Genomic DNA, 72089 nt, shown 5'->3' on the forward strand with positions numbered 1-72089 from the left:
ATGGAACCCTTAGCAAGTATCCTAAACCCTCCCATCTGTGAATAAAAGCCTTTAAATTTCAATTGTTGGTATTCATTGGAAGTGGTTTAACAATACATTACTTAGAGGAAGATGGGGTAAGACTGAAGAATGTTTAAAAAGAAAAAGCACTGGTCATTTCAACTGTACATGGTATATAGTATACAGCAAGAGTTTTAGCTTATACAAGGTTAGGTCATCATTATAAATAGAGGAATAATTCGAACCCTTCATTCACAGAGAAATGGTTAACTTAAATCTAGTCCCATAGGAAAGATTTCTGGGTTTAACTCTACTTATCATTACATAAAAGCCTTCAGATCAGATATTCTCTAAGATATTCCTAATTTTAAAATTATTTAATTCTAGCAAGCAATTGAAAATACCAAAAGATGGAGAAATATTTACACAGAAAGGTTAATTAAAATCATTTTTACTCGTTGAGTAGAATTTGTCAATAGATCTTGAAAGCAAATCAAAGGGTTAGGTGACAAGTTATTGGCAAAGTAGAAACACTGAAGTGAGAACAGCTTAGCTTGAACCACCGTGTGTGTGTGTGTGTGTGTGTGTATGCTTGTGTGAAGTTACCCTCCTATGATCTCTGTTAGCCCAAGAAAGCTACCTTGACCACATTTTTCCTATGTTATTTTGAACATTTGTTCACCAGTGCTGTAGAGGGTGTAGATAGCTAGTTCCTTGACCCTCATTTCTTATTCTGGCCCACAAGGTCCTTGAATAAATATTGCCAAGCCTCTTTTGCAGGTAGGTATGGGGATGTGATTAAGTTTTAACCAATGAGATATAAGTATGCATGTTGTATGGAAGATTTAGTGCATGTGAAGTTTATGTACACATGCAAGCTAACTCTCTAACGGCCAATATGAATCATCAAAGAACTTTGAGAATATAAGCCATATTCAATATAAAACAAGATGGTGTGAGTCTAGAGACCTAATCTCTTATTAACTCTGGTTTACAAGTCAGAAAACACCTACCTCCATTGTGTACCACAAACTTAAAATATGATATAACTGAATAATATTATATTATACACTTTTATGATAGCTTCAAACTTTTATTTTCCCAATGTTTGTTTTCCTATCACTTTTCACAATGCCTCTTTCACATCCTTGTTCCTGAGCCCATAGATCATGGGGTTCAGCCTGGCAGTATCGTATAAAATACAGCTACCATTTTGCCTTGCTCTACTGACTCTTCTCTTGGATGTCTCAGATGTATGCAGAAGAGGGTCTCATAGAAAATTGTGACCACTGTCAGGTGGGAGCCACAGGTGGAAAAAGCTTTTTTTCCTCCCCTCTGCTGAATGGCTTCTGAGGATGGCAACCAGGGTGAACATGTAGGATGTGAGAATAATCAGGAGTGACTGGATGTAACAGCCACTGTGTACATGGACAACTCTTTGCTATAGGTGTCAAAGCATGCCAGTCTGATAAGAGGAGGATAAGCACAGTAGACATGGTTGATCTCATTAGCACCACAGAAGGAGAGATTGTAGGTCTTCAGAGTTTCAATCACACTGAGTAGGAAGCTGTAGACATAAGGAACAATGACCAAGCAGATGCAGACGCTCTTGGACATCTTGCTGTTGTAGAGCAGGGGGTGACAGATGGCCATGTAGTGGTCATAAGCCATGACATCCAACATGCAGTGCTCTGTGAGGACCACGGCAATGACAATATAGCACTGTACCAAACACCCTGCATATGAGATGGTCTTCCTCTCAGATAGGAAATTTTTTGGCATTTTGGGAGTGACATTTGTAGAGAAACACAGATCCAGAAGGGACAAACTTGAGAGAAAAAAGTACATGGGGGTGTGATGTTGAGAATCAATTTTGATTAAAACAATTATGCCAAGGTTTCCTACCACAGTGACAATGTACACTACAAGGAATAGCACAAAGAATGCAACTTGCAACTCTGGATGTCTTGTTAGACCCAAGAGAATAAATTCTGTCACCTCAGTGTAGTTTCTTCTGGACATTTCTTTGCCTTATGTGTGAGGCATGGTTTTATTACCTAGGAAGAGATAAGAACTTTGTTTTTAAATCATTGAAATCTTGATTAAAATTGTAATTTGTAAACAATATATAAAGTGTTTTAGTTATATCTCACTAGCATTCCTGTAATTAGATATGGATAGATATGTGATAAAGAAAGTCTAAAACTTTTTCCACAAATGATTTTCTTTCAGGCTTTATTTTGTGGTAACACCTGGAAAAATTGTAAAGCATCACCATATTTTGAAAAGATAGGGAAAAAAAAACTAAAAAACGCATGTAAAAGAAGAAATTGTAATAGAAATTTAGAAAGATGTATTCTTCTTCACACTATCATATGTACACCATAACATGTAGAAGGTTAGAAAGGGTGTTAAAGAAAGCCTAGACAAATTTCCTCATTTCCCCAAAGTGGGAAGTGATTTATCCAAGGGTGAGTATATAACCAACAACAGACCCTCACCTCACATTTCTTGGTACAGTGACCTGCTGTACTACCAGGTATCTCAACAAGTCCATCTCATTGTTTGGAACCCAGCAAGAAGCTTTATTTATGTATTTGCTGTTGTGATTGGGGGTGGTGGTGTGCACAGTTTGGTTTACAACTTGATTGTTTGGATAGTTGGGGTAACTAATCATTTTGGTTGACAATTGAAAGTTGATAACATGTGTCATTCTCTTCCATTTCCACACCCTAATTTAGTCAATTTGTAGATAGTCTTGTACAGGTAAATTTATGGTCCTTCTTCAATACCTAGCATATGGATGAACTATTTATAGTCATTTTTGAGGTCTAAACATATATTTAAGTTGGTCTTTTTATTCCCAATTTCACCTTACCTTAATACATGCCCGCTGCCCAGACCTATTTTTTTTAATTCCCAACTAGAACAACATCTGCCTTGGTATTCTTGAGTAATGCAATCCATTTAAATCCACAAGCTTTCTATTTCCTCTATATGTCAATTCTAGTTAGTCATTAGAGTAAACTGAATTAACTTATTCACCCTAGATGATGCAAAAATCATTTTCAGGTTCTCAATCCTTACTTCTTCCCTATTAATATACACAGAACAATCAATGTTCTGCTCTGCTTTGATACTTTTGCCACAGAAAATTAAGTGTGCACTATATCTATAAAGATGTATTTAGATATGCAGATGAAATATAATCTAAAATAAAACAAGTATTATTTTAGCAAGGACATTCATTTATTCAACAAATGTTCATTGAACAACTCCCTAAAAATTGAATAGCATGAAATAGAAATATTTACAAAAAAGTAACTGTCAAAATTAAAAAATATATATATCTAAATGATATACCTCAGCATGAAGGAAAATAAAATCAAATACATGGTCTGAGGTGAAAGAAGGAAAAGTGTAGAAATGAAGTTGTAAGTTTATTTGTAAATCCAAATGAACATTGTCTGACTAAATAATAGTTATGACAATGATGATGACAGTGATGAGGATGATGTAAAAAGTGTGTTTAAAAAATATTGCAAAGCAAAATATTAATTGCAGAGTTATATCATCAGTGTTACAGTGTTCTAAATTTCAAATATTTTTCTTCGGGAGTATTAAGATATTAGTTTTAGATATTTTAAGTTAAATATGCATGGTAAAATTGTAAGAGAAGCAAACTGAAGAATAGTAGCAGCATAAAAACTAATAACCAGTAGAGATACCATTAAACAAAAATCAATCTTCATAAAAGGGAAGTTAAATAGTAGAAACAATTCCAAATATATCAATAATTGAGTGAATGGATAGAACACAGCTTTTCAGAGTGAACATAAAATCAAAATTCGGATATTTTAAAAAGATATGTCTAAAACAAAAGGACATGGGGGAAATAATGAAAAAGTATATAATTCACAGCACTAATCAAAATAAAGTTTTCTTGAAAATGCTAATACTAGGGAGATAAAAGACTTTTAGACCAAAAGCTTTATTTGGAATAGAAAAAGTCAGTGTACAATAATAAAATATTTAGTCCATTGAGCAGATGTGGTAGTTAGGTTCAGGTGCCAACTTGGCCAGGCGAAGGTGCCTGGTTCTGTTGTTGTGGACATGAGCCAATGGTAAGTGAACCTTATTACATCTTCAGTTAGCTAGGAAGCTGCCTGCTGTAATGAATATTGTTTGACTTAACTGGCTGGTGCTTAAATGAGACAGCTCAACATAGCACAGCCCAAGCAGCTCAGCATACCTCATCTCAGCACTCACAGGTCAGCTCAGGCCTTTGGAGATGCAGAAAGGAATCACCCTGGGGAAAGTTGTTGGAATCCAGAGGCATGGAGAGAAGGCCAGCAGAGATCATCCCGTGCCTTTCCACTTAAGAAAGAGCCTCAATTTGAAGTTAGCTACCTTTCCTCTGAAAAACTAATGAAATAAATCCCCTTTTATTAAAAGTCAATCTGTCTCTGGCGTGTTGCATTCTGGCAGCTAGCAAACTAGAACAGCAGATACACAGATTTTAAAGTTTTATACACTAACCTCACACAAAAACTTGCAAAGAACACAAAACCTTAAAATATAGAATATGATTGAGAAATAGACTAGTTTGGAAGACCTCAACACAAGCTTTCAAATATTTATTAGCAATCTGTTAAATAAAAATATTAAAGATATAGAAGGGTTGAATTATCAGTTAGCTAGTTATATGTTTCGTGGAAATAAAAAGACCAGGACCCACAAATGAGAGAATTTGAATTTTTCTTAAGACTACATGAAATATTGCAAAACTTATCATGAACAAGTTTAAACATATTTCAAAAATGATTATCTTCAAACTATATTATCTCATCACACCACACAATTAAGTTGGAAACTAATAAAATTACAAAGTGAAATTATAAAATTACCATGCTTTTGTAAATTAAAAAAATCTGAATAACATATGTCAAAGGATAAATCATAACAGGAATTCATAAATGGTTAAAACTGAATTATTTTTAAATTCCCACATATAAAAACTAGATTCACGGAGAAGAGATCTTAAGCTTGTTTTTTTTTCCTTTGGTGCATTGGTTGGGAATTGAACCCAGGTCTCCCACATGAAAGGTGAGCATTCTACCACTGAATTACATGAAAAGAAGTATTAATGGAGAAAATTTTAGACTTAAATATTTATGTTTAAAAAAGAAAAAAAGCCTGGTAAAGAAAGGTGAACAAGGGAGGCATAGTCTTACACCATCTTCTCTAGATGTTCCCAAGTCTTTCAAAAGAATTCTAGACACATATTTCAAGAAAAAATCTCTTCCCCAAGTAGGAAACAGCAGGAACTTATACACTGGAATCAAAACCATATCTTCTCTTGCCTTACAACACAATCTTCTGGGGTGATTAGATGTATCCATAATACATATCCTGAACTTTCTTAACCCCCAATACTCAGAGCCTCACTACCATCATCTGCATGGAATTCTCAAAGATTTCTCTCATTGTATCTTTCATCTTTATTTATGACCTGCATACCAGAAAGTCCAGGAATCCAGCCCATCCTTTACGTCCCCATCACTAATCTCCATCAGGCTCTCATCCTGCAGTTTCTCCCCTTCTTTCATCACTACCCTGCTCTCGAGACCTTTCTTTGACAGTTAGAATTCAAAGTCCACTATCAGCAAAATTTGCTATATCTTCAGCTTCTTCTCTTTACTCATGATCAAGGTTCAAATGTCTTCAATATTGTCTGTTGGCTAAATTGATTATTTTAATGAGATAAAAGTTAAATTCCATCTTTACTTCACACCAAACACAGAAATCATATTTTTAAATTCTGGGTAATGACTTCAGGTGCATTTCTTAAGTATCTGTAGCTTATCATTTGTATAGATGGTACATGTATTTTACTGAATTTATCACAAATTGCATTAGCCACATATTATATAAAAATGAATATTATATATGCACACACATTTCCAAATTTTAATTTACAAACAAATTTCAGTAGTTTAACTGTATAGAAAAAATTTACAACAAAATATCCTTTTTTTCCATGAGACATCTTTGATGCCAGCAAATGTCAATATCACAGAACTTGTCAGAAAATTTTATAAAAATTTCCACACCTCTAAGCAGAATCAGGAAACCAATGTATCACTTCATTCTTTATGAATATCATTTTAACTACTAGGCCTGGCTAATTTGCTCTTTAGTTATAATAGAAATAATATTAACATTTAATGATGTCTTATCTTGCAGGCAACACACTAAAATGTTTCACATGTATTATCTCATTTAATTCCAAAAACCATGCTATGAAACAGGTACTGCATTATTCTATTTTATGGTTAAGGAATTTCTGATTTTGAATCCCATTGTTTTGGATATTAAGTTTTACAGAGTATTTCAACAATTGCACAACTATTATTATCATGAAATCGTATAGTTCATAAAACAATTGAACTCTGAAAATATTGTAAGCATTCATTCATTTATGCATGTATGCTTATAATAAGTAATTATTAGGCCCCTTTCATGTCCCAGACAGGGTGCCTCATGCCAGAATTAAGAAGGTAGATGAGATAGAGTAAATAGGTTCAGTTAGGTGAATAACAGGTTCAGAAAGTTTAACATTGTGGCCTGATCTCACAGCTCAAATTGAAAGAATCAGGAAAGGAATCAAATATTCTAGTTTCCTGTCCAGCACTCTTCCTCTATAATGTGCTACTTTCCTAGGAAGTTCATTGCTTCTTTTCAGTTGAATGGATTGCTTGTGGAAAAGTAACTGTTGATGAATATTTTTAAAATTCAATTTACCTAATATTATGGCCTCTCTTTTCTGCACAAGTAACTGGCACTATGGACAAATGTAAGAAAAACATGTATAAAACCCCTAGCTGAAAGTAGAGTTCTTTTTGAGATATACAGGTGGTAGAGACTCAGCTCCTATCAAAGTTAAAAAGTGGAGGAATGAGAGGAAAGACCAAAGTATCAGCAGTCTAATTATTAAGTGTAGGAAGAAATTCAGGCCAAAATGTAGAATAACACACAAGAATCATGTCCCAGTTGGTGAGAAGGAAGCTGAGAAGTTTTCCTTGTAACTCTCAGTCCATGAAAAATTTCTCCAGAACAAACCTTGGATTTTGATTCTAACTTAGTTTTGAAGGAACTTTCAGCCTTGCTCAGGCCACAAGTCCTCACTACAAAATGATGTCTCATTGGTCTATGCAGTTTTTCATGGAAATCATGATCACTAATCATATTGTAATTCTAAAATTGCAGAACTATGTAAATCAGAGGGTGCTAATATACAAATAAAACCAACATGGCAAACTGCTCCTTGGAGTTAAGAAATGCCCCCCAAGTATTTGAATTTGTATATACTGTTAGTAATGCTATCATAAATAGGGAAAACCTAAATCTTAGCATCCAACAGTTTATACTTTAGTTAGAATAACATGTACCAGGGCATAATATAAGACAGTCATAATAAAGGAATAAAAATGTTGGAAGAATTTAAAAAGCAGATAAAGAATAACCTAAAAAGACCTCATGAAAGAGATGATACTTGTGAGACCTTTAAATAAGAAGGTATCATTTAAATAAAGAGAGCTCTGAAGTAGTTTTTCTGAAGCCATAACTTAATTTTCTAAACTAACATATTTCTGGTATTATTTAGCACTTGGAAATAATATTGCAGAAAATTTGAGTTTTAAATATCAAAGCTGATTATATTTCAAACTTGGGGCTTTTCTGACCTTTGAAGTAGTACTGAATTGCACTGAGAGATTTTAGGAATATTAGAAAGTAATCATTTTGTTTTCTGAGTATAAAGTGTGCAGATGCCTGACTGTGTTTCAAATAAAATTCTCCCTTCTTCCATTTAAAAAAAAAGAAAAAGAAAAGAAAAAGAAATGTCCCAAGATAAAATCACACACAGTCAGCAACTTTAATAATTATGAATGATTCTGCCAGAAGATGTGTAGTTTGAAAAGACAGGGCAAAAATCCTTCCTTGATTGATTGTTGATCCTTGGCACAATTTAGTTCTTTAAGTATGATCTGGATTGACTTACATTTCAAGGGTCGTGGTTGAAGAAGCAAAAAACAAAACAAAACAAAAATATCATATAGATAAAAAGGAATTTCCAGGAGCACATGAATCACTTGTTAAAACCCTGGTCCTAGGCAGTTACAGAGTATTGGGAAAGATACCAAGCATTGGAAAGCAAACCACAACCACATAAAATAAGAGAACCAAAAGGCCCTCAGAAATTCTTCTTCCAAACTCTTTACTTTCACATACTCAAGCTAACAGACTACTTTCTCTTAAGATTAATGATCTACCAGGAAATGCCTGTTTGAGCACTTATTTACTTCTTAGCAGCCAGAAAATTTTGAAAATGATTAGTGACACTATATGGCCCTTTATTAATATGTCCCTTTCTTATGGAGCATGGTGACGTTAGTCACCAAGAGATTAGGGATATATGAAACAGAAAAATAATAACAGGAAACTAATACGGTGAAGAAACATCTGCTTGGGATCCATGACATGGGGGCTTTATGATTATATCATAAAAATGAAAGCCCAAACTGAATAAGCCCCTATGGATTTTATTTCATGAAAAATGAACTGTCTGAGCAAATTTCCCCCAAAACTACCTATTCCAACAAGGTACTATTCCAATACCTATCTAATAGGTACAAGGTTTAATGAAGAGCATAAATAAATTACCAGGTATTGAAAGCGAAAATACACACCCATTTCCCCTCCTACCTGTAAAAAGAAGAGTCCTTTCTTCATGACCACGAAGGTCAAATTCTAGCTACCACTGGAGGATTTATACCCACATTTATTTTAATCTCAGAAGTTATATCAGGAGTATTCCCAAAGGTGCTAAGAAGAAGCAATTAGAAATGGAATCCCAGTGGAGAATGCCCTGAGAGTTGGAGACACTACTTGGTAGGACTATATTTCCTTGAATTGGGATATTAGGGAAAATAACTACATTTTATAGTTCACTGGAGTTCAAACCAAGTGTCTGCTATGGAGACTAAAGTTGTACTTTTAGAAAATTCTAAAGAACAAAAATAAGTATTCTGGGAACACTCTTAACTTCTCACAAAACTGAATTCACTTGTTCTCATATCTTTGTTATCTCTAATATATGTCCTATATTGTTTGTTATTCAACAATTCGCACAAAATATATGCAAAGGCCAAAGCACAATGCTGTTTAATCTGCATTATAATTTTATTATATATAAAGAAAATATATCATTCATCTAAAGTATATTGAACACTGATGCTCAATTTGTTACCTAAAAAGGTAATAAATAATTCTAGGTATAAATGATAAATGTCCAGAAGAAAAACACACAGAGCTATGATAGGTCATAGGAAGAAGAGGATGATAACATACCAGTGACAACAGAACAGATAATCAGTAAGTATATGTTAAAGAAATAAATGACTGAAGAATATATAACTTATTTTTAAACATTCTTCCTATATTTCAAATTATTTCTTAAATTTGGGTCCAATATTGAGCCTAGAAAAGTCTTACTTCAAAATGTAATTGACAGAAAGGTACTTTACAAATAATATTTGATCTACACATATGCACACACCAACACCAGATGAAAATCATTGCCCACAGTTTTCACCTGAATGACTCAATGCTGAGATGTGACTTCTCTAAGACCATTCAGCCAAAGAATAAAATAATAAAGCAGATTCATACCCAGGTCTTAACAACTTCAAAACTATTCCTTTTCCTACCACACCAATCAGAGCACTCAACAGTTAGATCCACCCTATCAGGCCCTAAATGGGACATGAGTCTTTGGTGAGAAGGTTGCTTTTTTTTTTTTTTTTTTTTTTTTTTAAAGGAAAGACAGAGAGAAGGAAGGAAGGATAGAAGGAAGGAAGAGAGGAAGAAAGGGAAACATCTTTTAAACATTTTCTTGTTTTATTATATTTTGTTTCTCCGTTTTCGTTACATGGGCTGGGGCCGGGAATCGAACCGAGGTCCTCCGGCATAGCAGGCAAGCACTTTGCCCGCTGAGCCACCGCGGCCCGCCCGAGAAGGTTGCTTTTATTGTAGGTGCACATACAGGAAACTGGAGGACATTATTCCAAGACTGGTTCTAAAAGAGAAAAAGAGTTTTGTTTTTTATAGCCAAGGAGATAAAGAAAGGACAAGGGAAAAGAGAACAGCAGAAAATAAGAAAAAAAAAAAACTGAATATTTGTTGCAGGATGTATTAAAAATGAGTAATGCTTGCCTGCTTCATTCCTGCTTGGTGAGTATGTCATGCTATCCTGTAGGTTAAACTTCCTGTTTTCTCAGCTCTGAGGATCTATCAGCTGTGTCCTTAACCACAGTGCAGGTTCTGACATTGATGTAAAGCTCCTGCATGTAGGGACCTTGTCCTCCTTTATCTGCTGACCCTGCAGTCATCTCAAACCCTTGTCCTGCAAATAAAGCTGAGTTCTGGTTAATATAATTAGGAAGAGAGCATAAAGTTTAGGGATTAGATCAGCAGCAAGCTTTTCAAGCAAAGGTTTTTAGACTTTTGATGAGTGAAAGCTGCTTGAGTGGAGAGATTATAATGACCACTTTTTTAGCTACCAAAAACTATACTAATCATATTCTAGGTGAAAGATTACACTGAGCATCTTTTCAACTATCCAACTATCACTATCTCAATGAGAAGAGGATGATTTGACAACAGATAATTCACTGGGAATATTTTAACAGGTGTCATGAATCTTTGTAAAGTTGGTGAGGATAGAACAACCCCCCTAAATTGTTATTCATACTTCCTAAAGGAATTTATGAACTTCTGCTACAGCCCATATTCAGGGCTTTTCTATTGACACCAAAGGGTCAGAAGCAGAACAGGAGTGCTTTATCTTCTGGGATTGGAGCTGGCCTGGTACTAGTAAATGTCTGGGGTGTGGGATTCACAGACTACTCCCCTTTAGGCTTAATAATAAGGAAATGAGCCTTGTCTTTGCACATGTAAGTGAAAAAAGTAATGTGTTAAAAAAAATGTGTAGGGAAAAAGGTTACTATTACCAGCCTCTGTGTTTTGCAACCAAAGACAATGGATAAATGAAGATGACCATGGAAAATATTAACTGAAGCCCCTTTCTGGGTGGTGGGATAACCTGAGGTTTGCAGGTGCAAACTTGGGTTAAAAAGTGGCCAACTCTTTTACATGTGTCCCTTTCTAATAATGGAGAAAGTTCTTTGCTTCAAGAAGATTATGTCTTGTATCCTAATTGTGCTAACATGGCCTGAGCAAAAGCAGCTAAAGGGCTCCCTTGGGAGAAAGCACTAGCCATGGTACAGGACTGGACATGGTTAGAATAAAATCATTGCAATTCTCTAGTTTGGCAAAAAGTATAGTGATCAGTTAATGTTTTGCCCATCTAGGACATGGACAACCCCCCCCCACACACACACTTCTATGGATATGCCATCTAAAATGGTCGGGGAGGCTTATGTCTAAACATATGGGTTTTTAAAAAAAGCACTGCAGTGCATTAGCAATGTAAGGAGTTCCTTGGCAGGTGACAACCTGTATTCCTAGTCTTTTTATGATGAGACTATGGTATCTGCAGTCCCCAAAGCATGGCGTGATGGCTGCCTATATGTAAAAATGAATAAAATGAATCAGATAAAAAAAGATTAATTTGCAAAACAAAATGTCTTTACATCTCTTAACAGCTGCATGAAAGGAAACTTGTGCAATATCACATACAAAATCAGGATTCTGTTACAGGTATCTTGCATAAAATAAACGAGAAAATACAAGCCATTCACTCCCTCTCACTGGATCTTTTACATTCTTAGTAAAACTTCATGACAGAGACTTGGCATTGGGTAATATAACGTTAGGATTTTAATATGTTGTTGTTCATTTTATTATTGCTGCAGTCTATGGACCCAAGAAGCAGCCCTGTGAGATAAGGCATCCCCTAGAATGCAGGCCATTTAAGGGGTAGAGTGCAGGAGCCAGAAACATTACTCATTGTAAAGAGCCTGCTAAGATAACCTCCATAATTTACAGGGGAGCATGAAACAATATAGCTTGTGTAACCAATGATGTAATATGCATGTATCTAATCATGTATCTCACAAATGATGTCACTTAATGTAATATGCATTTATGCAATCATGTATCCCAAAAGTAAAGTCACTTGTTTAAAAAATGCCACTTTTGTGTAATTTAGTATATAAAAAACTATGTCTCTGTAAGCCTCATGGAAGAAAGAAAGAGAGCAGAGTACAGTGAAGGGACTAATTCAAAAAGACCACTCTACCCGAGGTTCCTTGTGTTTTTTTTTCAATTCCCTATGTGACCAGAGCTATCTAACCTTAAGATACAAACTTAACACCTTCCCACTTTTGCCTTATAGAAAAAGTACACGTTTGTGCAGCCCGTGGCGGTGGAGGGGATCCCAAGACTAAACAAAAAACATCTATCAAGTAACATTTTGACAAGTAGCTGCGGCTGTTTGTTCCTACTTTGGGGTTCAGGGTATGGTCAGGAATTTCCTTTAGACGAAAGATCTCCCCTAGGTTGTGGAATGGAAACATATTGAAATATTTGCATACAATAGAAAAGGCAGAGGGTAGGTCAGGGCTGGAGACGTCCATTGAGGTTGTAAGAACTTCCCCATCACAGCCGTTTCTTGTCCACTCTCCCAGGCTCCCTACTTGTTTCTGGCAAATTTCCTAATTTCTCAGCATTTGATCATCTTCAAATATAAAATTTGATATGAAAATGAAAATGAAATGATATTTATGAGAGTGATACAATTTTCAAGATGTTTCTCCAAATATAAATCATGATTATAAATGGATCTCAAGGAAGATGAATTGCTACAAATGTTTATTGCTAAGTGTGAGTTTCTAGAAATTATTTTAATATAGTTCAACATACTCTCTTATTTGTTGAAAAAGGACATGCACTTTGGGATCATTCATGTCTGACATCAGTAAAATTATTGTGTCAGATTTCTGATGAGAAAGGGCTCCCCTCAATGGGTTTGCAACAGACCATTTATCTGACCTATGGAATATAATAAAGAGTTTGAACATGATTTTGCTAAAGTAAAGTGATCATCTATTGTTCTGTCCATTACATGTTAGAATGGAAGAAAGGAATATTAGAGACAACTCTGTTATTGGCCATAGCAAATGGAAGAAACAGAAAAATAAACAGATTGACAAATTCTTCATCAACTAATGTGAGTGTAGCATCATCTCTTAATTATATACTATGCTATAAAAACATTAGGGTGTAGCCTTTTTCTTCAAGAAATTCCTTAATAATGGAGAAACAGATGCATGTACAAATAATGACAGTGCCATGTTTATGTATGCAATGATAGATTTATAAATCTGTGGAGGACCATGATAGGGCAACCATAAAAAGTGTCTGAATGTAATAGGGGAGACTTGCTGGAGGGGATGATGCCTCAGGTATACCTTAAATGTAGAGGGAAGGATAGAAGGAACCAAGAATTGGACAGTAGAATGTCTACTAATTGTTGCATAATTTTCTCTTGGCTAAATAATAATAACATAGAAAACTTGACAAGCAAATTACTGATGGTCTCATTCTGTGTGACCTGAAGGAACATTGACCAGTTATCAGGTAACAGCAATTAGAATATGGATATGAAAGGAAAAGTGTTACAATCTGTTTGCTTCATCAATTTTTCAACCTGTAACATCATCTAATAAACAAAGGGAGCACCTTTATGGCCACAACTCCTATTTTTTTCTCCCATTTGTTAGGCCCAGACATATTGCCTTTCTTTCTACTATTCCAATACACCAGACTTCATTCCTGATGCTTTATATTTGGTACTGTCTTGTTGGCTAAAATTCTCCAAGATCTGCTTATGTTTGCCTTCTCCTCATTTGGGCTTCGACTCTAATGGTATCAATTCTTTCCCATCCATTGAAACTGACATATTATCACACCACTCACTTCTGATCCTGCTGGGTAATTTTCTTCCATCGTTGTCCCATTGCACCTTCTCCATAACACTCACCACACCTGAAATTATTTTATCATGGCTTTGCTTTGATGTCCCACTATTTGGTCACCAACTCTATGTGGTAATATAGAATGCTTTCTGTTTTGTTTTCTACTGAATCTCTGGTTTAAAACACATTGACTGGTAATAAAAACATGCTAAATAAATGAAAAATTTAAATAGATGATAGCAATCCTTGTATCTAAACATCAACTCTTCAACGAGTTCTAGGGATCAACCAATTTAGAAAATAATTTGGTAGAAGTTTTCCAGAGGAAAATGTGTAAATAACACACTGTCAGACTTTACCCTACCAAGATTAGCTTAATAGTTCTCTTCAAGAGTTTGCAGAAAAATAGATTAAGAAGAAGGAAAGAGTGGGCAATAGTAGCTTAGTGGCAGAGTTCTTGCCTAGTATGCTGGAGACCAAGGTTCAACTCCCGTAGATTGCCCATTAAAAAAAAAGAAAGTAAAAGGAAAACTATAGATAGTTGTTAACCCTATGAAAATAAAATTACTGTAAAGGCTGAGAATTAAATTCATAGTATTTTAGACAAACAATAATTATAAAAGTAGTTTTACACATTGTAGGCAAAAACATAGAAAAATACTAAACACAAAATAAAATCTCAAATTTGATTTTTTAAGGGTTGAGTTTTCATTTTGTGATACCTATTTCTGTATGTTTGAATTATGTGTAAATTGATACAATGTCAGGCAGAAGAGGTTAACTCATTATGTGAAAACAGCCAACTAAATATGTTGTAGTAGTTTATAAAATCAAAGGTTTATTTCTAGTCCACTCTACCTGTCCAATGTGAGTTGGCTTAAGGTTCTGTTTCATATCTCCTTATCAAGACTCCATAATGCTTTATCAAGCACCATCTTAAATATTGCTGGTTACAATGACACATTTAAAAATATTTTTATTGTGAAAACTTAACATACAAACATTCCATACATGGTGTGCAATCAATGACTCATGATATCATCACATAACTGTGTATTCATCACCATGGTCATTTTTTGAACATTTGCATCACTCCAACAAAAGAAATAAAGAAGGAAAAAGAAAAATCTCATGCATACCATGCCCTTTACCCCTCCCTCTCATTGACCACTTATACGTCAATCTACTCAATTTATTTTAACCTTTGTTACCCTCATTATTTATTTTTTACATATTTCTTTTACTCACACGTCTACACTCTAGATAAAAGGAGAATCAGACACAAGGTTTTCACAATCACACAGTCACATTATAAATGTTATATCTTCAAGAAACGAGGCTATTGAAACACAGCTCTACAGTTTCAGGTACTTCCTTTTAGCTACTCTAATACACCACAAACTGAAAAGGGATATCTATATAATGCATAAGAATAACCTATGATGCATTTTTAAAGACCACTTGAGGTGTCTCTCATCACAAATAAGTGCTCAACTGCAAAGAACACATGTGAATTCTAGTCCAACTCATTATCCAGAAATCACCACATGTCCAACATATCACCAAGGGAACCAGAAATTTAATTCTATCATGGGCCTACAAGGCAGGGAAATAAAAATTATCTGGTGAACAACCCAAATGACTACTTCCACGCATCAATTATTGTAATACAATTTTGATTTACATGTTTAGAATTTTTAAAATAATTAAAGTTAAGCATAAAGACATAGCTTTGAGTTCTCCTTGCTATATCATATTTCTCATTTAATCATCATGATATCACAGCCAAGATATAGAACTCAACATGGACCAAGGCAATAAAAAGATAGCACTACACCAGACAAGCAGGACAGGAAATGGTTTTCTTCTCTGATAAGAAAATCTCTAGCATCTTTGAAGTCATATTGGAAGAGAAGCACAGACCCACAAGGGATAAGTGACTCAGGAAAAAGTACATGGGGTGTGGAATTGGGCACTGACTTGTACTAATACAATCATGCGAAGTTTCCCTGACACTGTGACCAAGTAAACAGGCAGAACAGCATGAAATAAAGGTCCCTGAGATGGGCAAGGGGAGCTGTATTTATTTATTTATTTATTTATTCTGGATTTTGGCATAATGTCAATTTTTTTTAAATACTACTTTTGGTGCGTTGATCTTCTTCTAAAATTCCTTTTCTTTCTTCCCAGCGTTTTTACTCATTCTCTGTATAGTGAACTTCGTTCTTAGTAAGTTGGATCTCAAATAGACATTGGAAACCAACAGCATCCAAAGCAGTTCTCTGACATTTGTCATATATTTACATCTATTTTTTCTTGTTTTATTTTGGTGTTCCTCCTCTCCACTTCTTTTTGTTTTCCTTCCCTCATTCCTTCCAATTTATTTCCCCTTCTTATCTTCTCCTGCTTCAGAATTTATTTGAAATTGCACAGTATGGGCATAACTGACTCAAAAGATAATATACAGGATAAAAAACTTTTTTTCTCTAATTATAATGAGAGTGGGATATGAAGTGAGCAAAAGAAAAGGATATTAAATGTTTTCCCAAGTGTGTTTGTTATGTTTAAATAGGGTTGACAAAACTCATTCCCAACTAGAGCACTATGGGGAATAAGGCTGGGCTATTTTGATGTTTTCATCCTCCTCCAGACCCACGGAAATAGAAACTTCCAGGTGGGGGGGGGTATGGGAGACTCTCTAAGCTTTTGAATATTGGTTTGTAAAATGTATAAAACTTTGCCTTTGGTGGTCACCCAGAATTTAAAAACTGCCCAGCCTTTAACACCCTGATTTCACTTTTTGGAGGGAAACTCCCACTGCATGGAGTTTAGAAATGAAAGAAATATTCTCTTACGGTCACCCAGTCCTGGTTTCTCCTTTGACAGTACAGGAAAGAGATTCCTTGGTTCATAAAGGATGAGGCAGGGATGCTTGCCTTGGGCTATCTTAAGTAAGTAATTACAATATTTACACATCAAACTGAATGCAGTGGTGGCTTAAAACATGAACTTATTCTACAATTGAACACCAACCCTGTGGTTTGAACTAATCACTCTTCAATCATTCTGGGTTGTTTTCTATTTTTTCTACCTCATTTTCTGGCTGCACATTGATTTGGGAGACCCAAGTCTTCAGCCAAAATACTGCTTTTTTACTTAGTACAGTCAAAGCTGACTTCTGTGGCTGCAGCAAAGAAAAATTGGTAAAACTGATATTAACTAAAATGTGTAGGTATATATTTCCATCTGGAGCTCAACCGTCTTCATTAAAGACATCCTATGGAAGACTTTTCTTTGAATCTGAATGTCTGCAAGAAAGTTTGAGTTTGTGATTTATACAATTTCAGGTTAAAGCTGGGTCTAACTTTAATAATAGTAGTGATGTTGCCATCTTTATTCTTCTATGTGAGTCTCCATTCATTTTGTAGCTTCATTTGTTTGTTTTTGAGATAAAATGTATACAGTGAAGTGCACATTTCTTAAGTGCAGGAGCCTGTGCTTTGGAAAATGCAAAAACTATGTAACCTAGAGTGGGGAGCATTCTGAAACAGGTTTCAATAAAACTCCAATAGCCTTAACATGAAATTGACTCATGAATAGTTAGAAATTTCTGAGATGTTGCTCTCCTCATTGGAAAAACTCACATATTCGTGTATTTAAAATTACAAAAGAGTAGCATTTATATAGTATGTGTTAAATGGCCAGCTGCGATTAAAGTTATATATATGTATATATATAAAGTCATCTGGCTTGTGGTGAAATTGTGATTCCCCAATAAACATTCCCTAGAATGCACTCTGAGGCCTAACTCATCTGTTATATTACTAGCTGTAGAAATTTACCTTGATAAACATTAAACACTGTAATCTTAAAAATTTGTGTGACTTTTTAAATGGCTTTAAGTACTTATGAGAACTGATTTGCTGGAATTTGTATATTTTATAAAACTTGTGTTCAGTTTCTTCAATTAAAATGCTTTTGTTTCAATGAAAAAAATATGTATATAACTCATATCACCTTCAAACCAATGCTACAGTATTCTTGTGCCTCATAGATATTAAAAATGGCATATTTTCAGGTTTTGTACAGAGCATATACACTTTGGACATTAGAGGGCCTTGTTAGAAATAGGAGCTTTGGAGTCAACGTGTTCAGTTCACATTCTGGGTTTAGTACTTCCAATTTGAGTGATTGGGGGCATTTTTTGAATAGTTCTTGTTAGGCACAGAGTCCTTAAGGAATCCACATGAGACAGCGAGCCAAAGCTTAACAGATTTATTGAAGAGATAAAAAGCAGTGAGAAAGCAGACAGGTGGGAGTCAGTGAAAGGAAAGAAAAATGGCTCTCATTTTTCATTCTGGGAGTTGTGTCTTGAATGGAAAGTGGTGCCAGGCAGGGAGGGCTTCCACTAGGTGCTGTATTGTCCTTTGATTGGATGGGGGCTTGCTGACTTAGGGTATGAAAGTTTGCTGAGGTATTCTCCTTTGATGTGTGAATTTATGTATTGGGCAGGATGAGACACTGGTACGGGAGGGTGTTAAAAGCAGAGACAGATTATGACCTATTTCCAGCTATCTGGAGTGTTTTCATTCACCATCTGGAGGATATAGCACCAGCCAATATGGCACCTGGTTTATATCTAGATCCTTTGACCTGCCAAGGATGCTGAAGAGGGGGGCTGGAAGGAGTTCTGCATTGAGTTTCTTTTGTTTTTAGAATTCTTTTTCTAAAACCTAACACTCCTGCCTTCTCTTTTTAATAAAATTGAATGAAGCTGGTGTTGGGTTTTGGCAACTGCCTTAGCTTAACTCAAGCAACTTTGAAAGGGTAGGGGCATTATATTCTTTTGTTGACTATTTCCTGCAGAGTGTGGGTGAAGTTAAGGGGGAAGAAATTGCTCCAAGCTGACTGGGGGCATTTTTAATTGGGTTTTTGGGCATTTTCTTTTGGATTGGGTGGTGGTGTTTTCATGCAACAGGAGCTGTAGCAGAAGTATGTTTTCAGAATTCTGCTGGTTGGTTATGGCTGCTATTGACCTGTGAAAAAATCTAGACAGACATTGTAAGAGGCAGGGGGCTAGGAGGAAAATTAACAAGAGGATAATTAAGGGTCCAATGATGGGGAACAGTATAGCATGTAAACTGGTGGAGAAGAGTAAAAGAAGATTTGAGAGAAAGACAAAGGGGTGAAAGATGAAACTAGTTATTACTTTTGGAGAGTTTAGAATCTTCAGATTTCAAAGCTTCTCTGGCATTGCAATCACTTGGAGTTTTCAAATTTTTAAAAAACAAACTTAATAAGTAAAATTGCATACAGCACCAGATATTTTTAGGGTTTCTAGGAACACTGTTGGTTGGGGTTTGCTGCATTGTGGCAGTCTACAATATTTGACTGAAGCTTGCATAACAGTAACTTCCAGAATAACCTCTCAACTCTATTTGAAATCTCTTAGTCATTGAAACTTTATTTCTTTTCCCCATTTTGGCCAGTTTATCCATGTTAGGGCCAGCTTCATCCTTGGAGCTTATATCTCACGGTGCTAGGACCAGTTATGTCCTGCAATTTCAAGGCCTATTATGTTTCACACTGCCAGTGCCATGTTTGTACTCCTGGAAACTATGTCCCATGTTGGGAGGGAAGTTCAGAGTTTGGCTTAGAAAGAGACCACAGTTGAGCAACAGCAGAGAGTTTCTGGAGATGGCTTATAGGCACTAATTTTAAGTAGGTTTCATTTACTATTATAGAAATAATTTCATAAGGGTAAGCCTTAAAATTGAGGCCAGGGCCTATTAAATTGAGGGTTTTTCTTGCTTAAGAAAATGTTAAACTTGCCCACCCGGGAAATTCTTAATAGTTTTATTTTTTCTAGTTTCTCAAGGGACTTTGCAGACACTTTTTTATTTTTGCCCCAAATATTCTGAAATGCATAGTATAAAACATTAACTTCTATAAAACATTAAGATTTCATTCTTTATTCCAGGTTTTATATTAAATAAAGTTTATAAATAAAGTATTTAATTCGTGATCTAATCCAGTTCATTTATTAGACAGATTAAATTAGAAAGCACAAATTTTGGACAAAATAAACATTTTCTTTTATTTTATACAAAAATTAAAGTTTTAAAATGTAGACAAAGTTATTTTTACCTTATATATTTATTTACTTTGGTTTAACCAGATCAGTAATATAAACATGTTTTGTAATCTTATGCAAAAGTTAAAGCCTTAGGGGAAAACTGTTGTTGCATGCTATGAGCTACGTTCAAAAGGTAACCATCAGCACTACCACAGCAAAAGCAGAAGGAAATAATGGGGGAAGGGACAAGAGTGAAGAAGAAATTTAGATTTTCTATTAGGTGAGGGTGTGCTTTTTGGTTTTCTTTCTTTTGGGAACAATGAAATTATTTAAAATTGAAAATGTTCTTGGATGGTGGACTTTGGGCCCTCTACATCATGCCCAAAGAATGTAGGTAGCTGATGGAAAAGTAGAGTGGTGAATGATGGCGCATACTTATGATGAAGGCTGTGTTTCTACAAAAAGGAATAAAGTCGTGAGGCATGCAATGATTTGAATGAACATGTGAGACACTTGGTGAGACACAATAAGCCAGAACCAAAGGAACAACAATGTCATGGTTACCTTTAGAAAATGCTTATAAGAAAAAGGGCCTAAATTGTAAGCTTTTAGAGCAGACCCATTAAGTCTGGAGTGGTGATTATTATTTCTGGATTTTGAGTGCTTAATCCCCAGCTTCATAATAACTAAGTAAAGAGCCAGTGAAAAATCCTCCATGGCTGGAATGTAGGTGGACAATTTAAAGAATAAATATGATCAATTCTTAAACTGTGGTTCTTCCTTTTTGCAGTAAATATTTACCTTCACCTACCTCCAATGGAGTTGTGATGTGATGTGTGTGTATGTGGATGTTGGCCTATTTGTGAATATTTGGGATATCTAAATAGCACAGAATAGATGGGAAGGAGGTTCAAGACAATGTTAAATGGATGGAAAAATTTCACAGGATGCTGGCTGTCCTCTTCCAATCGTGTAGGTGATAATCTGTTCCTTTTGTCCTCTGTGACATGTTCTTTCAGAAACATATCTTTAATATTTATAAAAGGGTCTCTTCTGATGGTGGGAACACAAAATCCAAAATCTGCAGGGCAGGCTGTGAAGCTCACGATTCTGATGGAGGGTGTGGATGAACCCCACAGGAGAGGCTCACCAGCTGAAGCAGGAAGAGAGCCTGTCTTTTCTGAATCCTCCTTAAAAGGATTCCAGTGATTAGATTAAGCATCAGTCATTTCAGAAGACACTCCCCTTTGGCTGATTACAAACGGAATCAGCTGTGGATGCAGCTGACATGATCATGATTTAATTTTATAAAATGTCCTCATTGCAGCAGACAGGCCAGCACTTGCCCAACCAGACAAACAGGTACCACCACTTGGCCAAGTTGACACATGAACCTGACCATGACAATAACAATGACCATATAAATGTGGAACCATTTGCACCCAATTTTGTAACTAAATGGAAAGCAGATGAACCTGTGGACATGACCAGGGACAAAATATTGAGTAAACAGGAATATGATTACGTTATACTGCTCCAACAAATGAACTAATAGTCTTCTTAAATAAAAAAAATTCTCCAGAATTTGTGTGATTAGCAGATTAGTGAAAAGTCAGTATGAAGGTGTGATCCAGATGATTAAATCCAAGATTTTTACAAGACAGAAAATACAAATTATTAGAAAGAAGACAAAGAAGGCAAGCTGCAAATCTGGAATACTGGTCAACATCAGGCAGATAAATTCCTTCTCTCTGGTCTGATTTATTCTGAACATTTCCAGATGAATTCTTCTTTTTAAGTAAATAAAAATGGACTGATTATACATGAAGAAATTATACACATTTAAAATTTCATTTGTAAATTACAGATATATATATATATATATATATATATATATATATATTCTTTTCCATCACTTCATAAGAAGAGTATCATAATATCTAACTTTTTTTGTATGCTTTATGGTGGGATCACATTTCATTCTTTTTCCATTTGAGTATTGCAGTATCATTTGCTGAATTTTTGCCTTACTTGTTTGTTTTCTTTGTTTGTTTTGGGGAAGTGCATGGACCAGGAATTGAACCCAGGTCTCCCACATGGCAGGTAAGAATTCTACCACTGAACTACCTGCACACCCCTTATAATGTCTAATTTTTTAAATCTATTTTTTCATAAAGTGCTTACTATATACCATGCTAAGTGACAGAGAAACAATTTCTTTCAAAACAATGTTTCTGACTTTGTGGCATTTACAATATCTAGGAAACACAAGCATTAATAAAATAACAAAGCATATAAATGCATATTCTCCAAAGACTGAACACTATATCAAAGAAAAAAATGCAAGAAGTTAAGACAGGAAATTTTGTCTTAGATATATGAAGTAACTGTCTAGCTGATGATAAACAGGACTTAATATTTATTGAACAAATGTGATGCTAAGTGCTTTATAAGTTTTAAACCATTTCTGATACATGGCAATTCTATGAGAAAGTATTATATCTTCATTTTACAGAGAAATAATTTGAGGTAGAAACAGGTTGAGTAAATTGCTCAGTAACTTTGATTCTATAGTTCATGCCTTTTACTATTACTTCAGAAGATAAATGAGAGTCAGACTGACTTCAGATTCACTTAATCCAACAAATTGGATTTGTCTATACATTATAAAATAGGATGTTTTCTCATATTGAATTATATTAGTCAATGTGCATGCAGCTGTAAATAACTTGTCAACATTTTAGGAAAACAGAAAATGATTGTATTTATTACATGACTTTTCTCATGAGTCATATCTGATGAAATGCATATCCTATCTTAAAATATAAATGGATTTTGAAGGAGGATAAATATGAATGCCTTTCTGGCTAGATGATTTTAAATGAATAATTAAACTGGAAGACTCCATTTCTTTATCTTTAAATTTGTATTATATAGATTGAATGCATAGTGCTATTGAGAAAATTAAATCAATCACATATTTAAAAGTTCTTGAACTTTGGCAGGCATTATTATTTTTCTCTCACCCATTTATCTTTTCATATATATATGCACATCTAAATCTTCTTCAGACATCCAGTGCAACAAAGCATCTTATTTATGAATAATGGTATTAGGCTCATATAATTGCCATTCCTTGGATAATTTGGCTATAATGTTCCCTCACAGAAATAACCATTAAGTGTTGATCTTTCATATAGGTAGGGAAAAATATTACAAAATATCCTATCATAATTATTGTGCCCTATGGATATATAAACCAGTTTTTTTCCCTGTATCTCCTAGGTTCTTCCATGATCACAGTACTCAGTTTACACAACTCACATAAAATCCAGCAAAATCAACTTCAAAAGTTTAAGGCTGGGACAGTGCGATGGTGGCTCAGCAGGAAGAATTCTCACCTGTCATACTGGAGACCTGGGTTCGATTCCCGGTGCCTACCCATGCCAAAAAGAGAAAAAAAAAATAAGGCTGATTGTAAAATTCCAACAGATGAGTCAATTGATTAAATCACTTGCTTTAATTCCTCTTTTGTCTTGAAATTGTAGGTATGAGTGTATCATAATTGATTGCATATTGCTATGGTCAGTCAAAAGTATCAATATCAGGTGGGTCGCATATTTCTGAAAAAAGCCTCAGCTTATACTAACTAATTTATTTCCTCAAGGGCATTTCTTTGTCCATTTGAATACATCTTTCTAAAATAGATAAAAATGGTGCTACTGTGTTGACTTTCAAAATGTGATTCATTTCTTATTTCACATTTCATGCATCATGAACCTTTACTTGGTGCCAAGGACTGCACTCGGCTTTAAAGATAGAAGCGTGGACTCTGAGCTCAGAAAGTTTGGGTTAATACAAGGACTAGGTTTACATAATTAAGTACGGGTATACGCGGAAATCAAATATAGTGTTAATTGAATGTAAGGACTTACACAAGTAGTTATTGATATGTGTATTTTGACAGAATTTGTAGAAAATATGACTTTTAAATAAAAATATTTGAATGACAAAGTCTAATAATAGAGAGATATAGAAATAATTGTATGGAATAATATAGAATGAACAATTGCAACATTACCCTGTGAGAGATATGGAGCAGAAATCAGCTCTAAGAAAGCTTCTTTGAAGTAAACTGAAGATAATATTTTGGTGAGGGGAAGTGACAGATTACTGCAGCTTTTCGTTTTAATTGAAAGTAATATCTACTATGGGACAACAAATCAGCTCTAATGCTTAGTTTGTTCAGACCCTGATGGTCTGATAAAACATTGTTCTAGGGGCTATGGTTGGAATGGGGTGGATGGTGTACAAAGAATGAAGTTCTTGTCTAGGGATAGCCACAATTCATTGCCTCCTTCCTAAGTTACACCAGCACCTTCATATTCTTTTGGTATAGCACTAAACACATTGCATTGAATTTCCTCCTTATGTTTTTACTTCCTTACAAAACTGTACAATTGTAGCACTTCTTAAAATTTTCTTGGTGCTAGAAATAATGCTTGACTTATTGTGGTTAAACAATCCCTCAACTTTGTTAATGCTATGCAAGTTCAAGTTCACCAAAAATGTTACATCTGAAACATGTTATACTTCCTTTAGCCATAAAAGTCTTTTAAAAGGCTCAACTTATTTTATTCTAAAATGTAAAGAATAATGATTAATTATGGCAGATGACAACTATGGGAACAGTATGATATTTGGCACAAATCACAAATATCTGGCCCATCCTGAAAAATAGGTGACAAGGCAAAGGTGATGGAAGGCATGAAGGAACCCAAAACCCAGGGGTATAACATGTCATGGATAAATTCTGCAGAAGTCGCAATTTCTTCTGAAGTTCAGCCATGTATATTTGTAAAAAGCCTCCTTTTCCTGCTTCATATGTTAAGAATCTAAACAGATATTCTTTGAAAATTCTGATTCTGATTTATTTTGGTGGCTGAAGAAGAAAAGTGTCATATTTAGAATGGCTCTCATAAGTGGGGAGAAGTATGTGGATGGCAGTCTGGGGCAAGGAAGTCTTATTATAAGACATCAAACCTAGAGGTAACAAGCAAGTCTGATCAGCATTTGTGGTCACTTTCTTATCAGCCATAAAAGAGAAACCATTAAAGAGTAGCTGCTATACAGCCATGATTGTCAATATGATATTTGTATTTTTGTATACACATCTCAATAACCATATGTTTATTGTAGATATATAGAAAATTTAAGGAAACTTAAGAAATTGGTAACTGTGGTAACTATAAGGAAGGGAGAAAGGGAAAGCAGGGTTGTGGAATGAAAAGGGAAATCTTTGAATTTTTACTTTATATTCTTCTATAGATTCAGAATATTGTACTGTAAGAATTATAAATTTTATAATATAAAACTAGAAATAACAATTATTCCCCAAACCTACATACACACCCACACACATACACACATGTACTCATATCTCACTTGTAAAACTATAAATCATCTGTCCCTATTGTCTTTTGTGACTTGTTATAGTTATAGTTGCTTATTATGGATTTATGTTTTTATTTCTTATTTTCTTCTTTGTATTATGGGTTTAATTTTGACTTTAATATAAATGCTGTTAAATTTAGATCCAGTTCTCAAATATAGATCTTAAACTGATTTGTAAAGTGAGACAAAGTGTGATTTAATTTTGAAAGGGCATTTCCCATGGTCATTTTCCAGAAACAAGTTTCACATCCTTGTTCTTCAGACTATAAATGATGGGGTTCAACATATGGCTTACAAAGGTATAGAAAACAGCAATGATTTTGGATTTCTCCACTGACTTGTCTGTGGGAGATGTAGCATACATGCAGACCAGGGTCCTGTAAAACACAGTCACTGCCACCAGGTGAGACACACAGTTAGAGAAAGTTTTGCACCTGTTTTCAGCAGAACACATTCTCAAGATGGCAATGAGAATGAAGATGTAGGAGATGAGGATGATGAGAAGAGGATTGGAGAGGTTAAATCCTGCTACCACAAACGTGGAGGTTTCATTAATGAAAGTGTCAGAACAGGAGAGTCGGATGAGAGGTGGGTTAGAACAATAGAAGTGGTTGATGATGTTAGAACCACAGAAGAGCAAGCGGTATGCTCAAATGGTTTCCATCAGGCCACTAAGAAACCCATAGGCATGTGGACAACCAATCAGCCAAATGCACACTCTTTGGACATCTTACTGCAGAAAGGCAAAGAGTTACATATTGCCATGTATCTATTACAGGCTGTCACAGCTCACATATACTATTCAGTAATCACCATGGCATTGAAAAAAATAACACTGGACTAAGCACGCAGCATAAGAAATGGTTTTCTTCCCTGGTGAGAAGTTCACCAACATTTTGAGAGTCACATTAGTAGAATAGTACAAGTCCAGGCAGGCAAAGTGTCAAGAAAGGAATACATGGGTGTGTGGAGACATAAAGCTCTCTGATCAAAACCAGTATCCCAAGCTTACCCCCAACAATGATAAAAAAGATCACCAGAAATAGCACAAAAAGGATGGGCTTAAGCTTTGGACAATCCCTCAATCCCATGAGAATAAATTCAGCCACCAAGGTGGAATTTCCCCTGACCATTTTCTTAGGTACCAGCATTGAACACTTAGATGAGTGAAAATAAATTAAGAAGGTGAATTAGAAGTCAATCACATGCATCTTATCTCTCTCTCATCTGCCTCTGTCTATTCCTCACTCACCCTCACTCACAGCTATTACTAGAGATAGACTAAGAATGTAGAAGATGGTAGTCCCCAGAAGGCCTCAGCCCCAAATAGCTGGGCATATAATGTGCAGATGAGTCCTAGAAAAAATGGCTACTGTGATTCAAACTTGTTTAGAATAGAGGAATTATTGCTTAAGTTTATCTAAAAATGGATTGAATCATCATCTGTAACTTATAGACCACTATAACCATCATTTCTTCATTTAGCTTGTGTTCTAGTTTGCTAGCTGCCATAGTGCAATATATGAGAAACAGAATGGCTTTTAAAAAGGAGAATTTAATAAGTTGCTGGTTTACAATTCTAAGGCCAAGAAAATGTCCCAATTAAAACAAGTCTATAGAAATGTCCAATCTAAGGAATCCAGGGAAAGATACCTTGGTTCAAGAAGGCTGATGAAGTTCAGGGATTCTTTCTCAAGTGAGAAGTCACATTGTGAATACAGTCACAGTTTCTCTCTCATCTGGAAAGGCATATGGTTAACACTGTCAGTGTTCCTCTCTCTTCTGGAAGGGCACATAGCAAACGTGGCATCATCTACTGATTTCTTCTCCTGGCTTCCTGTTTCATGATACTCCCCGGGAGGCATTTTCCTTCTTCATCTCCGAAGGTGTTGGCTGGTGGACTCTGCTTCTCATGACTATGTCATTCTTCTCTGCTTTCTCTGAATCTCCTCATTTTCCAAAATGTTTCCTCTTTTATAGGACTCCAGAAACTTATCAAGGCCCACCCAAATTGTGGAGACATGTCATCACCCAATCCAGCTTAACAACCACTCTTGATTAAATCACACCTCCAGGGAGATGATCTGATTACAGTTTCAAACATACAGTATTGAATAAGGATTATTCTGCCTTTATGAAATGAGATTTAGGTTAAAACATGGCTTTTCTAGGAGACATACTTCCTTTCAAACCAGCAGAACTTGTGACTAGTCTTGAATAAAATGGGGATGTGTTTTGAAAACACTTTTGTACTCATTCAAAGAATGTGAACTATTTAAAGAGATAACATTTAGAAGTTTCATTTTTGAGAAATGCATTCCCCTTTTTCTGCATTGGACAGCCCAGAATTACAGAAGTTTGAAAGAAACTCTCTACAACTGGATTTACTTCTATATCCAAATGATATAGTAGATTTTATGATTCCTACATAATAAAAATATAAGGTCCCCAAGTTTGGAAAGAACAGAGTCTTTATGAATTATTGTTGGTTGTGAGCAGAACATGGATGAGTAAAGCAGAAGTGACATGGAGAGGGAAAAAGAAAATTCTTGAAATTGTAATCATAGTATTTGTTTTATTATTCATCCATGTTCTCCATTTATCCCAGAAAGAATTTAAGGAATTTACAATGGATAAACAAAATTTGGCAAATTTCTGGTAAACAAAAATTTGACTCTAAGCCATCTAGCAGCATAGGAAAATATTTCAATATTCTACATTGCATTATTACAATGCCCAGGACTTATTAGAAAAAATAACTGATCAAGAAACATGGAAAAATATTTAACATAAGTTCAGAAAATTCTAATTGTGAGGTAAGGATTATACTTTCAGATATTATCAGGTCAGATAATACTGATTAATGAAATGATAAAATGAGAAAGCACTGTGCCAAGATTTGGGGGAATATCCTTTTCATATATGGATTCATGGTCATGTTGTACATTATTTTATTAATGATGCAAAAAAGTCAAATAAAGAATCACAAATAGAAATGAGTGAAGTGAGTTTATCATATGGGTATATGGAGCTGAATTCAAGAGTAATTTCCAATATAAAGAATCAAAAAATAATTTGATTTGCTCATGCCAAATAAATTTTTCCCAGGTTGTAGTGTGGGCCCCATATTTCCAGAATGCAATAGCTTCAAATTTTAAACTCATCAGATTCATCAGTTTTACAGGTAATATGTCAAATATAAAACTTTAGCAATTAGTTCAATTTTAGCACAATATTGAACCAGGGAACAATACAAAATTTTCAGGTTTGATGTTCACTAAGGTGTAGTTAACAATTCAGTGTGATGCCAATCACTACATGAATATTTCCAATTTCTAAACTGGTAGGAATTAAATCACAAATCTGAACAAGTTAGTTATACTGTCTTTTTTTGCATGGCCAGGCACCAGGAATCCAGCCCGGGTCTCTAACATGGCAGCTGAGAATTCTGCCATTGAGCCACTATATTGTTTTTTTGATGTTAACAGGATATTACAGGACTTAGTCATGATAAAAAGAAAGTGTTTGTAGACAAACAACATTGAACACCATGTGTATACAAGCTATTTTGCTGAAAATTAAGTATGACTGAAATCAGTGCTTGCCTTGGGAAGACTGGTTGATATCTTTGTGATGAGAGAGACATATGAAGAGAAAATTAAGTAAAGTATAATTAGTATAATAGTAAAGATTTGAACAAAATGACTAATTGTGCTCAAGAATGATCATAGAAATCAAAGAAAAGTAACCTTTAACTAGGATCTGAAATCCCTAGTTAAGGGATTTTCTCAGAAGACAAGAACTTCCAGGAACAATGCATTCAGAGATAGGAGGCTTGCAAGAAAAATCAAAGTTATTCCACATCATGTAGGCATGGATTTTCTGTCTTGGCAAAAAATTGCTTTAAGAAATGGTAACCAAACCAGGAAAGTCCTTTCAACAGCAATAGCAAGGCAAGAAGTTAGACACTTGTAACTTGAGATACATATTTTTGACTTTATCTTCACTATTGCTTTGAAGCATGCATGTGTGTATGTGTGCATGTTATACACAAGTATTGCAATGTATTAGAACTCACACTAGCTGTTACTTTGAAACATAAAAACATTACAAGGCTTAAATCTACAACTTTGACCATTGTGAAGGAAATAAATCATTAGATGTTCAGGATTTGTGCATTTAAAGTGCTCTTTCTTAGATTCCCAGGAGAATGGATCATTTTGGAAAATATTCACCTTAGTGTGAATAAATCTTCTGTTTTAATGCCATACAGGCACTCAGCTAATGTATTTAAAATAACAAAAGGAAAACGAATTTATACTGCCTGTTTCCTACCCTTTCTTTTACAAAAATGCAGCAATCTTTGGATTGCTCCACAGCTCAGGAAGAAAATAAATGTCTAAGTAATAATAGTACCTCCTGGCATGCACGTAATTAATTTTAATAAAATAATTACAGTGCTTCTATTTCAGTTCACTTTTAGAAAAGCCTGCAATAGATGTAGCACAATTATAATTAAGAAAGGGAAAATGGGAACACAAATAAATGATGTGTCTTGTCACCAGTGTTTTCAGATTAGTATTTGCAAAATTGCATTCAATAAAAGTACTGGATATCAGCCAGCAAAATGGGGTTTTGGGGAAGGGGTATCGGGCAACACTAAATATGGAAAGTAGCAGGTTTTGCAAAAAAGATAAAATGGAATTTCTTTTGCAAGAATTCACAGAGCTTTTTATATATCCATATGCATTTTGAATTAAAGAGGTGGGCAAGAATCTGCTGCATTTCTTAAGCTTGCTCATTGAAAAGGGCTCATACGTTTTAGGCTAGGAATCCTTAATTTCACTATGGCCACAGATAATGTTAGAATCTTTGCACCTGAATAGCTGAACAAAATACAAGGAGATAATAACTTCTTTGCATTGCTTGGGAAACTTCTTCCATTCAAATTTTTTTTATTTTTTTCATGAGCAGGTACCGGGAATCGAACCCAGTTCTCCAGCATGACAGGCAAGGATTCTGCCTGCTGAGTCACCATCGCACTGCCCTTCATTCAATTATGCCATGAGGTTGAATAATAATCAATTTTTGAATGTATTATTCATTCAAAAAATATACTTGGGGCAAATCCTGACTATGCAAGAGCCACTCCATAAAAGGAAGAGAACAGAAACAGGCAGAAAATATTAAATACAAAATTTAATTGACTAGACTGTGACATCAGAGATTTGCACATCAGTTGCAGGTGGGCATAAATCTGTTCTATTCTCAAAAAAGCAATCTATACAGCTAGACACTATATACTATTATGTGTTTGATTAATGTGTCATATTTAACAATTATTAATGGTCCTCTGTTAAGTATCTGGTGTAAGGCATAAGGCAAATTATATATATGTGGCTATAGCACATAAGGCAAACTCCAAATGTTTGAAATTATCTCATAATTTCCACATAGTTTTACTTTCATTTCTAAAATTATTGCAAGTTAAGCTGTTCTTGGGCAATACCTGCCTATTTCCTCCCTTCTCCTTTGTTCAGCCTTCTTTTGTCATCCATGGCCCACTTCCCAAGACTCCTCTAGTTGAGTTTCTTGCCTAGTTCACATGTTAAGTAGTAAAAGTATCTGGGAAACTTCATCTCAATATGTCAATAAAGAATAGACCCCCAAGACCTGAAGTTTCTGCAATACCTTTTCCCTGAAGAGGAGATTATTCTAAGTCATGTATATAATGACATTAAAAATTCATTTCTATTGAATCTTAGTGTAAGACAAAGACACACTATGTGTGTGGATATATACTAATTTATTAAGTAAGCATAAAATAAATATTATCAGCAAATGTAAAATTTGCTGCATTCAAGTAAGGGTTTTTTCTGCTGAAAGTAACAGAATAATCCTGAAATAGTTCATAGAAATTCAGCTGAAGATTATTTCTATTTCTATAAGCAGACACTTTCAGAGCTTGCACTGCCAGAATATCAGTTTATGATTAATAACTGTGAGTCACATTTGATAGCTTATTATTTACTATTTACTGCACAAATGTACTTTGTTTTTTAGAAAGATTTCTTTCTTTGTTCATATTTATGCAAGCACTAGCAAAATATTTCCAACCTGATTCTTACATTTTCTAATTCCTATCTCAATTGCAAATTAATTAATATTGAAGTATATAGAGATTGTAGAACCCGTTGTCTAATAGCAATAAACATTTTTATCTTTGTGACAAATATCACTCAGATAAATAACTACTCCTCAATTATGTGGGGTAACTAATAATAATTAATATTATTATTAAAAAAGAGTCTTTTAGGGTGGGCTATGGTGGCTCAGCATGCAGAGTTCTTGCCTGCCATGCCAGAGACTCAGGTTCAATTCCCATGCCTGCCCATGAAAAAAAAAGAAAAAGAGATAGTCTTTCAAGCAGGGGTTTTCTTATGGTATTGGTGACTAATCTAAAGTTTATCAGTGGTTAGAAGTCAGTGAAATTTTCAGAAGTCTGAGATTCTTACTGAAAGTTACTAACCGAAATAAAACTTCACACGATAGTTCACTGCTTCAATAATATAGTTACAGGAATATTTAGTCATATATGTTTATTCTTGATTATGTAAAGATGCAAAAATATTGTTACTTCTATAATAATAGTGATTATTGAACAGAAAACCAGGGTGTCATTTATGGTAATGGGGTAAAAAGGGTAAATACCTGATAAAATTCAAAGCTTCAAGGATTTCCTTTTTACTCCCACTCAAAGAAGTGAAAAACAATAAGTGAAAGTGAAAGTCCAACTCTACACATGTCATGGTGTCTACAGTATTACTTTTTGAAAAGTTCTTCTGGAGGTCAGTTTGTCCTCTTTAGGTCCAGTTAAAACGCAAATATCTTAGGTAGCAATATAACATTGGAATACGTTGCCAGTTCCTACCATCTTACTGTCTTGTCTTCCATTGTCTTGTCTCACCAACATCAAAGCAGAGCACATTAGCTGATGATTATGCATGAATGTAAATTCTAGCTCATGTTTTCCCCATCATGGTTTTTACTAACCAATGATGTGTCAGTGAAAATTATTTTGAGTATTTACTTAAGAAATAGACTTGATACCTAGTTAAATTTGCTCCCAAAAGTTACTCTTCCCAGTCATTTAAAGAGAAATTTATAAATATTTATGAGCTCTATTTTTTGCTAGAATGAATATGATTCCTCTTTGTGTCTATTTCTGCCTGAATTAGTTGATAAATTAGCTTTATAGAGTGACTACCTTTGAAAAGATGGTCTAGAAATATTTGTAAATTGATGAATTATATAAATGCTTACTCAAAGAGATAGTGCAACTTAATTCCTACTTACGCACTTGAAAGATTGTCTCAATGACACTTAGTGGTCCAAGAAATGAGTTGCTGAGAACAATTTATACCCATCTTGCACTTTAGAGCTTTTATCCCTAAAGTACTTTTTCAGCATACCCTGAAGAAATAATTAGAAAATTACTACAAGAAGACACCCGGGGGAAAATAATAACTAGACTCTTGGGATTGTACAATATGATTATCTCAATGTGTGACCATGTTGAGCTGACTGTTTTGTGCTATTAGGACTTTATTCTCATGGGATTTTTATAATATCAGTCATCATTTATTCCAATCAGATGACTTGAAAACTTAATATTGATATAAAAAATGACATTAACTCATGGGATTTGATGCTTTCTGTGGCCCTTCCTGGTCTGAATTGTGTTTTGTACAGAGCCTTGCAAAAAATGACTTTTGAGTGATGTTTGTAGAGAGGACTTTAATCTCTGAAATACAGTGGTTAGAATATAAAACCCCATGAGTGAAATCATTTAGACCAGGTCACATAAACAGTTGTGGCAGACATGTTTCAAGGTAATAGACTCAGGTTTTAGGAGTTAATATGTAATGTTGGAAAATGTGAGCATGAAACTAATTCATTAATATAGTATTTTTATTTCAAATTCAGCAAGAATATTAAGCCAAAGAAATTAACACCTGCCTAAAATATATAAATAAAACTTTAGAAAAAATATCCAAATTCTAATCTTTCAACTGAAAACTGGGCATAATTTTTGAACATCTTTTATTATCCATTAGCATGTGCATCATGGAACTGAGCTCCCAGAGAGAAGAAAACAAATGAGGTGTCTCACGCTTAGCAGAAATTCATTTTTCTATGTTCAGAAGAGAGTAGAAATATTAGCTGTGCAAAATAGCTTGAGATAGTGGATTTCAGATGCAGAAAGCATGGAGATATCTTATCAAATACCCAAGGACCCAGCTGAGACAGCATTAATGTTACCTTTTTGGAGCAGGGCCCATATTCTAGAAAAAGGGATACTCCTTATTTGCCCTACCAAAACCCAAAACCCAAACCCACCCTGCACAGAGTCAAAACAAGCCATCAGAACAAAGTGTATTTCCAAACAAAATTTAACATTTCTTGAAGACAGGTAATATAATTCCAGGTACTTTATATTGTATTATCCACAATTTACAGCATACATAAAAATACTAAGCAAGATAAAACAGGGATATTGTAAAATATAATCATAAATAAATGTGTTCAATATAAATAAATGCCAATATAAAGCAGGTATAGGAATTAGCAGAGAATGTACATATATAAATATGTGAAAGACATATTAGAAAATATATTTAGGGTCATTTTATGACTACATAAATGAATAATGCTGGTATTGATGTGAAGATTATGAAAAAAGGACCACAAAAAAATTCCAGAACTGAAAAAGCATGTACCTGAAGTGAAAAATTCATAGATGGCACTCAATATCAGATTGAAGATGGAAGAAGAAAGGGTCTTGGAAATAAAACACCAATTCACAGAAATTATCCAGTGTGAAGAATCAAAAGAATAATGAGTAAAAAACAACAGACAGAGCCTTGCTGACCTGTGGAAATACAACTATTTAATATAGACATTACTGGAGGAAGAAAAATAAATAAATAATAGTTGCAACTTTTCCAAATCAGTGAGAACATATATTTAAAGAAAAGATGTTAAATAAATTTCAAGCAACTCACTGCAAAGGAAACTTAGTGAGATAAATAACATTTAAAATAGAGGAAAATGATAAAGAGAAAACCTTGAGGAAATGCTACTTAGAGAGAAGGAAACAATGATGCCAAGATGGCTGACTTCACATGAGAAAAAAGGTTGATAGAAGACAGTGGAATAACACTGTTAAAATTCTTTTAAAAATTAGAAAAGAATAAGAAACAACCCAGAATAATACATCCAGTAAAAAATCATCCAGTAAAAATATTTAAGAAGGAGTGTAAAATTGAGATGTCACCTAGTAAGAAAGCTGAATTCATTTGTTTTCAGCTGACTTCCACAGTAGAATATAACAGAGGAAGTTTTTTTTAATGCTATCACAGAATATCAGATGGAAACTTACAACTACAGAAAGGAAAGAATTATATTGTACAAGCTAATTATTTGGATAAACATAAAACAGTATTATTTTTCTTTATTGTTTTCATTAACACACAAGTAACTGTTTCAAGTCAAATAAAACATCAATAAAATATATGGCTTATAAGTTATGTAGAAGTAAAAATATATGACAAAATTCACTTAAAAGGATGAATACTTACACTATCATATATGAAGTGTAACACATAAAATAAGAAGTCAAAAATTAGAAAATAAAATACACTGTGATAAGTTAATTATGTATATTTTAATCTTCAGAGAAAGTATTGAAATTATCACAAATGGTATAGTTAAAAAACAATGAAGGAAATGTGGAATATTAACAAAATTTTAGGTGAACTAAAAAAGTGGAACCAAGGAAAAAGAACAGAAGAAGAAAAGAAAATTGAGAGAGAGAAAATAAATAGAAAATTGGTGGATTTATACCAACATACTAATATCAACATACCAAATATATCAATAATTACCTTAATGTAAATAATCCATTAGTTCAAACCCATAGATTTCCAGACTGCTTCTCTGTAAGTGATTCAATTTAAAAATACAGAAATAAATACAAAAATAAAAATAAATACAAATGATGGAAAGTGATACAATTTAAGAATCTGTTTTACCAATAAACAGATAGATACATAGATAGAAAGGTTATAGATATAATTTTTCATATCAAGCAAAATTAAAAACATGTTAAAAAGCATGACCAGAAATAGAGGACAATTTAACACAGTATCTTTTTCTAAACACAGTATCTTTTAAGAAAATTAGACCATAATTCAATGAGTACATAGAATATCTGAATATTATTAATTTTATTTAATTGGTGTTTACTGAACATGACATCCAACAACTGAATAATGCACATTATTTTAAAGTATATATGGAATATTCATGGAATATAGATCATACACTGACCCATAAAACAAGTCTCAATAAATTAAAAAGATTAACATCACAAGGAGCATATTTTCTATGTATAATGAAATCACATTAGAAATTGATAATCATAATATATGTATATAATTCCCAAATGTATTTTAATTAACTACAATCTTCTCAATATCCCAAAGGATAAAAGAAGTCAATAGAGAAATAAGAAATTATTGCAAATTGTACAATAGAAAAGAGTATCAAAAATAAAATTAAAGCAATGTCTGAAGAAAATGTTTAGCTTTAAACATTTATATGAAAAAATATAAAATATCTTATCAGTTATCCAAACTTTCACTTTGAATAATGAGCAGAGATGATAAAATAAACTCCAACACAGTAGAAATTAGGAAGAAAAAATCTATGAAACAGAAAACATATACAATGAAAAGAACAGTCAAATTAAAAATGGATTCTTTGAAAATAATTCATTAAATTTATAAATCCATTTTCAGACTAATTAACAAAAGAAAAAACAAGAGAAAATACAAATAATCTAGAATGGAAGAGATAATGGAAAACTTAGTACCATTATTAAAGGATATGGGACCTGGACCATGCACCTCCCCCAACCAAAAAATAGAAAATTAAAAGGCTATTGGAAGGCAGGCAATGGTGGCTCAGTGGCAGAGTTCTCACCTGCCATGCCAGGGACCTGGGTTCGATCTCCAGTATTTGCCCATATATTTGAACAAAAAAGGATATTGGAGATTTTATAAACAATTTAATACATTTGTCAGCATAAACTAAATGGGCAGATCACTTGAAAGACCACAAAAATTACCCTAATACACGTAAGAGAATAAAGTCATAGCTATTTAAAAATGAATGCACAATAAAAAATTTCACACAATGGAAACAAGAACCTGGTGATTTCACTAGTAAATTTTAGCAAGTATTTAAGAATGAAATAAATTGTCTTTATCAAACCTTTCAGAAAATTCAGGAAATTAAGTTACTTAGCAATTCATTTTATGAAACTAGCATAATCCTATTAATAAAACCCAATGAAGTTATTAAAAAAGAAAAAGTTTCATAATGGTTATCCTTCTTAAGAAGCAATGAAAAAAATCCTAATCATATTTTAACAAACCTAGTCCATCAATAGATAGAAAAGATAACACACCATTATAAACTGATTTAATCTCAGGAATGCAAGATAAATTTAAGATATTCCATCACATTTACAGAATAAAGGTGAATATCATAGGAACATTTTATAGAGGCAGGAAACGTTTTACAAAATTCAAACCCATTAATGATAAAAATTCTCAGCAAAGAAAAGAAAGGAACTTGCTTGATTGAATAAAGGACATCTTTGAAAAATCTACAGCTAAATCCATACTACCTTGTGACATATTAAAAATATTCCCCACCTCAAAGATGGGGACTAGATATGTTTATCTGTGTTCATAACTTCTATTCAGATTGTACTATCAGGGCGGGCCATAGTGGCTCAGCAGGCAGAGTTCTGGCCTGTCATGCCAGAGACCCAGGTTTGACTCCTGGTGCCTGCCCGTGCAAAAACCGAAAACAAACAAACAAAAAAATGCAAAATGTATTATCAGATTCAGCCAGTGTTGGAAGAAAGTAAAAAGATATAAAAATTGTTAGTATTCAAAAGACATAAAAACTCTTAATTCTAAGATGGCATGTAGTAAATTTAAGGAATTTATAAAAGGAAAAACAATCCTAGTACAATTAATAAGAGAAATTTGCAAGTTTGCATGACAGAAGGCCCATATTCATCATTCAAGTATTACATATGATAGCAACACAAAGATATGGACTAGAAAATGACACAATTTTTTTCATAACCTTAGAGTCCCACATTCATTTCACTTCTTTGGAAGTTCACTGTACCCCTTGGATGCTATGAGATACACTGTATTGTCACAAAAACTCCCCTTGTTTCCTTAACTAGTTTAAGGGGATTTCATTCCTTGTACTAAAAATGAAACTTTCCTATTACAGTTATTTTATATTCAACTTAACAAATATTCATGTCAATACAGTTTTTTGTTCCTTTCATTTTAGAGATGGATTGAAAGGCTTTATTGCTCTCCAAAAATGGAACTAAGGAAATAATCAACATTTTGAGGGAGGAAGGAGACTAGGAATTTTGCAGAGTACAAAACCTTTTTAGTTACCCTTTAACATCAATTTAGCACTGATCCTGAAAACAAAAGTAATTTGCTTACTTGAGGTTTATACAGAGGCCAGAGCAATTTCGATTACACCCCCTGACCACATCTTCCCTCTATTGACTGAAACATATAAACACTGTATCCCCTTAGGTTTAGCCTCAAGAGGAAAATAAATGTGACTTAACTAAGCAAACTCAGAAATAAAATCAATATTCAAACAAAAGTAGGTACTCTACTTGTTAGGATCCATTCTTCAAATTCTCTATTTTCTTCAAGTTTCACCTTTTCTCTTACAGCAATGTAAGTTTTTCGAGTGAAGGTGATAAAGTGTTCTCCCTGGGCTGGAAGGCCAAAGAGAGGAAGTGGGTTGCTATAACTCATTGATAGAAATCCACAAAGTCAGTCTGACTCCTTTCACCTCTTTTCCCATTGCTACTCCCTCCAATATATATGCACTTTCTTCAGAAAGAGAAACCACTGTCATAAACCACGGCTTCTGCTTAACCAAAGGTCAGCACAGAGTGTGGGAAGATGTGCTTCTTAAAGACCCCTCTAAAGAGATGAGACTGACAATGAAGGAAATTCAATGAACTGAAATGAAAACAAGGTCACACTATTTATATTTGTAAGCAATCAGAGCACACCAATGTGCCAGGGCATGCAAGTAGGAAATTGGGGACCTAAAGATGTACTTCTCAAACTGTAAGATTAAAAATCACCTGGGGATTTCGTTAAAATGCAGATGCTCCTACAGAGATCTGAGATCACAATGTGATTCTGCATTTCTAACAGGCAATGTTGATGGTGCAGGTTCTTGAAACACAAGTTGGGGTGTGAGAGCCTACATTTAAAAAAAAAACAATGCAGTTCTTATTCCCTAGACTTTAGCACAGGCATAAGAGAACCATCCATAGAGAACACCAAATTGCATCATCCAAATGCAAAGACTTTGAGTGAAAGGTTTAGAATTATGGTTTATTGGAAAGTGGGGGCATTGCCATCTTAGTAACCACATTTTGTCTCAGGATATTTTTGAAGGCATGCTTTACATCTTTGTTTCACAAACTGTAGATCAATGGATTAAGCACTGGACTGACAAAGATGTAAAAGACGCTATTACTTTGGATTCCTCAACAGTCTTATCTGTTGGTAGCCTTACATACACACAGAAGATTGTTCCATAAAATAGGGTGACAGCCATTATATGAGAGCGGCAGGTGGAAAATGCCTTGTGCCTTCCTTTTGCTGATTTGATCCTGAATATGGCAGCAATAATAAAGGTACAGGACACAAGGATGACAGTGAGGAAACTGGAGAAGTTGAAGCCAGCTTATATGAGCATGGCATGTTCCTTGACATAAGTATCAGAGCAAGAAAGCTTAATGAGGGGTGGGTCAGCACAGTAGAAGTTGTTGATGATGTTGGATCTACAGAAGTTCAAACAGAAGGTCAAGGTGGCCTGGAACAGACCATCTGAGAAACCATAGACATAAGGAAATGTGGCCAGGCAGAGGCAGACTCTCCTGGACATTTTCACACTTTAGTGCAGTGGGTTGCATATGGCCATGTAGCAGTCATAAGCCATGGCTGCCAACATGTGGATCTCGGTAAGGAAGAGTGTGATGAAAACACAACACTGGGTAAAGCAACCAGCATAGGAAATGGTCTTCTCAGACAAAAAAGTTCTCAGCATCTGTGGAGTTGCATTGGAGGTGTAGCACAAGTCCACGAAGGCCAAGTTAATGAAGAAGAAGTATATGGGTGTGTGAAGGTGAGAGTCCATTCTGATTAACACCATTATGCCCAGGTTGCCTAGGAGCATGATGAGGTAAACAACCAGAAACAACACAAAGAGGAGAGGCTGGAGCTCTGGGAGATCTGAAACCCCCAGGAGAATGAATTCTGTTATTGCAGTGCCATTTTTAATGAGACATTCTGACAGTTTGTGCTTGCTCTGGAAACTATTGAAAATGAAGAAGACATATAGGTATAATTCCTGCTAAGGACAATTGAAATCGTTTTCTCTAAACCTGACCATGTAATGCAAAATTGTCTCTTTCTGGATACTACATCCTTCCACTAATTCATTATTTCATTTTCCTTTATATTAAATTCTTGTAAATTTTTATCTGTATATCTATATCTATAGGTTAGCTGTACTTACAGCAACAGGTATACTGATGCCTAAACTGTACCTGCAGCAACACAATCCATCCTTACAAGTGAACTACATGCCCACTGTTTCTTTGGAATTGTCTTGCACCTGAGACTCTACTTATTGGACAAGGCCCAGTTCACAGGGCCTTGGAATCTTTTAGAAGGATTTCTCATTTCTTCTCTTTCACAGCAGACTGAATTAAATTACTCTAGCTCTATATGTTTTTAGCACAGTCTCTCCATTTCTCTCTCTCCATATATATATAATTTACCTGATTTCTCCTCCACATATCAATTATGCAAAGCCAGAGACAAATGTTAGCTCACAAGTTTACCATGTCTATTCAGCACATGCATGTGTACTGAATTAAAATAAGGAAGAATAATCTGTTCTTGTCTGAAAGAATGAATGACTTACAATATTTACTCATTGCTTTTTCCTGTTGAACTCTGCAGAATGTCATATATTGAGGAGAATAAAGGGCTTGTTGCACCTTAATGTACAAGAGAATTCCTTGGGAAGATTGCTTTCCACCAAATTCACAGAAAGTTTGCTTCAGAAAAATTTACACATTATACTGAGACCTTCATATTTAATAAACTATCCAAACAATTTTGATGTTTGTGTTCCTTGGGGAGACACAATCATAGTAGGTCAATTAATGTATGTCAAATAAAAGAAAAAGGTTATCTTCAAATTAAATGAATTCTTACAGTACTTGAGGACAGTCACTAGCAATGACAATGTATAAATAAAGAACCACAAATAAATATTTACATATTCAGTATTTAAGCTACTGACCACAGCTTGTATCTATCAAGGCACAATTCTATTCCTCTGCATTTTAATCTCACTTCACAAACCACTGCTAAATTTTTTCTTTTCTCAAGATGCTTCTTTTATTTTTGCCTTTTTTCTCATACTTCTCATAGGAAGACTATTTTCAGCCTTCTTAATTCTTATCTACTTTAAAAATGTGTCACCAAATCTTCCATTATTATAAGGCCTATATTTGCATACCCCCTCCAGTAACCAGGCAGGATAGAAACCACATAGTAATATGTGTTGAATAAACTGATAATACTTATTTCTAACATATGGTGATGATTAATTACATATTTGGTTTCAGTTTCAAAGATCATTGCATGCAATAACAGATTTAATCATCACAATATCCTCCCATGGTAGATACTGTCATTACCCCAATTACAGATGAAAAAAATGAAACACAGGATGATCAGGTAATTAAGCTAAGGTCACACAGCTAGTGGGCATTAGATCTGAGACACCAACAAAACTCATCTTATTTGAAAGCCATCTGTACTAGATGCTGCTACAATAGAATGCCAACCTAAACCTAAACTTTGCCAGGCAATACCATATATAGATACCAATGGCCTTGAAGAATAAAATGACAATGGACAGCTGTGACAAGGGTATATTGGTATCCTTGACTATTGTAACATGAAAAACAGAGCTGACTTACTCATTTTCCCCTTAACCATCAGCATTTTCTACTCTGCAGATTATTGGCAAATTCATAGACATCCACTGAGAAGCTTACCCATAGCCTGTAGTCACTTGTTCTCAGGGAACACTAGACTTAGAGGCAATAGTAAAGCTTATCTTAGGAGTCAGTTGGGGACCCTGTTTTAGAATGTTGTTTTTGCAGTTTAACTGCTTAGTAATGATGTTAAAGTCACTCCATATCTCCAGTTACCAGTGGTATCAATGTGTACCTATTCCTTCTCAAATCATTGTGGGAATCAAATTCAGTATTCATAAAACAAACATTTATCAATATCCAAGGCACTGTGTATTTAGGCACTGTTGTTATATAAATGAACAAAACCTTCACAAATTCCTCCCTTCTGGAGCCCACATTCTAGAGAGCAGAGACAGATATTATTCCATGTAAGCAAGTAAATAAATGAGATTTCATTTGAGTGTGAATGCTTTGGAGAAAACTAAAGGAAATGGGGTTTGGGGGAAAGGGGCAGCAAGGCAAAAATTTTTTAAGCAACAAATAGGAGGAAGTAAACAAGAAATAAAGACCTCTTGTGTAAGGTTTTCTAGGAAAAATAATCAGAAATATAAAGACTGTAGATATGTGGGGGTGCAAGGGAAGTTCAGTGGTAGAATTCTCATCTGCCATGTGGCAGACTCAGGTTTGATTCTTGGTCCATGAACTTCCCAAACAAGGAAATAAATAAATTAAAAACCAAAATCAAACAAACAAAAATCAACAAGTGGTGCTGCAATAAGGAGGTACTCACATAGAAAAAGAGGGAAATGTGATATACAGCATACAAAAGCAAAAAAGATTGTACATGTGGTCATTCTTTGGAAACTGAATGATGGCTGCATGAAGCCATGTATGTGTGTTTGTGTACCTGCAGAATTCATGCAGAGAAATCCAGACATTCTAGCTGAGCATTTTCCTACTATGAATGCTTCATTTCATTGAAAGTCGATTTATGAACTGTTATGACTTTCCTATCAAGAATACCAATGGGCTTCACTGGAATAGGGAAAAGAGATTATTTGCAGCTTCTCTTGAAGAAATGTCTAGCATTAAATGCTATGGGAACAGTGTCTATTGCTGTGACAGCAGCATGTTGGCATTAAGAGATGTTTTCATACTCCTTTGCACACAGGAAGCCCCAGAAAAATTAGGTAGTGCAAGCCAAAAGAGAAAAATGAGAAGAAAAGCCTCATTACATGGGACTTGCAGAGTAAAAAAAAAAAAAAGACAGGCTAAGAAATGGGGACTCGAGAGATTGACAAGAGGACTCATTTATTGTATGCCACTTATAGACTGATTTGGGGATCTGAAAGGTTTTGACTCTTAAGCTCAGTGACTTGTGTCAGATACAGATAAACCCAAATGAAATAAAGCAGAAGCACTGAAAAGTGCAAAAGGGTAAAAAAAAATTTGCTAATAAGATATGTTTACAAAGAATGATAATTGCATCAGGTCTGGTTGCCTGTGTCATGCCAGGCCATTAAAAGGTAAATGTCTTCTGAAGACGGGACTTCCAGTTTTCCAGGTCACTATCAAGGAGCACCTCCATCTGTTCTAGTAGGCTGAGAAGCACCAGTTGTGCAAGAGAAAGTTTAGAATAATAGAACCTGGAACTGAAATATCCTACATGATTATTATGGCCCAGTGCAAAATAAAAATGCAGGGACCCTTGCTTAAAACTTATTAAAAATTCCAAGTGTTTCAGACCATCTCTCTGAGCATAGGCCCAATGTAACTACACAAATCTCACCCCCATGAATAAGGAAGGCAGCACCTGGTCCCAGAGGCTGATAATGAGAGCAATATAGCATCAGAAGGAGAACAGCTTCTCCCCCCACCAAATACATGCACAAACAAAAATAATAGGAGGAGGAAGCTACACAGGAAGTGTTTTAGTCCAACAGAGCATGGCATCTCAAAGGACTAATGTCCAAATAAATTTTATATGCATTCAATTACATGCTAATGAGAAAATTACTTTTAAAAAGTTAAAAATATCTTTAAATAATCCATTATAATAAGTTTCTTAGGATTCTTTCATTTTATTTTTACCATGAAATATTTGAAACATCCAATTAAACTGAATTCACAACCAAAATAAATGCACATGCATAAACTCTTCAGAGAATTTAAGGGGCTCCAGGTTGTCTGAACCAACTAGAAGAACTCTTTCTCTAACCCCATTTCTAAAAAATGCACTTATGTGTGAGGTGAGTGGATTGATTCTTTCTTTTGGTTCCTTTGCACCAAGAGATAGTTCTTTAGGATATTATCCAAAAAGAAAAAAGCAAATTCTGATAAACCTTATTTTCAGGGAATTACTTGAGGTTCCAACTCTGCTACTAAAACCAGGAAGGATCACATACAAAATAGAGTGTACCAAAAGTAAATTTGTCCAGGTAGATTGCAGGACACTTTGTCATTTTTCCCTTGCAAAGGTGGAGACAAGCAATATGTTTGAAATAGTAAAGACATAATGATCACTCACCTCTAAGAAACAATTTTAAAGTGACTTAAAATCATTCTAAATATAGCTGTCTCATTTACTGGAAATAGGGAGCTGCAGTAAAAATAAATTACTGTTTTGACACCAAGGATGTGTCAAGCTCTATGCCATAGAAAGGACAGATGAATTCTGATTTCTTTTATAATCTGTTTTCCAAAGGATTTTGTTTACATACAAGGGGTAAACAGATTAGATGGATCAAAATACATCTCCTTCACTTCACCCTCTTTTTCTTCTAATTATATTGGTAATTTAGAAATGTTTAACAGATGATGAAGGAGAATAAATCTTTGAACTCAAGAGATAAGGTCCTTAGAGGCAATGCCCCAGAACCTCTGGAAGAAAGAAAGAGTGTACAGATGGTGTTCCAGGCTGAGACATGAGTTTCAGAGTCAGCAGAAAGATATGAATTTTGATCCATGCAGCTCTGAGCTGCATCAGCCCTCAGTAGAGGTGGACACTGTCTAATGCTCAGCACATCACTGAGCATTCCTGATAAGATGTACGTGGTCAGTTGCTCATGACAGCATCAATTCTCTGGCCTTTCTCTCTGTGCTCAGAGAATTTCTTCAAATGAACAATTGTTCTGAATGGAATTGGGACTCAATATGCACATCTGTCACCAAATAATTCTGAGTAAAATAAGTAACATTTAGCTCAGTTGCATACTTGGAAAAATAAATGAACCAGATTATATTATGCTGGTCCTGTTCTAATATCTTGAAAATCTAAGGAGTCAATAATTTAGTTTTTAGAAACGTGGAATTTCATGAAACCAATGTCAATTAGTGATATTGATTCAGACTTCACCAGTAACAAACTCTTGAAAGTGGCAAGGTATGTGACTTGTTTGGTCTCTGTTTTCCCAGTTGTAAAATGGAAAGTAGATTTGTCATGGGAAACAACATAGTTCATTTAAGGTGCTTAGAAAAATGCTTTGGATAAAGTTAGCATATAACGACTGCTTTTAGAAATAGTTAACACTTTTCATACCTGACCTCCTCTTTTTTCTTCTTTATACCCAGCCACAGAAAGAAGGGCACAGTATGTAATAGAGAGAAAACTCAGCATTCCTGTGCCTCACTGATTTTCAGTCAGAGAAAACCTGATTTCTAAATAATGTAAAGACATATGGTCTGTAATCCTCAGCATAAGACTTTAATACAGCTTCCTTTTGATTAAAGACAAAAATGGTAAAAACAAAACAAAACAAAGACTTACTTGAGAACTTGATTTGCACTTACTTTCTCAACCTCTGATTAGGGAATTTTCTTGATATGTCTTTAAGTTGAAAAATATAATTGAATTTATACCAAGAAAAGGGAGGTGTGGGCTCACTCCTTAAAGCAAACCTCAGAAGGGCTGAGGAGAAGAGATGAATGTTACATCATGAATCATCCCTCTGGGGTTTCACTGGAAAACTCTGGGATCAGGGAATTGTATGCCTCAGTGTATGGCCGTAATTTCAAAGTTTCCAGCATTTATACTAAAGTTCCATGGAAGGCACACAAAAAAGTTTTATCTTAAAATTTTAATGATGGTCTGATTTTTATGTGTTCTGTTTCTTTTCTTTAATAAACTATATCCTCTCCATCTTCAACTTTCCACCAGAGAAACAATGTTAAATTTAAAGAATGGTGATTGACTGGCTCACCCAAAGGCACATAACTAGTAAATTGCAGGGTCAGGTTTGAATTCTTTTCATATGCTTAGTAGAATGCTTCCTCATTTTTCACTGTTATCATTCTTCTTTCAATCTCATAATCCTACTTCATCCTTCCTTCCCTCAACATTTGTTTCCTTCCTCAGTTTCCTTCCATTCAGCCCTTTATTTCACAAGATCCAATTTTCTCTTGATAGTAACACAGTTTCATGTTGAAGCCTTCTATGCCTCCATAGAACAGAGCCTGGCCTCCAGCTCCATTTCCCAGACTTTTACAGCTTTCTGCCTTATACCTGTTAAAGTACCTACATGCTGAGAGGTAACTATAAGTGCCTGTATCTATTTCCTCCATTAGACTCCTTATATGCAAGATCTGTAGTCTCCGCATCGAGCACACATCTATTAGATAATAGTTAATCAACAGCCATAGGTGAATGAATTAAAAAGATGTAATTTTCATTTAATGCAGCAAATATACAGCAAATTTGTTTTTCCCTCTCAGGTATCTTTGTGTTTTATTGAGCACAGTCCCTTACCCTCAAAAAAATGAGTCTGTGTAACCGAAAAATTAGGATTTAAGGGATGATTTTGATGTAAATATTCCTTTTTGCTTTTTTTTTGCAGGGGAATACCTGAAATCCAGCCTTGATCTCTGGTAATAATTATATAGGCCTTATCATCTGCCCCTGAGATTGTAAGAACCTTGTGGCTAACCCAGCTATCCTGTTTTTCAAATTTAGTCTTATAATCACTAAAAATAACCCCTAATAGCTGCTAATGAAGGGTCTGGGTCGTCCTGGGATGAACCCACCCCAGGTCCCAAATTATCTTAATGACTGAAACTGAATTTAACCTAAGTGGACCCACCTGACATGCACAGTGGTTCAGACTTTAACCCACAAGTCACCTGTATGGCACTCTGCCATTTTCTTTCATATGTTCTGTGACTAAGCATTTAATCAATATGCACATGCTCAATAATCAAAACACCTCTCACTACATCATCTGGAGCAACAGTGCTCATTATCCTAAACTCTGCCCACCTTTTCTCTAATAAAACTACCCAAATCACAGCAGTTCCAGGCAGACAGACTTTGGGGCCATTAAGCTGTCTGCTCTCCTACTATGCATGTAGAAATAAACTCTTTCTCTCTTTGAAACCTTGGTGCTTCAGGAATTGGTTACTGAGCACATTGGGCAAAAAAATCCATGGCCTGTGTCTGATAACATCTGTAAGGAAATGGTATGGAATGAGCAACTAGTATGATTAAGTAATCACAGGAAGGAAATTGGAATTTTTGTAATTAAATATAGTTAATAGATATTTAATACCTAACATACACCAGACCTGCAGGCTTAGTACTTTAAATGCATTAGCTCACTTACTCATCACATAACTACATAGGGGGTTAGTACTATTAACTCTATTTTACACATGAGAAGCTGAATTAAACAGAAGTTAAATTATCCTGGTATATGCAACTAGTAAGTTGTGAGTCTGGGATTCAAACAGGAGGATGTAGTTCTTTACATCAAGTTGTTGATAGTTCATCAAATAAATGTGACAAATTCACATAGTACTTAACATTCTCTGAGTATAAAGGTATTCATCTGAACATTCACTTATTCATTTTTCTTTTTAAAAAATGCTAAAAGAAAACATTTTCTTTTAATAGGGCGAGGGATGAGACATGCATATTTTAAGTCTCACAATGAAATTTTATGTTGTGAGTATAGGAAGATCATATTGAAAAGTAATGGAGAATCAAGCATGTACTTAACCAGAATGCAAAAGATATAATGCTAATTTATTAACTCAGAAAGTATTTATTGAGAACTGTCTATATACTAAGTTGTGAGATAAATGCTGGCTTTCAAAGTGTCCCCAAACAGACATTGACTTTGACCTTACAGAGTAGAAAGTCTAGAAGATGATTGTATTAGTTAGGGTTCTCAGAGAAACTGGGAATGCTCACAAATATAAAATTTATAAAAGTGTCTCATGTGACCACAGGAATGCAGAGACCAAAATCCGCCGGGCAGGCTGTGAAGCCAGTGACTCCAGTGGAGGGCCTGGATGAACTCCACAGAAGAGGCTCACCAGCTGAGACAGGAATAGAGCCTGTCTCTTCTGAATCTTCCTTAAAAGGCTTCCCATGATTAAATTAAGCATCACTCATTGCAAAAGACACTCCCCTTTGGCTGATTACAAATGGAATCAGCTGTGGATGCAGCTCACATGCTCATGATTTAATTCTATGAAATGTCCTCATCACAACAGACAGGCCGGCACTTGCCCAACCAAACAGGTACCACCACCTGGCCAAGTTGACACATGAACCTGACCATGACAATGATACAGTCATAAATCAATCACACAATGATGTTTGAATTATAATCCTGAAAAATCACACAAATTAAAAGTATATGAGAGTGGGAGAACATATAATAAGATGATGTGACTTATCTAGAGAAAAGGACACTGAAAATAGAAAAGGATACATATAAGATATACCAACCTAGACAGAAATTGAAACAGAAGATTAACAAAATTTAAAATAGAAGTTTCTAAAAGAAAAAAGGAAGAAACGTTATTTTGCCTACAAAATGATAACAAGTAGCCTGGTAGTATGGTTCTGCTGTGCAGCAAACTAATAGAATCCAGAATATGAGCTAATACTTCCTACTGAAGTTAAATGTCTGTCAATCTAGATTTCTATACCCAAATGAACTCACCTTTAAGAATAAAATTTAAAAAGAGTCATTTCCAGGAAAGTACAAACCAAATTTTTCTCACAAAGATTCTTACTGAGAAAAATAATTAATGGCGTATATCATGCTGAAGAAATCTAAACCCAGAAGGAAAAGTGGGATGTAAAAGGACAGTGAAAAAGTCTTTGAATTATTGACAGACATAAGTAAATTTAAAGGAATATTGATCTTAAATAAAAATTTAACATAATTATCACTGTAATCATATAAGCAAATAAAAGAGGTAAATTGATTAGCATTTTAATTCAATCATATAGGTATAGTAAATGTTAAAGCAATGTGCTAAAATAGAAAATATAAAATGTAACTATCAAGAGATAAAAATAAAAATGATTTTTAGCAAAAACACAATTTAATATCTATAAGCATAGAATATATTTTTAAAAGCACTATATGAAATATATACCAAAATATCACTGTTTACAGTAAAATGCTAAACTCCCTAACTAAACTGACTCAGTGAGTATGGGATTAAAGGGAAAGAACTGTATATAACAAGTACCAGCTATCCAAAACAACAACTGTGCTCCTTTAAATTAGCAATGTCAGAAAAATAGATTTTTACAATTTTAACACTATCAAATATTGGATAAGAATTATAAAATGATAAAATGAGCAAGTGTATTTAGTTATGTCAAAGGAACTAAAAATGCAATCTTAATATTTAAAGAAAACGGATGTTTCAAGGGAAGTAGATAAATTCACAACACTCATGGAATAGTTTTACACATCCCTCTCAATTTTTATATATGAAATAATAAAACATGTGTAAGAATAAGGAAGATCTGAAAAAATATTTTAATAATAGAAACTATTTTCTGGAGAAGATAACCTAAAACCAAACATAAAGAGTAAGTGATAAATTTTAACTGAAATAAAATGAAAGAATTGAACACCTCCAAATATACTATACACAAAAATGAAATAAATACAGGAACAGGTTGAACAGGGAGGTGTCACAGTGGCTCAGCAGGCAGAGTTCTTGACAGCAATGCTAGACACCCAGGTTCAATTCCCAGTGCCTGCCCACACAAGATAAAGGAAAACAAATAGATTAAAACAGGTTGAACATATTTGTATTGCATAGAACCTGGTATCTAATACAGAATACATAGGAATCTTGAAAAAGGATAAAATAAGATATAAAACAACCAAATTGGACAATGACTATGGGCATCCAGCTAAGAGAGGAGTAATCTTGAATTAATAAGACCTTTCAAAGTAGTTAACTTCACTCATGATAAAAAATCCAAAACCTTAAACAGAAAATGAGAATGTATTTTATGTTCATCAGATCAAAGAATATTTTGAAGATGTGACCACATATTGTGTTGAGAAGGAGTAAATGGAACCCTCATACATTATTCACGGGAATATAAATTAAAAGAGCAATTTGAAAAACATATAGTAAATTTAAAGACATACATCTTCCAACTCAATAATTACAGCAAGGTATATACATGAGAGGAAATCTTTCAGAGGTATCAATGCAGAGCTACACAGAGATTTTTTTTGTCTTGGGCAGGCTCCAGGAATTGTACAGGGTCTCAGGCATAACAGGCAAGAATCCTACCACAGAGTCACTGTTACACAAAGATTTTTATTGTTGGATTTTTGTACTGGGAGGTAACTAGAAGCAATGCAATAATTCATCAGAAGTGGAAGAGCTGAAATATTTTAGAGTATATTTATGTGCTGGCAATTGCAGAGACAAATTACTCCTATGTGCATCAGCATAGATATGTATAACAATATTTAATGGAGGATAAACAATTTATAAGTGACAATGTTATTTCATTTGTATTATTAAAATAATATTGAATAATTCTATGAGTGCATAAATACCTTACTAATGATATAACTCTTCATAGGCTTAAGAACATTAAATTCCTAGTACAAAATGGAGAAAGGAATGTTATCAGCCTAGGAGAACTCAAATATAATATCTTATAACTTCCAAAAAATGCCACAAATTGGCCTTTGTGTGAAGATTTATTGATAATTAGTCATGGTTAAATGGTTGGTCTCTATGTTATTTTCTACTATTGATTTTATGTTGTAAATAGCTCACATTAAAAATTTAGGGACAGTGTGATGGTGGCTCAGTGGCAGAATTCTTGCTTACCAAGTTAAAGACACAGGTTCAATTTCCAGTGCCTGCCCATGAAAACTAAAAAAAAAAAAATTAGGTAATGAAGCCATAAAAACAACTTAATGATATGGGTAAATGTCAAATAGATCATAGGTGGGAAAGAACTTAAATTCCTCAGAGTAAAAAAAGAAACAATAAATTTTATCTTAATGATAAAATACAGCTCAATAATATTTAAAACTAAGGTTTTATTCATTTCAAAACATCTAATGAAAAATTGAAATGCAAATGGAAGAAATTAAAAGAAAAGAGTTTAAAATCTCCAAGAAGGGGTCTTAAAATGAATAAGAAAAAAATATAGATAAGTAACACAATCTGAAAATAGGCAAGGAGAAGGACCTAAACAGGAAATAAAGGGCATAGATTCAAATTAGCAATCAAGTATGAAAATGTTATAAGATCAAATATACATATTCTCACACATGTATACATATAGATATATAGATACAGATTAAAGATCAAAATGGAATTTTTTATTTTTTGGGCAGGTCACAGTGGCTCTGCAGGCAGAGTTCTTGCCTGCCATGCCAGAGACCCAGGCTCATTTCCTGGTGCTTTCCCATGCAAAAAATAAAAAAACAATAGAAAAATAAAATAATGGAACCTGATTTTTTTATCTATAAGCAGTGATAATGAAAGAGTAGAGAAGATACATACATAGTGGTGGAGTTACATATAAATTAAAGAAGAAATAGTCTGAAGACTTTGATATCTCCTTCAAAAGCCTTAGAAGTATACAGTACAGAAGAAATGGATATATTCCTAAAAACCCAAGAACAGTCTACACTGACTTAAAAGAAATAGAAGCCCTCAAAATATCAATCTCTTGAGCTTGAATCAGTCATCAAAATCCTTACAACAAATTAAAGCCCAGGGCCAGACGACTTCACAGGTAAATTCTACTCATCATTCCAAGAAGAATTAATACCAATCCCGTTGAGCCTCTTCCAAAAAATCGAAGAGGAGGGAACATTAACAAACTCATTCATAATAAGTTGATACCACCAAAATACCAAAGTCTGAGGAATATACTACAAGAAAAGAAAATTACAGACCTATCTCTTTAATAAATACAAATGTGAAAGTCCTCAAAAAATATTTGCAAATCAAATCCAACTGTACATTAAAAGAATTACAAATCATGACGAATTGGATTTTATTCCAAGTACACTATATTGCTTCAAGACAAGAAAATAAATTAACATATATACCATAATTAATAATTGAAAGGGAAAAAACACATGAGTATCTTGATTGATGCAGAAAATACATTTGAAAAAAGTACAGTTTCCTTTCTTGATAAAAACACTTCTAAAGGTGAGACTCAAAGGTAAGGTACTCAACATGATATAATGGATATATATGAAACTGAGCACTGTCCCTCTAAGATGGGGAAAAAGAAGAAGTCCTCTGTCTCCAGTTAGTCAAAATTTTGTTAGAATTTCTAGCTACAGCAATGAGCCATGAAAAAGAAGGAAATGGCATCCAATTTGAAAAGAAAGAACTAAAACTTTCAATCTTTGAGGATGACATGATTTTATACTTAGAAAATGCTGAAAAATTTATAATAGAGTTAATAGAATAATAAACAAGTATGCAATGTGAGAGGATACAATGTCAACACACAAAAATCAGTTGTGTTTGTATACACCAGTAATGCACTGAGTAGGAAATTAAGAAAAAATTACCATTTACAATAGGAATTTAAAAAATCAAATATCTAAGACTAATCTTAACCAAGCATATAAAGGGTCTACATTCAGAAAATGACAAAACATTGCTCAAAGAAATCTAAGAAAAGCTAAATAAATAGAAGGACATTGTGTTCATGGGTTGGAAGATGAAATATTGCTCAGATCTCAATATTGCCCACATTCATGTACAAAGGTAATGCAATACCAAGCAAAATCCCAACAGTCTACTTTCAAGATATGGAAAAACTCAATTATCAAATTTGTTTGCTAGGGTAGGTACTTCAAATTGCCAGAAACATCTTGAAAATGGAGAATGAAGATGGAGGACTTATGTTTCCTGATGTACATGCATATTACAAAGATACAGTGGTCAAAATAGCATGATGCTAATGTAAAGATAGACAGATTGATCAATGGAATTGAATTGCAAGTTCAAACGTAGACCCTCAGATTTACTGCCACTTGATTTTTAGCAAGGCTCCCAGCTCCACTCAACTTAGACAGAACAGCCTCTCCAAGAAATGTTTTAGGGAGAATTGGAAACCCATATCCAAAAGAATGAAACAGGATACTTATCTTACTTACAACCATGCAAAAATTAACTAAAATGGAGTAAAAACCTAAATTTAAGAACCAATAATGTAAACATTTTAGGAAAAGATGTAGGGAAGCATATAGGATATCTCATGAAAGGCAGCAAATTCTTAGACTTTGCTCCCCAAACTCAGGCAATGAAAGAAAACAAAATGAAGAAATAAGACCTCCTCAAAATTGACTATATTTGTGTTTCAAAGGATTGTCATAGGTGAAAAGGGGGTCTACTCAGTGGTAGAAAATATTTGGAAACCACATATCTGGCAAGGGGCTTAATACCAGAATATTTAAAGAAATCCTACAGCTCAACAATTAAAAGACAAACAACCAAATTTAAAAATGGGCAAAAGACCTGAATAGACATTTTTCCAAAGAGGAAATACCAACAATTAAAAAACACATGAGAAGATGTTCAACTTCACTACTTATTAGGGATATGAAAATCAAAGCCACAAAATATCACTTCGTACCTATTAAAATGGCTTCTTTAAACACACAGGAAACTACAAGTGTTGGAGAGAATGTGGAAAATGGAAATACTTATTTACTCCTGGAAGGAATGTAGAATGTTGCAGCCGCTATGGAAGACAGTTTGGTCCTTCCTCAGAAAACTATCAATAGAATTGCCATATGATCCATAAATTCTTCTATGAGGTACAGATGTAGAAGAACTGAGAGCTTGCATGCAAACAGACATTGGCAGAACAGTGTTTGTAGTGACATTATTCATAATTGCCAAAGGATGGAAATAACCTGATGAACTGAGCAATGGATAAACAAAATGTGGTATATGCATATGATGAAATATTATTTAGCAGTAAGAAGGAATGAAGCATGAAACAACATGGATAAACCTATAGGAAATTATGTTGACAGAAATAAGTCAGACACACAAAAGGAAAATATTTTATGATTTCACTAAGATAACTGAATTATACTAGGTAAACTCATAGAGTTAAAATCTAGAATATACATTTCCAGGAGATAGACCAGGATAGAGAATGGGAACCAGGTGTTTAACGTGTGAAGAATTTTTAACTACATTGGATTTAAATGTTTGGAAATGGACAGAGGCCATCCTAGAACATCAAAATCAGTGTAATTAACAGCATTGAATTATGCATGAAATTGTGGGTGAAAGGGGAAGTTTAGTGCCATGTATGTCACTAGGAGGATCTGTGTAACACACTGAAATCTGTGATGGATGATGACTGTGATTCATAGTGAAAATATATAAATGTTCTTTCATGAACTAGAACAAATGCATGCCACTATTACAAGGAGTTAATGATAGAATGGTTTATGGGAATACAGTAACTACTGCAAACTGTGGACTGAAGTTAACATTACTATTTTAATAATCTCTTATCAATAATAATATCCAACATACTAATGCTAAAGGTCAATAAGGAAGGATATAGGGCAAGGGATTTTTTTTTTGAGTAATGAGAATGTTCTAAGATAGGTTGAAATGAGGAAGGCACAGCTATTTGATGACATTTTGACCCATTGAATATATACTTTGGATGGAGGTTTGATATGAGAATATATCTCAATAAAATGGCGAACAAAAGGTTTATGAGGAGTCCATTTTATTGGAAAGATCATTCTAAAGATGTTCTTAGAGAAATAAACTGAGATATACCCAAAAGATTTTCTCTAGTATATAATCTCTATAAAAGAATAAAAATGGACTTCTTGTGGTTGGCAGATATCTGAAAAATAGTTTGGAAATTTTAAGCACTATAAAATGTGATAAGTTGACTTTGCCTTAGCATGACATAAGTCTGTCTTACATATCTTACCACAAGTATGACCACTAAAGATGGAATCATCTGTTGTTTCCTGGTTTTATAAAGCAATATCAGTACTTTTGGCTTGTCTTTGAATTTCTGTGTGTGTGTGTGTTTTAATTCATTGAGAGGACACTGTATACTCTACCAAATAACTTGTACATTGTTCCAACTCCCACAAGTGGAAGTAAGAAAAACAAAAATTACTCAAAGACAGAGAGTGATTCATAATTTAAGGTAATCAGACAGGACAGTTAATGAAGATGTATTGTATACCTTCATTAAAAAATGCTTATTTAGCAAACAGTTTCTTTTGAAAAACTTCCTTTAGTGCTCTTTGACATCTTTATTCCTCAAGCTATAGATGAAAGGATTTAACATAGGACTCACAAAGATATAAAAGACAGCAACAATTTTCCCTTGCTGTACAGATGTCTCAGAAGGGGGCCTCAAATACATGCACAGCAGAGTTTCATAAAAGATGGTGGCAGACATCAGATGGGACCCACATGTGGAAAAGGCTTTGCACCTCCCCTCAGCTGAGTGGATGCCCAGGATGGCTGTGAAGATGAAAATATAAGAAATGAGGATGATGGTGAGAGAACAGGTAAGATTGAACCCAGCACCAACAAACATGGTAGTTTCATTAACATAGGTATCTGAGCAAGCAAGGACTAAGAGAGGTGGGTCTGCACAGTAAAAGTGGTTGATCTCATTTGGGTCCACACAAGGACAGATGCAGCATCAGGATGGTCTGTACAATACCATTTGCAAAGCTGTAAATATAGGGCACAGTTACCAGAGAGAGGCAGGTGCATTTGGACATCTTACTCCCATATAACAAAGGTTTACAGATGGCCATGCAGCGGTCATAAGCCATGACTGTCAGCATACAATAATCTGTGCTCACCAGGACAATGAAAAAGTGGAATTGTATAAAACAACCAATGAAGGAAATGGTTTTTCTCTTGTATAAGAAATTAACTAGCATCTGAGGAGTGACAGTGGTGGAATAATAGACATATACAAAGGACAGGTGACTGAGGAAGAAATACATTGGGGTGTCAAGTTTTGAGTCACTTCTGATTAACAAAATCATGGTCATGTTGCCAACTACTGTAATAAGATAGAGGACTAGGAATACCACAAAAAGGAAAGGTTGCAAATCAGCTTGATCTGTCAATCCCAGGAGAATAAACTCAGTCACAGGGGTGTAGTTTTTCATTAACATTATATTTTCTTGGCTTCTAATGAGATCAGCAGAAAGGAAATACAATTTATTGATGTGTTGTCATTTATCCATTACCCCATCACACCATCTGATACTCCTTCCTCTTCAGTCAAACATGTAATTTTATGTGACAAAGAGAAAGAACCTCTTAAGCATGTGATTTATATGTTAAATGTCTAAATTGATATAGAGGTCCTTATGTATAAAGGCAGTCTTCCTTTTCATTTCAATGGCACCTTTTCTGGAACTTGTTGTGATATATGTCCGTTTACAATTCCCTTTTACATATGGATGAAAATATTGCTTTTCTTGCAATTGTTATCTTTGTTTTATAGTATAGATTTTGATGGGGTATCTAAGGCATTAATATTGAAACTTACCTATGCCATATCCAGCTGAATGGACTTGGGTAAAATGGAACTGATAGGTGGTTTCTGTGCACACCTGAATGGATTGGGAATACATGAATCTGATATCAGTGCATATCCTTATAGAACTGGAATTCTTTCCTGCCTCTCTGAGCATCTTCAAGCTATTCCCTCATCCTACAATGTATAGTCATGTTCCCAACTCTAGTCTGCCTCCATTGTCCCTCTTGTCACTAAATTTATAGGTAGATACTATTATCATAGGCCATGTAGGAGTGATTAGGGAAAAATAAGATATAAATGTTTTCTGTTCTGGCTAAAATGAACAACAACAGCAACGACAGAAAAGGTGTGGAAACATTCCCTGGTCATAATGAACTTGTTGTTACTCCATCTCAGCTTATCTACTTGCTAATTTATTAAAACACTATAAAAGTATATCAAATTAATTTATTTAAATATACCTAGTCAGGGTCAAATAGCAATTATATTAGCCAAACAATCGAAGTGGCCCTTAAGTTAATATAAAGTGTATCATCCAACATTTAGCTATGATGAATGTAAGCCAGAAAATCATCTTTGAAAAGTCTACCCCCTCTTTCAGGCACAGGTAAACAGGCATGTTAATATTATGGTCTCTTTTTAAAATACAGTGGTACATTTGTATACAGGTTTCTTTGCAAAGTACTCTGGAAGTGTTTCACCCAAAATTTCTTCTCCATTGTATTATCGTATTCCAGATGTGAATAATTTGAACCTATTGACAAAGAAAATATGGTGCAAGACAGATTAAATAAATTAAAAAAAATCACAATTATTTTTGTTTTATTTATTTAAGCTCATAAAGAAAGTTAAAATGAATTCTGTCCTAATAATTATCAGAAGGATAAATATTCATTTGGTGCCAGAATGCAGTCATAGCAAAATTTACTGGACTTCAATACATTATTCCAATTTTTGTCCTCTATCTACCTCTCATGCTTTGTATAAGGTCCAAATTTGTTCACATTCCTTTGTTTAAAGTGCCAAAAAGAGACAGCTAGATGCCCTTGGTATTTTTAATATCTTTATTTATGAAACAGAAATCAAGAATTAAAATAATTACTATCACCATTTATTCATCCTTGATCATGAGAAAAAGAGGAATGGCAAGCAAATGAACTTCCCAGATAATTTTGCTGAGCACTTTATGGTAATGCACTTTATTAACAGTTGCAGAATATGGCATCTTATATGGTTTGTTAAAGGACACTTGAGAGAAAAGTATTTGTAGGTGGATAAATGGCTCTGTCGTATCCCAGATTTTGTCCTTCACACTTTTACCTTCACCGTGGGGCTCTCTTGTATAAGTGCTTATTGCCAATGCTCGGTATCCCAGAGAATCTAGAAGAGCAGTCTTCAGCTTTAACAAGAGCGGTATCTCCTTTACATGGAGTTATGTTTCAAGTTGAAGGGCAAAAATAAACTTAGAGAATGCATTTTTCAATATAAATTTTAATTAGACTTAGATTGGATAGGTAGATAGACAGATATATAAATAGATAGATTGAGATATAATAGATTATTAACCCCCAAGTGGCCAATTCATCATGAAGTGGTTACTGCACATTCCCCAATATTATTCTTATTCTTTAAAAGAGTAACCACATTAACACAGAAGAAATCAGAAAGATTATTGAATATCATGCCCTTATTTTAGCTCATGAACAAATGGAGAATAAGAATGCTTAATTACAGAGAATTAAAAGAGTATAACAGTTACGGAGAAATATTCTGGACCCAGAATTCTTGGGTTGAAATCTGAGCTCCTCTGTGTGCTTTGGACACATTATTATTCTTTTTGCCTCATTTTCTCATGCATAAAATATAGTTAATAATAGAAACTCCTTCCATGCAAGAGAGTTAATTCAGGTAAAGCTTTGTAAAGAGGCATGCCATGTGGTAAGCACTCAATAAGTTGTAGACACAATCATTATTTGGTGATAGATTTTGGTCTAGCACAGAAGAAAACTCAACATCAAAGTCAACTTAGCTTCAAGTATTTTATCTGATCTACAGCTATACCCTTAGCAGCACCTGGAGCAGTGCTTTCTCAGTTGTAAGATGTAAATAATTGTGGGTAGAATGAATGATCTCTTAGGTCTAGTTCACTTTCCATTATGTAAATATCACTCCATTGTACATTAGTAAATAACTCTACTCTGAGAATAGAACATAATTAGCTTCTTGTTTTAATAGAGCCATTTAGTAACTAATCAGAATGTAGATTTCAAACTTTTATTTCATGTTTACTTGTTAAATATTTATTTCTAGATGCTAAAATCAAAATTCATGTACTCCTACCTGAAAAGGAGAGTAATTTCCCACAGAAGTCAAGGATGAGAGTAAACTGAAATCTTTATAACCAAATTATCACACAGGAGCCAAATCCCTACGGTTCAATTATTTGAACAGAAAGTCATTCTCACTGTGAACACCCAGTACCTTTTATTCTTCTGAGAATCCCAAACTCATTGTGGATGTGATTTTTACCCACTCCCCAAATCACCAGGGAATAAATCTTCTAAGAATGGTGAGGCAGTAGGATTCATTAATTATCTCTATTTACACTTAAATACCTAAATATTATTTGACTTGGACATATTAAGTACTTTGATATATAACACATAAGAAAGAATAGTATATGGTATAAAGAGCAAGTTTTGGATTCTGAAATTCCATTGGAAAATCAATACATTTTTGGGGAATGTGGACAAAGAATTTTCTGATTCTGAGCCTTGTGCCATATCTTTTTTTTAATTTAAGAAAACAAATAATAAACTTACAACCATGAAAAATCGATATCTTAGTGAGCTTGTACCATATTTTTTATAGAAATAACTATTTATAGGTGTATTTATAGCTGATACAGATTTTTTGGTGATTGAATCTCCTAATTCCAGCCCAGATTTAATGTTCATTCTTCTCTGCCTTGCTTTGTGCACCTAGAGTGCAACCCCCATGAAGCACAACAATAGTGCTCTTTGGTAACTGGTTTCCAATTGAATTTGTCAAGGGGAGGCACCAACCAACAGAATTTCAGAAGTGGAAAGGAAAGATGAGGCACTCAATACCCTTCTCATTCTCTTCTGGCTTTATTAAAAAGTTGCTAGAGAGACTGCATCCATTTACAGATAATTCCAGCCTAGATATATATATTAGGGATGAAAGTGGTAGGGGAACTTCTCCCCCATTCTAGCTCTCATGGGGCTCTGGGGAAGTATACACTCCATTTTCTATTTAGGCCAAGGGGTGGGGATTGCACTCTGCAATCCGCCTCAAGGTGCTTCAACTTCTTTGGTTGATTTACTTAGCCTCATTCTTTGTCTTTTCATTCCATCATTAAAAAACAAAGCAAAACAAAACATAGGAGTGGTGCTTTGTTTGATGCTCTGTACCCAATCTAGGACAAAGGGTTACATTGTAGTTACTCAATGATTTTCCTATTTCTAGGTGTCTCTTCTGTACATTTTCTACAAGGTAGCTATGAGTTTTCTATGTAGGAACTTTGTCCACAAAAGAAACTGGTTACATCAAGAAGCTACAGAATCTACATATCGTGAAAAAGAACTGTTCTGAGTTGGCAAAATTACCTCAGATTCATCCAAGCATTCAGTTGTTAACTTATGCCATATTTAATATGATTCAGGCACACATCTGAGTTCTGGTGATAAAGCACCAATAAATCTCCTGCCCTCATGCAGCTAACATTTTAATGGGAGAGTACAGGCAACAAATATATAAATGGATATAACTTCAGAAAGTGATAGGAGGAAAAATAGAACATGGGTCATAAATCTAGAAAACATTGGAGTGGAGTTAATTTGACAGGTCACCAGGTAGTACTTTTCAGAGATGGTGTTATTAGGACACAGATGTAAGTGATGTGATGGAGGGAGTTATACAGTTCTCTTGGGAAAAAGAATAAATAGCAGGTTGCAATGACCTTGAGGCAGAAATGTGCTGAGCATGTTCAAAGGAAAGCTGGAATTTGGAACTAGCAGGAATGGAATGACTGAAAGAGAAAATGCTAGGAAAAAGCTTTTGGAGAGGTGGATCGGTAGATGTCACAGGCACTAATCATCCGTGGTAAAGTAAGGAGCTTAAATTTTAGCCTGATAACAACTGATGGGAAGACATGGACCATTGTAGTTGATCAGTAATATTATGTTTTATGTTTATAACAGATCACTGCCAGGTGTTGGCCAAGCAGATTTCAATTGCAGAAAAGCAAAATCATTGCACTAGCTTAGGTGAGAGATGATTTTAATTTAAATCTCATTGTTAGCAGAGGAAGTATTGATAAGTGGTTTTCAGATTCGTTATATAATGAAGATAGAGCTGTGATGGTTGGGATGTCTGATGTATCATAAAGAGAATGAGATGAATGGGAACATGGGAAGAGAATATATGAGTTGTGAGACACAAATTACTTGAAGAAACATTCCAGATTTTCATTTGTTATTCTGGTGTGAATTTTCTGGGAATGGCAGGATACAAAGGGACTGGAGAAATTCATTGCTACTGGAAAGAAAGTGAGAAACATGAAAGATAAGAATAAGCGTGAATGTATACAGAACCAAGAACTGAGACGTATGGCTCTTCTGACTGAATTTATTGAGGAAAATGGGGATATATTTCACCCACAAATATCCTTTTCTCTGGTTCACACAGTGTCTAAAATTGATAGATTTCATATTAATTATGGTATTCTTAAGTTCTTTTAAATGTCAAAATAACATGACTGCACTTGGCTTCAATTTTCTTCAGAAAAGTAAGGATTGGGGCAGAGGTGCAATTTCATCATTAAAAGTGCATGTGCTCCATGGTTTACCAAATAGCCTTGAACATCTCATTATCTTAAACCCCACCAACTTCATAACCTTATTTTCTTTTTATTTTTATCACAGTATTACATAGAATTTGAGGTACACTAAAGTTTCTAGTTACAAAGAAAGAAAAGGGACATAATGGAGAAAATGCTCAGTAACATCTTGAGAAGTTTAGTAAGAAAACATAGTCCTAAAGGATGACTTTGGAGCCACGTAAACTTCATCAGGGGAAGCAAAGAAGACAAGACATGAGGCATATGTGAAAGTACAGTGTTCTGGGTGTCAATTGGTGTAACTGCATCTTTTAACAGTGTAGGTCTCCATAGGCTTGGTGAAAGGACTCTCTTCTTGTCCAGGATGCCCTTGTATTTACATCTGATGTTTAAGACAACTTTTCCCTTTTTTGTTAATTGGCCATTTTAATTAGATGTTAATGATGATGATGTAAAAACAGTAATAATAATATGAGTATTTTAGCAAAAGGGGAAAAGAAATACAAAACCAAAGTAATGAAAATAAATCAATTGTAATTTCTCACCCTGAAGCAAGCACTGCTAACTCTAAACAACATGTATCTTTTCCCTCTTAGTGTGTATATCTGAGTATTTATACAGCAGTCAGTTTGTGAGTGTGTACATCACAGTTACAGAATGAGATTTCTAAGTCTAATTTCAAAATTGGACTGGCACTGAACTTATTGTCCAACTGAAACCTGGACCTAATTTTTGGGCATCTGTTATTAAGCATTAACATCTGCATCACAGGACCAAGCTCCTTGAGAGAAGAAAACAAACAATGTATCCCACACTTAGCAGGTAATAATTCTTCTCCGTTGAAAGGAGAAGAGAAATACCAGTTTTGCACAATACTGTGAGATAATGGATTTTGGATGTAGAAAGCATGGAGATATCTTATCAACAACCCAAGGACTGAGCTGAGACAGCATAAATCCACACTTTTGGAGCAAGACCTATATCCCAGAATAAAGGCCACTATGTGTATTTCCTACAAAAACCTAAAACCTACCCTCAGGTTTTGATGAATGTCAAAACAAACCACCAGAACAAAGTGTATGGTCAAATTATACTTAATATTCCTTTTGGAAAGCAACATATTTCTGCATGCTTTATATTATATCATCCACAATTTCCAGCATTCAACAAAAACTACTAAAGATGAAAAAACATGAAACCTATGAACCTAATGTCAAATAAATGTATTCAGTATAAAGAAATACCAAGATGATGCAATTGTATGAATTAACAGCAAAAGGACTCTAAAGTAGCTGTTACAAATAGCTGTTTGTACAAATAGCTGTTACAAATGTCATAAAATTTGTTTTAGGTGGTTTCTTGATTAAATAGATGAAAAATAACAGTGGCAAGTTGTGGAGTGCAAAAAAAGGATCACATGCAAATCCTAGAACTGAAAAAACACATGCATGAAGTGAAAAATTCACAATAGGGACTAAATATTAAATTGAAGAGGGAAGAAAAACGGGATTGGGGGTGGGAAGATCAATTCATAGAAATTACCCACTGAGAAGAATACAAAGAAAAAAGAGTAAAGGACGATAGACAAAGACTCATGGACCTCTGGAAATGAAAATTATTTAACATATGCATTATGGGAATAGGGAAAATAAATTAACAATAGTTTCAAAGACAAACATAGACTCTCAGATGCTCATTCAAAATGGCAGTGCAACAACAGAACTCATTCTCCTGGGACTTTCAGATTGCTCAGAATTCATGCCTCACTTCTTTTTGTTGTTTCTGATCGTTTACCTAGTCACTGTCTTAGGCAACCTGGACATGATAGTGTTAATCAAAATGGATTCTTGCCTTCACACACCCATGCACTTCTTCATGAAATAGACTTTGTGGACTTGTACTATACTCAAATGCAGCTCAATGGATGTTGACAGCTCTTATCAAAGAAGAATATGATTTCCTGTGATGGCTAATTTATCCAGTGTGTTAGTTTGCTAGCTGCTGGAATATGATATATTAGAAATGGAACAGCTTTTATAAAAGGGAATTTAATAAGTTACACCTTTACAGTTCTAAAGATGTGAAAGTGTCCCAACAAAGACATCCAGGTAAAGATACTTAAACTCAAAGAAGACTGATGCATCCACATCACCCCTGTCAGCTGGGAAAGTATGCTGGCCCATTGCTCCTGGTCTCTGTTGCTTTCAGTTTCTGTTCCTGTGGAGGTTCCTCACCTTGCTTCTCTGGGGCTGGCTTTCAGCTCTTGGCTTCCTTTGACTTTCCCTAGATTCTGGCTTGCTTAATATTTTATGGCAACATCTGCTCAGCTCCAAGCATCTCCAAACATCCATGTTTCTGTTCTCCATATGGCCCCACCTGTGTCAGCTCTGCTGTGAATGTTCTTTCAGCTCTGAGGTTTTTGTCATTTCTATAGTTTCTGTCATTCTGTAGGCTTTGTTGCTTCTGTCATCTCTCTCATTTCTTATTCTCTCTAAATGCTTCCTCTCTTAAAGGATTCTGGTGGTCCAATTAAGACCCACCTGGAATAGGTGAAGTCAAATCTCCATCTAATCAAAGTCTAATAGCCATAACTGAGGTATTAGCAGTGTTGAATCAGGATTAAGAGAAATGATAGCATTCACAAGATTGATTCAGGATTAAAACATGGTTTTTCTAGGGTGCATAATCTTTTCAAACTGGCACACTCAATGTTATGTTTTCACCACACTCCTCCTTTATCAAGATCTCTTCACAGCATGACTTATGACTGCTACATAGCCATATGCAACCAATTGTGCTGCAGTGTGAAAAATGTGCAGGAGAGTCTTCACTTGCCTGGTCACATTTCCCTATATCTGCAGCTTCTCAGATGGTCTGTTCCAGACCATCTTGACCTTCTGTTTGAGCTTTTGTAGATCCAACATCATCAACCACTTCTACTTTGCTGACCCACCCCTCATTAAGCTTTCTGGTTCTGATAGTTATGTCAAGCCACATGCCATGCTGATTTCAGCTGGCTTCAACCTCTCCAGTTCCCTCACCATCATCCTGGTGTCCTATGCCTTTATTATGGTTGCCATACTCAAGATCAACTCAGCTGATGGTAGACATTAGGCATTTTCCCATTGTGATTCTCACATGATGTGTTTCACCCGATTTTATAGGACACTCTTCCGTGTGTGATGAAACTTCCACTTAAGTTCCAAGATGGTCAACAAATCTAAAGAAAATTCAACACAAAGTAGGCCCTAGGTATATGCATATTATTCAACATACTGGGATATGATAGAGAATGCCCTGGGGAAATGTTTCTTAGACAAAATAGAACAACAATACTAAGGATGGTTTACTTCATATCAGAAACAAATGTAGATAGAAGACAGTGGAATAATATTTTTAAAGTGCTTTAAAAAATGAAAAATAATTTTATAACCTGTAAATTTACTCAAGAAAGAAGATAAAATTAAGATACTGCCCTATAAGTAAGCCGAGTTAATTTGTTGCCAGCACACTTGCACTATCAGAAATAATGAAAAAAGCTTTTTATATTAATGTTATAGCAGAGTGATATCAGGTAGAAAATTGCAGATACAGAAAAGAATCAAGAATATTGGATAAGGTAAATGTTTGGGGAAATTTAAAACAATTGTTTTTTCTTTAATTTTTTTAGCAGATAACTGACTATTTCAAGTAAAAATAAAAACCTCAATATAATGGAGGTTTATAGAGTATATAAAAGTAAAATAAATGACAAAAATAACACATAGGGTAGGAGATAATGTATACTTATCCTACCATATGTGAAGCATAACACATGAAATATGAAGTGAAAGATTATGAAGTATTAAACACAGTCATAAGTTAACGATTTCATTTTAACTTGTAGAGAAACCATAAAATGATAAAAATGGCATAATTAAAAAGCATTAAGGAAATAAATGATATGCTAACACAGAATTAAATTAATTCAGAAGATGTCAGAAAAAGTAGAACCAAGGAAAAGAGGGACAAAAGAACAAAGAAAAATTGAGAGAAAGAATAAATAGAAAGTTGATGGATTGGGTATGAATATAACAGTATAAACACACCAAGTACATTTATAATTAGTTAAATGTAAATAATCTATTAGTCTAAAGTTATAGATTTACAGGCTGATAGAGAGATATACCAGACATAGATTGCTAGGTAGATAGGCATAAATGCATTTTTAATTTAAAAATTAACCAAATGATAAGAAGCATTACCAGAAATAAGGAGGAATATTTTACACTTGGTTTCTCTTAGGACAAGTGCATTAAAAATCAATGAGTACAGAGAATATCTGAACAGTGTTATTAATTAACTTTACTTAATTGATATTTACTGAATATGACATCCAAAAACTGAAGAATACACATTCCGTTCAAGTGTACATAGAATATTCACCAATAGAGACCATGTGCTGACCCATAAAACCAGTCTCAATAAATTTTTAAAGATGAACATCACAAGAGTATCTTCTCTGTCAAAAATGGAAATAATTGGAAATCAATAATAATAAAATAAAAAACCCCACACATATATGCTAATTAAACCCACTCTTCTAAAAAATTCAAAGAATAAAAGAAGAAGTTATTAGAGAAATAAGAAAACAATGCAAATGTACTGATAAAAAAGAAATGAGTAAAATTAGGAACTGGCAATTAAATCAATGAGGAAAAATCTAAACCTTTAAATGATTATATGAGAAAAATATTCTCATTGATTTTCCAAACTTCACTTTGAAACACAAAAATAGAAGATAAAAGTAAACTCCAGGGTGGGCAACAGCAGCTCACTGGTCGAGTTCCAGCCTGCCATGATGGAGAGCCGGGTTCCATGTCTGCCCATGCAAAAAAAAAACAAAACAAAAAGTAAACCCCAATGCTGGTGCATGGGTAGTTCAATGGTAGAATGCTCTCCTTCCATGTGGGAGACCCACATTTGATTCCCCGACCAGACACCCACCCCCCAGAAAAGTAAACTCCAATGCATTAGAAATAGGAAAGTGTAGAAAAATATTAGAAAATCCACACTACCTATGCCAATACCATATCTGCACCAAGAGAACCCATCCTCCCAAGACCTACATGTGCACATCTCCTTGGAATTGTCTTGTGTCAGAAACACTACATATTGGAAAGGGCTCAGTTCACAAGCTGTTCTTTTTGAAGGAGTTCTTATTTCTTCCCTTTCACATGAGGCTGAATGAATTATTTTTGCTCTATCACTGTTTCCAGTCCATTCTTTCTGTGTTTCTCCTTCTCTTCTCTCTCTCTCTCTCTCCCTCTCAATACACACACACACACACACACACACACACACACACACACACACCTATATACACTTGTTTCCTTCTCCAAATACAGCAATTACTTAAAGGCAAGGCAAAGTCTAGTTCACTATTATACTATGACTTCACAGAATGTTTGTGTGCTGAATTTTATTAAAAAAAAGCCAAATGATGATACTGATTCTGGATCCACGAGTAATGAACAGCTGATGTGGCAAGATATGTAACCAATTTCCCTTTTGTCTTCCAAGTTATAGAATAGGAAATAAGATTGAGTTAGGGGGAAAATAGTTAATTCAGTTAAAGTGCTTAGAAAAATGCTTGGAATAAAGTAAGTACATTTTTAGAAATTGTAAACAATTTTCATGTGTGACCTCCTCTCTCTTCTTCTTCCCGGTACCCCCAGCCACTAAGAGAAGGGCAGGTTTTGTTTTACAGTCAGTAAATGTTAGCTATGGACTTCAGTGAAATTTCCTCATGATTAAAAATTAAAATGGTAAATGGCACAAAGACTTACTTCAGAATTTCATTTACACCTAATTTCTGAACCTCTAATGAAGTAATTTTCCTGATGCCACTTCAAGGTGTAAAAGGAATTGAATTTATACCAAGAAAAGGCAGGTTGAGTCTCACTCTTTTTTCTATAACTTTTTTATTGTAAAGTATGTCATATATGCAAAGCAAAAAAAAATTCAATAGTTCCCAAAGGACCCCTCAACAAGAAGTTACCGAACTGATTCCAGAGTTTGTCATAGGGTATCATTTGGTCTTCTAAGATTTTTCCTTTTAGCTGCTCCAGAATATAGGAGGCAGAAAATCATCATGAATGACTTCTTTTGTATGTGTGAAAAACAAAATATATACAAAAAAACAATAAATTTCAAAGCACAGCACAACTATTTCCTGTAGAACATAATTTCAGAATTTGACGTGGGTTACAATTTCAAACAATTTCAGGTTTTTATTTCTAGGTGCTCTAAGATACTGGAGGCTAAAAATAGATAGCAATTTAATGATTCAACAATCATATTTATTTGTTAAATACTATCTTCTCTGTATACTCCACAATCGTCTTTGATCTTTCTATCCTTCTGCTTAGGGGTATTTGGGCTCTGGCCATTCTATCTTTTTCATGTTTGAAGGGTCTGTCACTAATAGGGGGTAAGGAGATGGAGCTATCTTATAGTCTGGAGATGTTGGAGTAGGTTTCAGGACTTATCTCTTCCAGGGACCCATCTGGTGACTGTAGACTTCTGGAAAGTTACTGTAGTGCATGGAACCCTTGTGGAATCTTATAGATTGCCCTAGGAGTTCTTTAGATTGGCTGGAATGGTTCTGCTTGGGGTTTGGCAAGTTATTATAGGTAGCAATATCTAACTGAAGTTTGTGTAAGAGCAACCTCCAGAGTAGCCTCTCAAATCTATTTGAAGTCTCTCTTTTATTGAAACTTTCTTAGTTATACTTCTTTTTCCTTTTGATCAGGATGGAATTGTGGATCACATGGTGCTGGGGCTGTATTTATCCCTGGGAGTCATCTCCCATACTGCCAAGGAGACTTTCACCCCTGGATTTCAAGTCCCATGTGGGGGGAGGGCAATGATTTCACTTGTAGAGTTGGGCTTAGAGAGAGTGAGACCACATCTGAGCAACAAAAGAAGTCTTCCAGAAGTAACTCTTAGGCAGACCTATAGGTAGTCTAAGCTTCTCCACTATCTACATAAGCATCACAAGAGTAAACCTCAGGATCAAGGGCATGGCCTATTGATTTGGCTGTCCCTAAAGTTTGACAGGTATCAGGGGATTCTCTGATGGTAAAGTTTACCATCCCTCAAGGAACTCTGCCAATACTTTTTGATTATCTGTTTAATATACTCTAGGATATCCAGACATTACATTAAGCCATACAGTATTAAAGAACCTCTTTCTCATTCTGGGCTCCATGACTTTGAACTGTTCAAATGAGTTATACAGATAGGTTGGATTAGATTATATGCTACAGAAAATTTCAGTTCCAGACCAAATAAACTTTTCTTCCTTTGGTCTCAAAGAGCATGTGTGGTTCTAAAATATAGCCAATGTCTTCTTTACCTTGTGTTCTTAATTGATTTAACCCTAACCTGATAGGCTATATTTTTATCTCTAAATATCAGGGTATATATATATATATATATATATATATATATATATATATATATATATATATATATCAGCCTCTCAAAGTCCAGAAATAATAATTACCACTGGACTTAATGTGTCTGCTATAAAAGCTTACAATTTAGCTAGGCCCCTTCTTCCTTATAAGCATTTTCTAAAGGAGACCATACCATTGTTTCTGTTTTGTTTCTGGCTTATTTTGCCACATCAAATGTCCCATATGTTCATTCACATTGTTACATGCCTCACAACTTCATTGATTTTTGTAGCAGCACAACATTCATTCATGAGTATACACCATCATTCTCTAATCTACTCCTCAGCCACCAGCAATCATCAGGCATCATGTATAGTGCCCCAAGTCCACAGATACTCACTCTTTAACACAAATATCAGAAGGGCTGAGAAGTAGAAGTGATGAAAGTAACATCATGAATCAGTCCTCTTGGGTTCAACTAGAACACTTTAGGATCAAGATTTTAACGGTACACCTCAGTGTATTACTTTAATTTCAAACGTACCAGTGTGTAAACTTCTAAAGTTCTATCAACGGCACTGAAAAAAGTTTCATCTTGAAACTTGTACAATCTGCCTTTTGTTCTCTCTTTTCTTCTATGTTAAAACTATCTCCTTTCCTAAAACTCAGAGCTCTTAGCAATATCCTTTATGGTCTAGAATATGCTTTTGAGAGTAAGCAATAAGCAAATTGTGAAACAGTGTATTTCTGCAAAAACTTTAGTGAACACTTTCTTTTGGGCAGGCACTTTCACATAGGTGGCTTACTTTGCTCTTCAAAATAGTCCTATGAAGTAGGTACTCCATTCTCACCTTTCCTTTAAAGAAACATTGCTCAGCTAAAAGAGCCATGACTGTGTGAATCACCCAAAGCTACACACCTAGTACATGGCTGTCATATTTGAATCCGTGTTTCCACAAACTAACTTAAATTCTTCTTCACTTGTATACCTTTCCTCCTTCTATCTCATAATCCTGCTTCATCCTTCCTTCCCTCAACATTTATAAAGTGTGTCCTTCATCAGCTGCCCTGTTGCTTCTCACAAGATCCACGTTGTTCTGTGTGGTAAGAAAGTTTCAGATTGAAATCTTTGAAAAAGGGGCCTTCTTCACGTCCCCAGAACGGAGCTTGAGGACCACATCCACTCCCAGGTTACTACTGCACTGTGCCTTACCCCTGCCAAAGGAGCACACTCAGTTTTAATTATAAATGCTTGTGTCTATTTCTTCCACTAGACTGTACTTTCCACATCTAGCACATCCTATTAAATAGTTGTTGATCCACAAGCATTTGCAAATAAATTAAAGGGCATGTCATGTTCATTTAAAGCAGGAAATATAGAACAAACTGGTTTTCCCCTCTCAGGTGTCTCTATACTTTAACTAACAGAGTTTCTTACCCTCAAACATGAAATTCTATAAGGACCTGAATATAATGAGACACAACAGGGATGAAAACAGAATTTTGGTGATTAAATATACATAATAGGTATTCAATATTAATATTTACCAGCCTGTAGGCTTAATACTTTACAAGCATCAGCTCACTTATTCTTTATACAACTGTATGATGGGATTATTATTATTAACTCCATTTTCCAAACAAGAAATTTAATTAAAGAAAAGCTACATAAATTATCTCAGTATATACAACTAATAAAGTGTGAGGCTTGGATTCAATAAAACTATAGGATAATCCTTAATATCAAGCTATTGATAGTTCAGCAAAGACATGTGGGAGATTCACACTAAGTATATTCTCTGAGTATAGAAGCATCCATCCATCCATCCATCCATCCATCCATCCATTCATTCCTTCATTTGCATATTTAACAAATGTTCAAGGAATACCTGCCTTATGTCACTGTAATGTCACTATCAGTAGCATAAGAGTAAGTCAAAGAGTTGTTTGTGTCCTCAATGAATTGCTGCCTCATTGGGGAGAGGATGAGACATGCATATTTTAAGTCTCACAATCAAGTATTAGGTTGTGGTTTAGGAAGATAGTGTTGGAAATTGATAGATAATTCAAAGGGTCTAATGATAATTATTAACTCAAAAATATTTATTAGAAATCAAGTATATTCCAAGTTTTGAAATAACTGTTAGCTTTAAAACGACGATCAAAAACAGACAAGGACCTTAATCTCATGAAGGAGAAATTCTGGAAGATGATATAGTCATGAATCAATCACACAATCATGGTAGAATTATAATATTGAAAAATCATATGAATTGAAATTAGTAGAACATATGATAAGGTGATGTGATTTATTAAAGCAATCATCCAGGAGACACTAAAATGTAAGAAATAACATCTTAGACAGAAATGAACATTTTTTCATTTCTGAATTACCAACATTTTAAAAAGAAATTTTAAAAGCAAGAAGGAGGAAAAGTTATTTTGCCTACAAAGCGATAACATATAGCCTGGTAGTACAGTCATACTGTATAGCAAATTTACAGGATCCAGAAAATAAATGATTCTTCCTATGGAAAGCAAACATTTATCAATCAAGATTTAAATACCCAAACTAATTCTTCTTAAAAAAATTTTAAAAAAGAGCTATTTCCAGGAAAATAATGATATAATTTCTCTCACACTAACCCTTACTGCAAAAATTAAATAAGGGTATCATGCAGAAGAAATCTAAACCCAGAAGGAAAAGTGGGATGCAAAAAGAACAGTGAAAGATTTATTGAATCATTGAGAAATGTGGATAAACTTAAATAAGTATTTACCATAATTATCAGTGAAATCATGTAAACATATATAAGATATTTAATCAAACTAGTAGAAAATGAAAATTTAGCATTATTGATTTATTCTATATTTAGACACAATGGCATTTAAAATAAAAATGAAGAAAATCCGAGTAAAAATGTTCAAAGTTTTTTACTTTATCACACACCAAGTTAAACTGATTAAGAGAAGCTTAGTTCAGTCATATATGTATAGGAAATGTTAAAGGAACATACTAAACATAGAAAATATATAGCTATCAAAAAATGGTATGAAGAAAATTGAATTTCAGCAAAACCATGATTTAATTTCTGTAGCAAAAGGGGTTACTAGCATAGTCTACATTTTAAAAAGCACTATATATGATGGTAAAGAATTTTCTTAAATATCAACATTCACAATGAAATATTGAGCTCACTAATAAACAAACACAGTGGCATGGAAAGACCCATGTATAATGGC

General features: G+C 34.5%; 4 pseudogenes; all 4 read right to left on the minus strand.

Annotated features, from left to right (window-relative positions):
• Positions 1–1126: 1126 nt before the first annotated feature.
• LOC143679172 (olfactory receptor 5M5-like) lies at positions 1127–2022 on the minus strand (annotated as a pseudogene).
• A 23731-nt stretch (positions 2023–25753) lies between these two features.
• On the minus strand, positions 25754–38465 carry LOC143680390 (olfactory receptor 5M5-like; annotated as a pseudogene).
• Positions 38466–39142: 677 nt separating this feature from the next.
• On the minus strand, positions 39143–46324 carry LOC143680391 (olfactory receptor 5M11-like; annotated as a pseudogene).
• An 8909-nt stretch (positions 46325–55233) lies between these two features.
• LOC143679173 (olfactory receptor 5M5-like) lies at positions 55234–56172 on the minus strand (annotated as a pseudogene).
• Positions 56173–72089: the final 15917 nt, after the last annotated feature.

Source organism: Tamandua tetradactyla, chromosome 4 (genome assembly GCF_023851605.1).
Source record: "Tamandua tetradactyla isolate mTamTet1 chromosome 4, mTamTet1.pri, whole genome shotgun sequence".
NCBI classification, from domain to species: Eukaryota; Metazoa; Chordata; class Mammalia; order Pilosa; family Myrmecophagidae; genus Tamandua; species Tamandua tetradactyla.